The sequence below is a fragment of the Brassica napus genome, chromosome A8 (assembly GCF_020379485.1).
Source record: "Brassica napus cultivar Da-Ae chromosome A8, Da-Ae, whole genome shotgun sequence".
In the NCBI taxonomy this organism is placed as follows: domain Eukaryota; kingdom Viridiplantae; phylum Streptophyta; class Magnoliopsida; order Brassicales; family Brassicaceae; genus Brassica; species Brassica napus.
Window position 1 is genome coordinate 6,035,978 of NC_063441.1, and position 63,651 is coordinate 6,099,628.

General features: G+C 36.9%; 6 protein-coding genes across 8 annotated transcripts; 2 read left to right on the forward strand and 4 right to left on the reverse strand.

The window, feature by feature from the left end:
• The first annotated feature begins 14,707 nt into the window (after window positions 1-14,707).
• LOC106436177 (ras-related protein RABC1) lies at window positions 14,708-16,583 on the forward strand. 2 transcript variants are annotated; one of them, XM_013877135.3, is made up of 7 exons: window positions 14,708-14,883; window positions 14,950-15,106; window positions 15,194-15,262; window positions 15,710-15,775; window positions 15,890-16,011; window positions 16,086-16,214; window positions 16,284-16,583. In XM_013877135.3, the coding sequence occupies exons 2-7, from the start codon at window positions 14,971-14,973 to the stop codon at window positions 16,398-16,400; spliced, it is 639 nt and encodes a 212-aa protein (XP_013732589.1). In that variant the 5' UTR covers window positions 14,708-14,883; window positions 14,950-14,970; the 3' UTR covers window positions 16,401-16,583. The 2 variants fall into 2 exon arrangements, with proteins under 2 accessions (XP_013732589.1, XP_048593649.1); XM_048737692.1 differs by having other exon boundaries at window positions 14,751-14,877; window positions 14,948-15,106.
• A 7,695-nt stretch (window positions 16,584-24,278) lies between these two features.
• LOC106361258 (bZIP transcription factor 60) lies at window positions 24,279-25,547 on the forward strand. The gene is made up of 2 exons (XM_013800981.3): window positions 24,279-24,808; window positions 25,039-25,547. The coding sequence occupies exons 1-2, from the start codon at window positions 24,381-24,383 to the stop codon at window positions 25,484-25,486; spliced, it is 876 nt and encodes a 291-aa protein (XP_013656435.2). The 5' UTR covers window positions 24,279-24,380; the 3' UTR covers window positions 25,487-25,547.
• Window positions 25,548-40,886: 15,339 nt separating this feature from the next.
• LOC106361259 (glyceraldehyde-3-phosphate dehydrogenase GAPB, chloroplastic) lies at window positions 40,887-43,688 on the reverse strand. The gene is made up of 9 exons (XM_048737693.1): window positions 43,440-43,688; window positions 43,259-43,354; window positions 43,016-43,180; window positions 42,779-42,946; window positions 42,537-42,697; window positions 42,409-42,470; window positions 42,294-42,343; window positions 41,700-42,106; window positions 40,887-41,179 (listed from the first exon to the last, which is right to left on the reverse strand). Exons 1-9 carry the CDS (start codon window positions 43,539-43,541, stop codon window positions 41,044-41,046), a joined length of 1,347 nt encoding a protein of 448 aa, XP_048593650.1. The 5' UTR covers window positions 43,542-43,688; the 3' UTR covers window positions 40,887-41,043.
• A 124-nt stretch (window positions 43,689-43,812) lies between these two features.
• LOC106361260 lies at window positions 43,813-45,163 on the reverse strand. Its single transcript, XM_013800983.3, has 5 exons — window positions 44,949-45,163; window positions 44,551-44,671; window positions 44,363-44,459; window positions 44,204-44,290; window positions 43,813-44,123 (listed from the first exon to the last, which is right to left on the reverse strand). The coding sequence occupies exons 1-5, from the start codon at window positions 45,010-45,012 to the stop codon at window positions 43,989-43,991; spliced, it is 504 nt and encodes a 167-aa protein (XP_013656437.2). The 5' UTR covers window positions 45,013-45,163; the 3' UTR covers window positions 43,813-43,988.
• Window positions 45,164-47,377: 2,214 nt separating this feature from the next.
• Window positions 47,378-50,108, reverse strand: LOC106405582 (protein PLASTID MOVEMENT IMPAIRED 1). Its single transcript, XM_013846112.3, has one exon. The coding sequence runs from the start codon at window positions 49,995-49,997 to the stop codon at window positions 47,502-47,504; it is 2,496 nt and encodes an 831-aa protein (XP_013701566.2). The 5' UTR covers window positions 49,998-50,108; the 3' UTR covers window positions 47,378-47,501.
• A 245-nt stretch (window positions 50,109-50,353) lies between these two features.
• LOC106361261 (glutamate receptor 3.3) lies at window positions 50,354-54,078 on the reverse strand. 2 transcript variants are annotated; one of them, XM_048737695.1, is made up of 7 exons: window positions 53,842-54,078; window positions 53,445-53,714; window positions 52,028-53,367; window positions 51,667-51,944; window positions 51,558-51,589; window positions 51,055-51,461; window positions 50,354-50,989 (listed from the first exon to the last, which is right to left on the reverse strand). In XM_048737695.1, the coding sequence occupies exons 2-7, from the start codon at window positions 53,698-53,700 to the stop codon at window positions 50,513-50,515; spliced, it is 2,790 nt and encodes a 929-aa protein (XP_048593652.1). In that variant the 5' UTR covers window positions 53,701-53,714; window positions 53,842-54,078; the 3' UTR covers window positions 50,354-50,512. The 2 variants fall into 2 exon arrangements, with proteins under 2 accessions (XP_048593652.1, XP_048593651.1); XM_048737694.1 differs by having other exon boundaries at window positions 53,445-53,746; window positions 53,842-54,076.
• Between the last annotated feature and the right edge of the window lie 9,573 nt (window positions 54,079-63,651).

The following is a 63,651-nucleotide window of genomic DNA, read 5'->3' on the forward strand; positions in this document are numbered from 1 at the left end:
ATTGTTTTCAGCTTGCTGTCTCTGCGATTTGGAGAGAGCGAAATGTAAGAAGAGTGGGGGAGAGCATGCTCAGACAGCAGCTTGTCTCACAGCCCGCCTGGATAGGATGGTAAGGAACAGAGTTACTTCGTTGAGAAGGAAGAATGGAGGGAAGTATGAGAGAGCAATGGATGTTTGGTTTGGTAGATACCATTAGAGCACTTATGTAAAGTTTAATGTATCTTGCTTTGTTCATAGAGGAGGCAGTGTTTCTACTGTAACAATGTTTTTTTTTATTGAAATAAATTTAAAATTCTTTCAAAATTAAAAAAAGTAATTAGAATGTGGGAATCCTCCTATACATTAAAAGAGAAGTCACTTTAGTGATTTCTGCTGACATGGCATTAATATAGAGCTTCTCAGAAAAATTGTTATAATTCTATTGGTCGATTTTTTTGAATTTTATTTTTTATTTATTTTAATCAATCGCTTATGTATACAAGCCCAAAACTATTGTCGATTTCGTTAAGCCCATATATAGCTAGGGGATAATTATTATCGATTTAGTTTAACCTTGGGCAAGATTTAGAACTAAGACAAATATTAAAAACTTTCCTTATTATTCAAACAGTAAACTTGCGCATGTTGATATCATATTAATTACATTTGCTTAGAAAATATTTTAATGTTTCTAATTAGTAGGGGTGGGCGTTCGGGTTCGGATCGGGTATTTTGGATTTTCGAGTATTTCGGTATAGAGGTGTAGAACCCGTTCGGGTATTTCTGTACTTCGGGTCGGGTTCGGGTATTTTTAGTTCGGATTCGGTTATTTCAGATCGGGTTCGGATATTTAGATTTTGAAAAAAAAAATTAAAATTTTCATTTCTCAAGTTTCTTATATTTAAAAATATAACTTTCACTTAACTAATTTTTTATTTTTAATAGATTGAATGGTTAATAGATTTGGACATAAAAATTAAAAACTAAAAAGACATTAATTTAGTTATTTTTAAAAAAAATTTGGATGTAACTTTTTGTTAATTTTTTAAATAAAAAACTTGACATGCATTTTCGGATCGGGTTCGGGTGCCACTTCGGATATCGGGTAAAGTGTCCACCCCTACTAATTAGGTTGTTTGTTTTTAATAACTTACCTTTCTAATATGGATTACTTGTGTAAGTTGAAATCATTAAATATGCAAATAACTTATTGACAAAATTGTTTTTTAATAACTTACATTTCTAATATAGATTACTTGCGCAAGTTGAAATCATTAAATACGCAAATCACTTATTCACAATATGGATTACTTGCACAAGTTGAAATCATTAAATATTATCGATTTAGTTTACCCTTGGGCAAGATTTAGAATTAAGTTATTTGTTAAAAACTTTCCTTATTGTTCAAACGGTAAACTTGCGCATGTTGATATCATATTTATTACATTGCTTACAAAATATTTTAATGTTTCTAATTAAGTTGTTTGTTTTTAATAACTTACCTTTCTAATATGGATTACTTGCGCAAGTTAAAATCATATCATATGCAAATCATTTTTTGACAATACAAATTTAATATCTTTCTTTAAACGATTTCATTATTTATTGTGCAAAATATTGTGCGTCATTAATATGAGAAATAAATCGACTGTATATATATAGGAGACATCCAAGGTCTTAAAATACAAACATTCTCTTTTCATTCTCTAAAGTATTATTCACAAATCTCTCCTCTCATACTATTAAGGTATTACGACGATGCTGTTTGTGTGCTAAGAAAAATGTGTTTAGACGCAAAGGCTCCTCATCTTTCATTGACTCTGCCACCCACTTTGCCTTGGAAGTTCAATAAACATGTACAGCCTAATAAAGGACTAACCCGCCAAGGCAATGGGAACTCAGAAGAGCTACGTTGTGTCATTGCTGTTATTCGACAGTATGTTTTCTTAGCATATAAATCACATTTATCTCCTTTATACTTCTATCTGTTAAAATTTTGTTATTACATGACAGTGGCGATCGAACTCCAAAACAGATGGTAAACCTAAATGTTACAGAGGAGAAACTGTTAAACCTGATGCTGAAGTACAATGGTGGAAAGCCAAGAGCTGAGGTGCGAGAGGCTCCAGCTTTTCTGTCATCCATCTTTTATCAGAGCCTTGATTCATTTTATATATTTTTTTTCTTTTTGTAGACAAAACTAAAAAGTGCAGTCGAGTTGCAAGACCTATTAGATGCAACAAGAATGTTAGTTCCCCGTACAAGGTAGAACCATGAACTCAACTCTTTGTGTCTTGTCTCCAAAAAGCATGTCTGATCTATCATTTCTATGTGTTGAATACTGATAACGACAATATGGTCTTCCGTTTTTTATATGTAGACCAGGTCGTGAGAGTGATAGTGATCCAGAAGACCTTGAACATGCTGAGAAGCTTCGCCAAGTTAAAGCAGTTATTGAAGAGGTTCTTTAGTACTTTCTCTTTTTTTTTTGTTGAATATAGTCCGGGAAAAGTATTACATAGTATCATTTAGTAATACTATCTTATATCTTTTTTTTTGTTGAATATACTATCTTATAAATAAGCTAGCATTATGCATTTTTTATTTAATTCATGAGGTCATTTTCAAAGCAGTCAAAAAACCTAGAAAATTAATAATCGAACCAGCTACCTTATTTAATTAGACCGGATATTAATTCCACCAATAATCGTGGTCAACTTACCAATACGGTGCATATATGTCAAATTGACAAATCTATGTTTAAGTAACCCAACCTGTAAGGGATTTAGATTATTTTTGTGAATTTCGTGGACTGATCTATCGCAGATTGGGGTTCATAGGTGAAGTTTCAAGAAATTGCTATAATTTGATTGGTCGATTGTTTTTAATTTTTATTTATTTAATTTTGATCTAAAAATTTAAGATAAGTCTAAAATCATTTAACATCACTTGCCATATAATCTAACAAATATTACAAATAACAATTTATGGAAACTAATTCTCGAAATTATATAAAGATTAATAATGTTTTATTTATTACTTTTAATATTTATAAACTATAAAATACAATGAACAAAATTTTATATAAGATAATTATAATAGTTTTATACTCTACTTGATGAATTGTGTTCGAATATAATTATATAATAACTATTTTAGATATTACAAAATCCAAAAATGTTTATTAATATTATTTTTAAATTATTTATCGTTGTTTAAAGAATAAATTTATCATAATTTTAAAATAATTTATAAAATACTTACAAAATGCAAGGCAAAATTACACTTTCAAGAGTTAAGTCGAGATCTGGATTAAAAATCCTAATAACTGGTAAAGAAGGGAAGCCGGAGACAAAAATATTGAATGTTGTCTACAAACAAGTTTTTCAAAATATTTCGTAGTCACAGTACGTAATTTTAATCTACTTTTTTTTTCAAATACAAATTTTATAATAAATAAACTGTTGCAATTATTTATTTTTGTGTATTTGCTAGATGGGTTGTGATGAGTTAGGAGACCGATGACGGTATGTCAATTTAATATTATTTCATGTTCAATAAAATTTAGAAATTTATAAATCTATCAAATAATGTTAACCCGTCAAATTGCCTACAAAACTTGAAGGCCTTATATGTGATGATTTCTCGCGGGAAACAACGGCTCCAAGGTGGATGAATGGCCATTAATGACTGGTGACTTTGGAAAACATGTGTTTTACTTTAATTTATTAATTAAAAACAGGGCAAATATTAATTCTTTAATACAAAAACGTACGAACCCTATATCTTTGCCTGTCTCCTTGTTGAGGAGTAAAAAGGCTACCGAACAAGGGAACTTGAGGCAGCGAATTTTACAGACAGAGGCATGAGCTGCATCCGATATGGTGAGGGAGGAAAGGGTATGGCGGATGGTGGGTGTTCTGTATCTAGCATCGAAGGTAAATCATATATAAGCCGTACACCATTGCATTTATGACATTATAGTTATGGCTGAAATCATTTATTACAGATTTGAGAGTGTTCGGAATTCAGGTGTTTGTTTGTACGAAACTATATTTATTGCTTCTGATTAGCACATTGAATTTTTAAATAAATTTAAATTCTATTTTTCGTAGGTGTTCACGATTCATACATCGTTGTAATCTCTGGACGGTGGATTATGTACGACACTGGTGACTGGGATTTTAAACTTGATAGCGACCGTATGGGGAGGGCTGTCTATGCGAAGTTGATAACTTCTGTTGAAGACTTGAAGGAGGCCATTATTGAGTCATACGGTCTAGTTGGAATGTCTGTTGCCGTTGAGATGTCATATTGGCTTGGTGAAAGAGAAGCTCCTGTTCAAATTTCCAACGACAAGGATTTCGACTTGTTTACTTCGGCACGTAAGGTGGACAAGTACATCAACGTATTTGTCACATTCAAAGAGGAAATAGATGGGAAAATCCATTTTCTGAGGCCAATGGGAAATCTTTTGAAGTCCAAAGAAGTTGCCAGCAGCAACGAAATGCAAGTTGGGAGTACGTCTGCTGATGTGCACACCCGGAATGAAGTTAATGACTGTGAGACTGATTTGACCGAAGATGAAATAATTCTGATGGGAGTTGCGGAAATTGAAGCAGTTTATGCCTCAAATGGTTTTGTGATGCGTGAAGTGGATGGAACTGCATGTAAAGTTCAGAATAAAGTGGACACGACTGAAGATGCTGCGTTAGGGGAAGGCGAAGATGACGACGATGAGGATTATGATTACAATTTATGGCATGATTTTGTTGGACGAAATTGCGAATGGGACGATGATAAGGATGAGGATGGAGGGGTAGGTGGTGGTGGTCGAATGAACGTAACATATGGAGGTGTACGTGGTGAGGTGGTGACTAAAACGAGGAGTGGACGAACTAATTCTTCTTCAAACAAAGGCAGTGGTTCATCTACAAACAAACAGCGTACCGCAAACCCACCATCAACTTTTGAAGATTACGTAGATGAGGGTAGAGATTACATAGGCTCATCTAGGATTTCGATGGAGAATATTGAAGAAGCAAGTAACAATTTAGGTGTCAGGTCAAGTGATCAAGTGGCCGACACTGAGAATCATTCAGATCCAAATCAAGAAGATGACCCAAGTTTGGACAACAGCTCCCAAATGTTGGTTCTCCAGACTCCTCCAAAGCCGTTCAACATGCATACTCGGGAAGTTGACGACAGTGATGATTTCGTTGGGCAGGTCCCTCAATGTGTTTCGTGTAGACCGACACATGATACATCTGATGGAGAAGACGAGGATGACGACTTTGTCGAACCGGTACCTATATGTGTTTCGGTTGGTGAGACACATGAAACTCCGGATGGAGAAGACAAGGATGACGACTTTGTCGAACCGGTACCTCAGTGTGTTTCGGGTGGTCAGACACATGAAACCCTGGTTGGAGAAGACGAGGATGACGACTTTATCGAACCGGTACCTCAGTCTCGAAGCCGTGAGGAAGACACAAGAAGACGTCGTGAAAAGGATAAGGCTGATGACGAATCACTCATGAAATCCGTTAGAGCCGTTGAGCTATATGGATTTGAGGATGTAGAAGCTTCGTCTAACAACGAAGCAGTTAACGATTATACCGTCGATGATATTGACTTCACTCTAGCAGATGCTGATATGTACACTGGGAAGCTATTCAGTAGCAAGCAAGAATTCAAGATCAGTTTGCACATTTATGCCTTAAAGCAGGTGTTCAGGTTCAAGTTCCACAAACATGCGTTTAACTACGTCGCAGCGAAATGCATTGATAAAAACTGCAAATTTTATGTTATGGCTAAGCAATTGGGGGAATCTTCGACATATCAAGTGAGGAAGGCGCAACTGAAGCATGTCTGCACATCTGATGCTAAAGCGCAACATAAGAAACATGCGACGTCGAAAGTAATAGCTGCACTAATGAGATCGAAGTATGAAAGGCTCCAAGCTGGACCGCGCGCATCTGAATTACCCGAGATGCTCCGAACTGAGTTCTTGTTTACGGCCACATATTGGAAATGTTGGAAAGCAAAAGAGTTAGCAACTGTGGCTGCACAAGGAACAGAAGAGAGCTCTTACAAGCTCCTGCCGAAATATTTTTATGTTGTAAAGTATGCAAATCCTGGGTCCATTACTGATATCAAAACTGAAAAAGATGATAAGGGTCAGACAAGGTTTAAGTACGCGTTCATGGCGCTGAAAGCTTGCATTGACGGGTGGAAGCATCTACAGAAGGTTATTGTGGTGGATGATACTCATATGTTTGGGAAGTACAAAGGGTGTTTACTAACTGCAAGTGGGCAAGATGCCAATTTTCAGGTATTCCCTATAGCGTTTGCTGTTGTAGACAATGAAACAAATGAGTCTTGGAGTTGGTTTTTTGAGAAGCTGACAGAGATCGTAGAAGATGGCTCCGATTTATCTATTGTGTCTGATAGAGCAAATCAAATATGTGTTGCTAAAGATAAGTGGTATCCTCTTTCACACCATGGGTGCTGCCTCTGTACACCTACAGAGAAACGTCGACGCAAAATTCAAGAAATGGAATCAGAAGCAAATGGTTGGCAGGGCAGCCGAGGTATTCAAAGTATCCCACTTTAAGAGACTTTACGCGGAGATCAAACTTACAGATAAGCGCTGTTGGGATTATCTTGAGAAGATCGATCCTAGGCATTGGACAAGGTCACACTTTGAGGGCGAGCGGTACAATCTAATGAGCTCGAATATAGCTGAGTCTCTCAACAAAGCACTAGTTCATACGCGCGATTCCCCGATAATGGTGCTATTTGAGTTCATCAGACGCATGATTAGTCGTTGGTTTGTGAGTAGACAGCGAAAGATATCGAAAATGAGTGGTGAGATCCCCCCGGCTATTGACGAGTTGATGGAGAACAATCTAGAAGACGCAAGAGCGTACGCTGTGATGCCTCTGTCTGCTTTTGAATTTGAGGTAACTCTAAAAACAACCGGCTTCGGGAGTTCTGTTAATTTGGAAACCAGGTCTTGCACATGTCTTGAATTCCAGAAAGTTGGAATACCATGTCGACATGCCATTGCTGTGGCTATGTTTCGGGACTTGCAGCACTCAGAGTTCGTTGCAGACGCCTATCTAAAAAAGACATGGAATGAAACAACAAAGGGTGTTACACTCCCGGTTCCAGATCCGCAAGATCTTTTCATACCTTCGGAGGTTAGTGACCTTATCATGTTACCACCAAAGACGAAGAGACCACCAGGACGTCCACCGACCAAGCGTAAACGTTCTGCAGGAGAAATACCGGTACGACCTAATCTCATCTGACTGTAGTCATGGATATTTTCTGAATAAAGGCGGTTATGTTTTTTTCAGGAGGGGCCGAAGAAGAAGAAACTAAACACATGTAGTCGATGTCATATCTCAGGTCACAACAAAAAGTCTTGTAAAGAACCGCTACAATGATGGGTTATGTATGGAGGAGATTTTATGTATTGTTGACAAGGGAGTTCTTGTTTTTTGGAAATTTAAGTGTTTAGGTGTTTCCTAATAACACATCTATAATGCTATTTTGCGAACTGATGAGATATGAATTACGCAGTGCTTCTTCTTGAATTTATTAGATATGTCTGGTTCTATTGTCATTCCTTAATATGGTGTTCATGTTTATGATTTGATGTAACTTGTTTATAACTTGAGGTGTACGATATATGTGTAGCCAATCTAGCCGTTAGAAAGACATTTAAATACAATATAGTCGTTGTATTGTGGTCCAATAATAATATAGCTGTTACAATCTCAATCTATTTAAGTATGAGTGCTTGTGTCGTCTATATTTCAGATTTTTTGTGATTCTCTCTTTACTCTCATTTTTATACTAAAGATGGGACTTGATTATAGCTATAGCCAGCCTTCGGAATCAGAGGACTATGGTGGGAATGACTCCAGCAACACAGAAGACCGTGAGGTTGAAGATCTTATTCGTCGGGACCAAGCTGAGCTAAATTACAATTATGCTGCGACGGTTCAGTACCCTCCGCAGCCCGAGGTCGAATTTGGATTCCCGCAGACATGCTACTGTGGTGGTCGGCCTAAGCTAGCAACATCTCGCACTGTAAATGATCCAGGTAGAAGATACTACACGTGTGATAATGTTAATGATGGAGACTGTCATGTTCATAAATGGTGGGATGAGGCGGTTATGGAGGAGATGAGAGCCAGGGATACGCACACACTTCAATTGTCTGAAAAGGTAGATTATCTAACCTTTTTGAATGACTATGACCCACAACTTAACAAGTTTAAGGATCTCCAGAATGAGACTGAGCAGAAGCTGGTTAAGCTAGAGAAGGTACTGTCTGAGTTAGCTGAAAAGAGAACAAGGTTAACCAATGGCTTCGAATACTTTGTTGGTGGAATGGTTATTATATTAGTTTTACTTGGGTTGGTGATCATATTCAAGTAACTCTTTATTTTGTAATGTAATAAATCGGATGAGTAATGAACTCTTGATGTGGTTTTTTGTAATGTGTCATTTTTTTTATGATTCTACTAAAATTCTATGAACCAATAAACACGTTTGAAATAAAAAAATGGTGAATATATCCCTCTCAATATTATATTCTACTATTTAAGTAGAAATTCTTTTGAATCAACTTACCGTTAGAAATGCTTTTGAAGTAAAATATAGCCGTTACAATCTTGCACTATTTAAGTATAATTCAGAACACCCAACAATCTCTCTTCACAACACTCAACAATCTCTCTTCACCACACTCACCAGTACCACAAAATGACGGATCCTTACTATAAAGAGATGAAGCATCACAAAAGGGAGTATGACTGGGTGAGCAATTGTGTCTATGCCAATTACAAAATTCCAACGAAGTGTATCTGCGGTGGAGCTATCACCGTGGAAGCTGATGACAGAGGAAGAAACTATTACGTATGCAAAGATTTTAAGGTAATATTGGAGTTCACAATACTTAAATTTGCCTCCATTGTTAACGAAAATGGTATTGTTTTTAGCTAACAAATCTAATATATTTTCTTGTAGAACGATGGTTTGCACATCCGTCATGACTGCCTTACCGCCCTCGAGAAAGAGCTGGATTGCTTGAGAAGTCAGTATGCTGAGGAGGTGTCGCTCCGCCGTGAGCTGCAATTTGAACTTGCGCAAATGCGTGAGGAGATCAAAGAGCTTAAGCAATTAATTATGGTGGATCGCTGATCTTAGCATTTCTCGGATCTATTATGTAATTTTCGTACTCTTCTATCAAATTTGTACTCTTTATGTTAAGGTTAAGGGATTCTAAGGTTAATTTGTACTCTGTTATGTAATTTTATGTTAAGGTTAATTTGTACTCTTCTATCAAATTTTAACTTTTTATCTCATAATGAGCCTATCCATATCCAATTAAAAAGCAAACCCATTTGAATTAATTTAGTTTCATAATGTGTACAAAAGTCATCATTATACACCCTCGGTTAAGGTGTACGAAGTCATCATTATACCCCTTCGGTTACGTAAGCTTCATAATGTAGTTTGAAATTAGGGCTACTTTCTGACACGGAGAAGACATCTTCTTTATACATATTTGTACTAATTAATGTATGAACTTAAGGTATTCTCATCTCTCTCTTTGTTGGTGTACGAACACGCGTACACTTATGGTTTTAACACGAAAATAAATTTAAGTGAACTCTGTCTACGACAATAAAGTTTCCTACTTTATTTCGTATGGTCTAATCAGTCGGAGATTTAATTCTACGGAGGAGTCGCAACAATTTAATTCGCATGGTTTAAACCGAGGAGTAGCAATGGAACGCCGCGTCTGTTACCAAAAAATTAATTAATTATTTTCGTAATATATATACTACTCTGTTGTCATTTAATATCTTTTTCATCTTTCTAAACATATTCTCTGCAAACCTCTTTCTCTGCAAACCTCTTTCATTCCAAAAATGGTTTATGATATCAGCCAGGGCAAAATGACTGTCGCAAAATACAAGCGATTCTTTTATAGTTTGTCTATAGTCGGCGAACGCACCGAGCAGCAGTTGATCCAGTTGGCCAAGGCCAGATTGAAGGAAGAGATCCGCGACGGTCTGGAAACTGATGAGTTCGCCACACTCGAGGTCCTTTTCGAGGAGGCAGAGGAAGTCGAGGAGGGGTTAAAGGAAACACCTCCATCCAGCCCTGGCAAACGCCGCCGCACAAGCTCCGATCACCGCAGTAGCAAACGTGCTCGCAAGGCGGAGGAAAAAGGTGACCCGGAGGATGAGGGTTATGGATATGACGGCGAAGGAGCGACGGGGTTAAAGGACGATGAAGAAGGTGACTACTGGGAGTGGATGCAGATGGAGACGGACATGGATGACGACGCTTCCGACAGGACCGACGACACATTGGGTTCTGGGCAGTTCAGGATGGACAACTACCCAGACAGCTCCGGCACCGACTCCAGCACCTCCGACTCCGACTAGGAACCTCCTCCTCTTTTAATATTATTAAATATTTTGAATTTTATTGTTTTTTGTAATTATGTTGAACTCTTTTTTTTTGAACTCTTTATTATATTTTATAATATAGTTTATGATTTCTGTTTATTATTGATGTCTTTTTATGCATATTTAATATTGGTAAAATTAGGATACGAATACTGACGGTATACGAATACTCACGGTATACGAATACTGACAGTATTCGAATACTGACGGTATACGAATACTGACGGTATTCGAATACTGACGGTATTCGAATACTGACGGTATACGAATACTTAAGGTATTCGAATACTTAAGGTTTTCGAATACTTAAGGTCTACGAATACCGAAGGTATTCGAATACTGACGGTATACGAATACTGAAGGTATACGAATACTTAAGGTCTACGAATAATTCCATTAATTACTCACTTTTATTACTCAACATTCATAACTAGGGATGTCAAATGGGCTAAATGACCATGGGTTAACCAAGACCAAACCCAAATGGTCTGACCATATTAGGCCCAAAATTTAAAGTTGTCCAATTGGACTGAAACCTATTAAGGCCAAATTAGATGGGCTAAAACCATTTGGATATGGACGTCCAATTTGGAATGGTTTATGGTTCTATTTGGAATGGTCTATTTTGGAATGGTCTATTTTGGGTTTGGACAATTTGGACTAGGTACAATTTGGACATACTCATTGGACATGGACAGTCCAATTGACATCTCTCTTCATAATTCCATTAATATTTATCTTTACTCACTTTTGCAGCTTTGGAAAAGCTTCTTCAATCTCTTGTATGGGGTGTACACTCCTCCAATCTTTGTTGAACGTCTCGGAATACGCTTCGTCTGGAGGTCATCTTTTTTGGTTGAGCTTATTAGAATACATTTCCCTTCTAGCTCTGCTTTTTTTAATGACCTAGTCAGATATCGACTCAGCTTCGAATTCCCAACGTCTGGTGTGCGAGATTCAGTCATCGGATCATCCTCTGGCGGTGTCTTGTAATCTTCAGAATTTGTCGGTGATGCTTTACCACCTTGTTCCTCCGGCGGAAGGACGTAAGATTCAGGATGAGACCAAACGGTAAGCATCCTACAAGTGTTCTCCTGTGGATCTTTATAGACATTGTCACTCCGTGTCCCCTTTTCAACCTCTTCTGCTAACAAATTTAGCCATGATATTGGAGACTCATCTCCCCCCTCGCCCTGACAACGTTCAGATATAGCTCATTCAAATACTTCGAATCAGATGTAGTTTATATGTTCACCTAACAACTTGGGTGTATACCTGACAAACTAAACTGAACTCCTGATAAAAAAATCCGAACATCTAATCAACATAATCTGTACACCTGGAAAAATTAGCTGAACACTTGACTAACTAAGATGAATACCTCTGAAACTCACCTGAAAACTATCAAACAGATCTGTATACCTGACTACTTAATCAAAAGACCTCTTAAATTAACCTGAATACCAGACCAAACAAATCAGTATTCCTGTAAACCTCATAAATTAACCTGAATACAAGACCAAACAAATCAGTATTCCTATACACCTCATAAATTAACCTGAATACCTTAACTAAATAACCTGAATACCTGACCAAACAAATCAGTATTCATGTACACCTCACTAACTAAAACGAACAACTGATAATCTACGCTGAATACCTGACCAAACCAAGCTGAACAGCAAACATAATATATCTAGAGCCTATAAATTCATTGTTATAATCTATTTATCTCCAATGGTTCCGGGACAATAGGCGTTGAAACATCGACTTCTGGAATGTTTGCCGACTTCGAGAAAGAGGGGCCTTCGCCCTCCATTGAATCTACCTACACGTTGAATTTTCCTCAAAAAAGTTAGACCGGGATTCAGGCATTGTTTATCATTAAAAATTGTAGGAGCAGTTTGATTACCTTTTCCCAGGAGCGAGCATTTGGCGTACGACCATCACAATGATTATCATGCATTCTCATCGTCTCATCGTCGCTAAACCCATCGCCGTTGTTCTTCTTGTGTTTCTTACTATCAGACCCAAATATTCCAGCTTCATCATTACCATCACCACTGAACGGACGTCGTTTCTTTGGAACTTCCATGCCGGTAGGGTCAGCGTGACTGTTGTCTCTGTTTGTTTTACCGGCTGCTGTGTTTTGCGGAACCGTGAATGAGCCTCCCCTATCATGATGCAACCAGTCAAAAATCTCGTTCCGCAATTTACCCAACTGGTTTTCAGTTCAACTCGTATCCACTCTTTCAGCTCTTGCTCCTTATCTGATAAGTTTCCTGGTTCAGCCTGTTTACATATCTCACGACGAGGTCGAATAGGACGCTCAGGCGCCTGAGTCGAACTTCCAGGTTCATCACAGGCTTTCCCAAACCGCCTAGACAGCTTTTGACACTTTTTTTTTACAGCAACACCTTCAGCCTTTTCGGCTGGCTTCAGAGGTGGAAGGGATGAATCACCTCCTTTAAAGTCTGTTGCTTTGAACTCGTGCCCTTCCCGCATTCGACGAACTAAGTTATCTATTCGGGGATCGATTACTTCTTTCTTCCACTTTGGATCCCCACCTTCATATGGGATTGAATACGTAACAATAACCTCAAACAAAGAACACAAACATTCATAAGTACACAAAGTTTGAGCGTCTTAACTTCTGTTTTGCAAATAAGATAGACAACAGCATTGTACCTCTCTTTGGGTTTCCACCAGAAGTATGTCTTCAAAATTCAGAAGTGCATTTGTTGAGTCGCATCCTTCTGGTTCTTGCAAGAAAGAAGTGGTTTTATTAGGTTCGGGAATTTTCTCAAGCAATGAGGGGATAACTTTAAAAGCAAAAAGTTGCAGCGCCAGAGGGAACCCATAACACGCTGTTGACTGCTGTTTCAAACGCAGGCGCATGACCGAAAGGGATTTATCCATTTTAGAAGGATCAGAAGGTTGAGGTGGTGTCAACCTAGACAGAGTGCTGACGAATGCCTCTCTCCCCCATGGATATTGAAGAAATGATCCGGTGTCTTCCAGCATCTGGACGTAAGCAGGCGTCACACGAAGAAGTTTGTGACCACAAACCAGGAGCCCATCTACAAGCGCAATGAGAGCTAGTGGCAACCGCTTCCACTCAGGAAGACTAGGCTGTTAAAGCATACGAAGAACATCTGGTACAGTCACGTCTTCATCTTCAGTTTCAAACAACTCTTTCCACATACGTCCAGGTGTGGCATCGATAGATTCTGACCCGTTTCCAACTTTTTTCCTTTCAGGCTCGCATTTCAGCCCCGTGATGTCTCCGAACTCACGTAGAGAAAAGCGTAGTGGCTTGTCTGCAAACAAGAACTAGAGCTCATATAGGCGCATCGTAACCAGCTGACGGCTTAGGAGAGAATGTACAAGTTTCGCAGAGTTTGAGCAGCGCGATACAGGTAAGTGGAACAGAGCTCCAAACTGACTTCCTAGCAGACAATTCATTTCAGGGGAGCCTCTTAGCAACTTCACTAACGATCCAATGATACTCGCCTTTGAATAGATGTTCAGTCGAGGTTTGCCAGGATAGCAATTACGTGCGAACAGTCTTTCCGGGAAAGTCGGCGTGGTGACAATAAATTCCGGCTCGGTGGATGCAGCTTCGTCTTGTTCAGTGGATGCAGCTTCTTCTTGGTCGGTGGATGCAGGTTCCTCTACTTCGGACTCCGTGCTCATTACTGAAATACAATGACCAAATCCAGACATTTACCCAACGCTTTATTTTTAAAAAAATTTCCCAAAGAATTTCACAGCGAAGCTTAGCGAAAGGAGATACCTGCATAACCAGACGTAGTTTTGCCTTCTCGGGGAATTTTCTTGCGATTTGCTTCTTTATCACTGGTGGATTGACTACGAGTCACCCTCCTCGAGGGCGTTACGCTGGAGGGGGATACCATGACGATCTGGGTTCAGTCGAGGGTGGTTCTTATGTGAGAATCTTCTTATGTTTGGTTCTCAATTGCAGCTGTTTAGAGGTGGTTCTGGTATATTTTGATGGGAGGTTTTTGTTTTTCTAATTCTTTTTTATTCTTTTCTTTTCTTTTTTTGATTTTTTAAATAAAAATTTCAAAGGTGGCAGGATCGTAATATCAAGAACCACGCGTGTCCTCTGTCGACATTTCACAAGTCTGGAAAAAGCGATTTGCCTTATTTGCTAATTTAAACTTGAAGTCACCCAACTCCTTAATATCAAACTTGCGATTTGCCCAATTTGCCAGTTTTTTCTAAAATAAAACGGCATCGCTCTCCCTCTTGACGTTATAAATTTCTGTGATTTGTACGGCTTTCTTGCGACCTCTCCGCTTTTTACTCTACTTCGGTGTCATTACTCATTATTCTACCAGATCTCGAAGAGAACCCTAAAGTTTCTCAATTTATTCCGCAGGTAAAAATTTAAACGATCCTTTGACTCCAACGTTTGTGTTTTGATTGTTTTTGTTCCTTCCGGCAGAGTAAAGGTTCGGTTTTTTCAATGGGTTCTTCATCGGGGCAGCCCGAGTTTGATTACCTGTTCAAAGTTTTGTTGATCGGAGACTCTGGTGTTGGGAAAAGCTCCCTGTTGTTGAGTTTCACGTCCAATACGTTTGATGATCTCTCTCCCACAATCGGTGACTTTTATAAAATCATGATCGAGCTTAATACCGATTTGGATTTTCTGCATTTTTTTTTTTTTGATTTGGATCTGTTTTTATTAGGTGTGGATTTTAAGGTCAAGTATCTTACCATTGGAGAGAAGAAACTGAAACTTGCGATTTGGGATACAGGTTAGAGAACTTAATCATGATGTGTATTGTTAGTATCCTGGGAAGAATTTCATGCCCTTTAAGTTACAAAAAAAAAATAAAGAATTTATGCCTTTATTTGAATTTCTGTAAATTTCACACATTTTTGGTTAATGAGAAACTTATTTGATTCGAGTTTGAGAAATATTAGTAGAAAGGACAACAACAACAAGGTCGGGTTTGGTACATTTTCTTTGTAATCTACTTCCATGTTTTGTCTTATTCATAGTTGCCAAAGCTGTTATGTGACTGTTGAAGAATATTAGTCATGTTTTTTTTGTCAGCAATTAGTCTTGTTTTTTAAATAGTTTAGAGACTAAGTGTCCTGTATTAGAATGGTTATCAGATTAGTCTCTTGTTTTTCTTTGATTGTTTTTGTCCTCTGATCAGTATTTTTTTGGTCTGTTTTTTCGTTGCTCTCTCACCCAGCTGGGCAAGAGAGATTTAGGACACTAACAAGTTCGTATTACAGAGGAGCTCAGGGCATAATAATGGGTATGTCTCTCTAGATGAAATATGTTTATCATCTTTGATCTTCTAGTCTAGGCTACACTTTGTCAAGGCTTTGTGTTTCATTTTAAGTGACTTTTGGAATTTCTCCATATGTAGTATATGATGTGACACGACGAGACACATTCAAAAATCTATCAGATATATGGGCTAAGGAAATCGACCTCTACTCGACTAATCAGGACTGCATCAAGATGCTTGTTGGGAATAAAGTCGATAAGGTAGAGATCTCTCTTCGTTTGTTTTCCATGTCAAGCGACTGATAATGCTGCAAATTGACCTTAATGCTATTCAGGAGAGTGAAAGAGCTGTCTCTAAAAAGGAAGGCATAGACTTTGCTCGGGAGTATGGATGTTTGTTTCTGGAGTGCAGTGCAAAGACTCGAGTCAATGTTGAGCAATGTTTTGAAGAGCTTGTTCTTAAGGTTAGGAAAAATCTACTCTTTCTACAACGTTTTGTTAGTGATGATGCTTAAACCTTTCTTTATCTGTAGATTTTGGAAACACCTAGTCTTACTACTGAAGGTTCGTCTGGAGGGAAAAAGAACATATTCAAACAAAATCCAGCACAGACAAGCAGTACTTCATCGAGCTACTGCTGCTCGTCTTAGACGTGACTTTACGGTTGTGACACTACTTTAAATCTGGGATCACTTAGTTGTCTTCAGAAAAAAGGTTCTTTTAACTTGATCATGCTGAAGAAATAACTGATGTAACTACTAGGTGGGATCAAAATCAGCCGATGTTAAAAGTTAAAATCACATAATACAACAAGACGTGTTTTTAAGGGTCTATTTCAATCTATACAATTTTGATGTGTCAAATGCGATTTCAAAAACTATCTAGTACCAAATACAATTCAATTTGATTAAATCTAAATATCCTATCCAAATTTGTATCCGTAACCCAAAATCCTACTTCAATTAACAAACAGTTAGTCAACGGTTAAAATAGGTTGAATCCACATCTACAGTCGCGATGACTTGTCATTTAATAAAAAAAACTAAGATAAGATATGCGCAAAACGCACAGTAAATTTATAGGAAAATTATTTCAAAAATATCGTATGGAAAATAAAATTTATATTCTTGATCGAATTAATACTTTTGGCTCTTAAACAATTTTTTAAAAACTTGTTTGTTAATTACATAATTTGCTTACTGATGAGTTGATTCTATTTTTAAAAATATTTTAAGTCAAAAAATCACTAATCGCATAAGAACTTAACGTTTAGGCCAAAGAATCTCAGACCTACTATTTGGTTACAATGAAACTATGTCAGCTCGGTTTTATATCATAATTTTGTAATTTAAAAGTTAATTATGGTTATGACTCGGGGTGTCAAAATGGGTCAAATGGGTCAACCCAATCCATAACCCAAATGGGTTTACTGTTAATTAAATGGGTTGGGTTGATCCATGACCCATTAAATTAAATAGGTTAGATGGATTAATGGTTGACCCATCAACCCAACATCTTTATAATGAATTATTTTTAAGTTAAGACCAAGTTGATCGAAATAAGAAAACGTTTTTTGTGGTTTTGGCGGAAAAACGCATTTTTGCGGAAAAATGAATTTTTGCAGTTTCGGCGGGAAAACGCATTTTGTGGTTTTTGTGGAAAACAAGTTTTTGCGATTTAGGCAGAAAACCACATTTTTGTGGGAAAACGAGTTTTTGCAATTTTGGCAGGAAAGCGCGTTTTGTGATTTTAAAGAAAAATGTGTTTTTGCAGTTTTGACGGGAAAACACGTTTTTGCGTTTTTGCGGAAAAACGCGTTTTTGCGGGAAATTGCATTTTTGATGAAGAGACAGTCATGGGTTCAATCTTCTGCGCATGAACAACCTTTGATGAAGAGGCTGTGTGCTCTGATCCATGACCTGGCAATCTGCAAAGAAATCCTCCTATACATTAAAAGAGAAGTCACTTTAGTGATTTCTGCTGACATGTCATTAATATAGAGCTTCTCAGAAAAATTGTTATAATTCTATTGGTCGATTTTTTTGAATTTTATTTTTCATTTATTTTAATCAATCGCTGTAGACAAGCCCAAAACTATTGTCGATTTCGTTAAGCCCATATATAGCTAATTATCGATTTAGTTTAGCTTTGGGTACCCGTTCGGGTTCGGGTCGTGTATTTCGGATTTTCAGGTATTTTGGTATAGAGGTGTAGAACCCGTTCGGGTATTTCTGTACTTCGGGTCGGATTCGGGTATTTTTAGTTCGGATTCGGTTATTTTGGATTGGGTTCGGATATTTAGATTTTGAAAAAAAAAATTAAAATTTTCATTTCTCAAGTTTCTTATATTTAAAAATATAACTTTCAGTTAACTAATTTTTTATTTTTAATATATTGAATGTTTAATAGATTTGAACAAAACATTTTAAAACTAAAAAGGCATTAATTTAGTTATTTTTTAAAAAAATTTGGATGTAACTTTTTGTTAATTTTTTAAATAAAAAACTTGACATGCATTTTAAGTGAGTAGCAAATCATTTTTTCCGTAATTGTATGTATATCATATGAACTTAAAGTAAGTGTAGTATCAATATAAATATTTTATATAAAATGAGTGATGTAAACTAGAAATATAAGGTTAATTATACATATGTTCGGTTATCTTCGGATATCCATTCGAGTTCGGATATTATCCGTTTGGGTTCGGGTATCCAATCTCTCTTTATTCAATACCCGTTTGGGTATTTTGCTACTTCGATTCAGATTTCAGTTCGGGTTTTTCGGATCGGGTTCGGGTGCCACTTTGGATATCGGGTAAAGTGCCACCCCTGCTAATTAGGTTGTTTGTTTTTAATAACTTACCTTTCTAATATGAATTACTTGCGCAAGTTGAAATCATTAAATATGCAAATAACTTATTGACAAAATTTGTTTTTAATAACTTACCTTTCTAATATGGATTACTTGCGCAAGTTGAAATCATTAAATATGCAAATCACTTATTCACAATATGAATTACTTGCGCAAGTTGAAATCATTAAATTTTATCGATTTAGTTTATCCTTGGGCAAGATTTAGAATTTAGACAAATATTAAAAACTTTCCTTATTATTCAAACGGTAAATTTGCGCATGTTGATATCATATTTATTACATTGCTTACAAAATATTTTAATGTTTTTAATTAGGTTGTTTGTTTTTAGTAACTTACCTTTTTAATATAGATTACTTGCGCAAGTTAAAATCATATCATATTCAAATCATTTTTTGACAATACACATTTAATATCTTTCTTTAAACGATTTCATTATTTATTGTGCAAAATATTGTGCGTCATTAATATGAGAAATAAATCGACTGTATATATATAGGAGACACCCAAAGTCTTAAAATACAAACATTCTCTTTTCATTCTTTAAAGTATTATTCAGAAATCTCTCCTCTCATAATATTAATGTATTACGACGATCCGGCTTGTGTGCTAAGAAAAATGTGTTTAGACGCAAAGGCTCCTCATCTTTAGAATCCTGAACTCAACTATTTGTGTCTTGTCTCCAAAAATCATGTCTGGTCTATTTTTTTCATGTGTTGAATACTGGTAACGACAATATGGTCTTCCTTTTTTTATATGTAGACCAGGTCGTGAAAGTGATAGTGATCCAGGAGACCTTGAACATGCTGAGAAGCTTCGCCAAGTTAAAGCAGTTCTTAAAGAGGTTCTTTAGTACTTTCTCTTTTTTTGTTGAATATAGTCCGGGGAAAGTATTACATAGTATCATTTAGTAATACTATCTTATTTCATTTTTTTGTTGAATATACTATTTTATAAGTAAGCTAGCATTATGCATTTTTTATTTAATTCATGAAGTCATTTTCTCACAGCAGAGAACCTTTTGGAATGGCGCAGGGAGGAAATTTCTCAGGGATATACATGAAGGTTCAACTGAAGCCGCTGAAGTGGGAAGGTGAAGGCGAAGAAGAAAGACCTGTAGAGGCCCTTATGATTCTTAAATACGGCGGTGTTCTAACTCATGCTGGTAGAAAACAGGTGTTTACATACTCTACCATTTAATTTGTCATTGTTATATATATATATATATATATATATATATATATATATATATATATGTTTTTCAAATATGAAAGAATTGTTTAATTTATTGATGTTTGCTTCATCTGCATGCAGACAGAAGAACTTGGTAGATATAATTTTTTGTAGGTTTCTAATTGAATTTGCTTTTTTTTAATCGAAAAATGTACTTTATAATTTATATTATTTATGGATAATATTTCGATTTTTATTATATTTTCTTTTAATATATCTACATAAATGTTTGTTTATTATTTATGGAAAAATAATATTATTCACCTAAAATAAAGAATTACGACACATGTACAATACAATTCTAATTAATGATAATATAAAATCTGTTACTTCTAAAACTATATACTCTTTATTCCATTTTTTGAATGAAATTATCTTCGTAAACACACAAAATATTTAGTGATGTTACAATTATACATACACACAATATCTCCCTCTTCATACTGATGTTATTGTGTTTCCTCTCGTGAGGTGCGGACCGAGAGGGAACACAGGGTGCGGGCCGGTCATGTTCTTATGCCTGCACAAGGTGCGAGCCGATCACCTAGTTATCATGAAATACAAATGTACTCTATGCAGACAAATTTTGTTTATCTTGTCGGAAAGATAGGACTTGCTTGTCAAAAAATTATTTTCCTACAGCTGTCTCAGAGTCGAAGTAGAGATGGGTGGCGGATGTAGCATTCAGGAATAACCGACCTGCTCAAAGAAGTTTAATTAATAGACCCCAACTGGAAAGTAACAGTCTATATGTGTAAAGAAGAAAAAATCATAACAAATACTCGGTTACCCCCTACTATCTTAGGATTTACGCCTGTGGCAAGCACAAGTCTCGGCTCTTTCCCGTAGCTATCAAATTTGCTATGAAACGCAAGCACCATAGAGTAAAAAAAAACTGACACAAACGCTATCACCACTGCATAGAAACGGTTGTTCAACATTACACAAACGCTAGAGTATTTATTATAACAAATCAAGATTAAGAATGTAAGAGTACCTTTGTAGACGCAGAGTGAGCATCACACGACGTGCCCCAGGTATACGATCAGTGATTGTACTCCTGATTGCAGTTAACTCCCAAGTATGTCTGAAAAATAAATTTATAGTGTTACGTAGACACATGATGAAGAAAATCCAATAGTAAAGATTCAAGATGCATACCAGGGAGCTGTTTGCATGTGTTTGCCAGTTCAAGCAATTGATTGTATGAACGGAATCGGAACAGCTCGGTAGGTATGGGACTAACAGACTCTGGTAGCTTATCAAAAGAGGTTCCATCATTGAACCTTATGGAGAGCGACTCATCATACAAGCGGAAGTTGGGGTTGTTGCGCGAGACATCAAAACCGCTCAAATGCATAGACAGCTCCTTCACTGAGACGGTTCTTAAATCTGAGTTGACGGATGGAACCAATGGATCCTTGTATAATGGTCGACTGTTGTAAAGGGGGAAAATTAAAATTTTAGAGAAACAAATAGAAGTAATTATGAACAGCACAAATCGATGAGCAAGTTGCTTAAATTCTCATCAAGGAGCAGTATGTCAAAGCTCAGTTCACCTCCTTTCTTGACATTCCTCGCCTCCCAAAACCTCAGCAAACGCACTTCCGCGGTGTTGGAGCATCGCCCGGCTTTCAAGTCAGCAAGGATGGTGTAGGATTTCGCCATCGCAGTAATCAGCAAGGAGAAGAGAGTTTTCGTTTTGATTTCTTTGAAGCTTTGCTGTTCATGGCTGAGATAGTGGTTATTTATAGCAGGAGCTTTAGACGTTACTCCGGGGTTTCGATGAGGGCAATTCAATGTTGCGGAGTGGATGAGTGAGTTAATTACTCATAAGGTCGGCGTCAAGTAAGAATCAATGAGACGTTCGGGAAAAGAATGCGGAAAGGCGATCGACGATATGCAAAGCATAAACATAACCGGCTACCTCAACTGCAAAGGAGAAGAGATGAAAGAACCTAGGTTAACCCTAGGCCTGGTTTCTAGAATCAGGAGCCCATTCGAATTAAAAACATGGCCCAAAATAAACAATTTAAAATCAAAACCCAAACATAAGAATTCAAAAACACAACCCAACCGAAACCCAAACGTAACAATTCTCAAAACACTATGTTTAAATAATGATGCCACGTGGCGAGAAAACCCCAAAGGAGAGACTTAAACTAACTTTATAGTATTAGATTTTAGTTTTATAGATATTTCGAATTTATATGCGGTTTGGAAAAACATTTCACTAAAACGAAAATAAAACTACAATTTATTTTAAATAATTCTACATTAAAAAAGCTAATAGAAGTATTGTGCGTAATAGTTTAATAATTTAGTTCATCATAAATATCATTGTAATTTACTATTTTAAATCTATACTACATCAGTGGATCAAAGACTAGTGTGCTTATTTTGTTAGAATCGGATGAAACAAGAGACCATCTTTTATTTGTTTGTCCTTACACTTTCACTCTTTGAATTGAAGTAGTCGACATATTAATTAATATGCAGCCGAATCAGGATTGGATAATCACATTGGATCAGCTAGCTTCTCGTTCGTACGGCAGGTTATTCCTTATCCTAATACGTTAAAGGGGTGTTATTGGTTCTATGATTTTAATGGATTTGAAAATCCAAACAAAATCTAGTGTTATTGGTTCTATGATTTTAAAATCTGTATTCAAATTCATTGTTATTGGTTCTATGATTTTAAAATAGATTTCAAAATTAGGTGTTATTCAATAGTAAGGATTTGATTAAGCATTTGATTTGAATTTGGATTTGAATAGATTTATAAGTGTTTTAGAGAGTAAAATACAAAGAAACAAATATTGTGTTATAGCTTGTTATTTTGAATGGATTTGTCTTATAAATTTTTCTCTAACAAAAAAATGTTCAATATCTCACGTATACAACAAAAATTTCAAATAAGCCATGGCACTTTCATCATGCAATATTTTATTATAACACCAACTTCTATTGAAACTTGACAAGCACATGTGTCTTGCATACAAATATATTAGTTGCACTAAGCACATGTAACTAATATTACGATGCACTAAGCACGATGCACTAAGCACAAACATATTTTTTTTACTTTTTAATTGAATGTAAAGTCTATGTAAATAATTTTCTTCGAAAGTTTTATAGAACAGATAATTTTCCTAAAGAAAAAGACTCTAAGGATGTAGGAGATGTCGAAGAAATTAATAACAATGATGAAGAAATTCTTGTAACTCAGGATCAGCAAAAAGAACATGCCAATTAAGTGAGAGCCACAATAACAACAGATATGTGGAGAGATTTTATAAACGTATGAAATATGAATGTGTTTTACTTTTTATATACTTGGTTTTATTATAAAGCTGAATTTATTGCAAATCCATTTGATTGATTTTAATAATCCATTTATTTTGATTTTGAATTCTGTATGTTTGATTTTGAAATCTATATGTTTGATTTAATAATCAACGGATTTCTTAAATCCTAGAAAAATTCTCAAATCCATTAAAATCATAGAACCAATAACCCCTACTTAGAATTTCAGGTTACCATCCACAATATTTGAAGAGAAAAGAATGAGAAAAAAGTCAAAGTTGTTGGGATTTCTTCAAAGATTGTATGCAATACATGGGAGCATTAGTTAAAATATTGGACTCGTTATATTTGATATTTAGATTTGTAAGTAAAGATTTATTATTTTATTATCAAAAAAATTTAAGATTTTATTTTAATATTACCTATTGAAAAAATTAACATGAGAACGACGTAATTTAAAAATAAATATATTATAGATGTTTAATAATTTATTTTCTTCCTCGATAACTTACCAATAGTTTTACTTGATTTATTAAAATATTTTATAAATTATTAAATAAAATAACTATAAAAGTTTTAGATTTGAGTATAATTTTTTTGAAATATGCTAATTTGTTCTTGTCATATATGGTTTTGGATGCTTTATTTATTTACTTTGACAAAAAAAAATATTTTTAATATGATCAATTATAGCTCTAACATAATGTCTAAAATAATTGTTGTGATATGTAATTGATCAGAGATTTTCTTTTGGCCATAATAAATTGAAAAATTCTTCTTTTCTTCTATATCTGGTTGTAAGATGTTTTTGTTAAATTTGAAGGCAATAATACTTTAGGAGCTGTTCATAAAAAGTTACTTTTAATATTTGTGAGTTACACACTCCATGAGAAATAAAATCACACCGTACACGTGTTTGGGTGTAATTACATTTGTTCCCTCTAGAAGCATTCTCATTGGTTGGGTGACGGCATATAAGGAGTTAAATTGTGTGATCGCAGGAACATCGTAACACAGTACAACCTCTCACCGTATTGGCTTAAACTCAGAACAGCGCGTTCCACCAGTACACGTGTCTTACTGACTACATGTTTCCTTGGCGACAAAGGAATTACGACTCAAGACGCCATTCCCCTATATATTAATTAGTAGAAACTTCTCTTTCTTCTCCAATTTGTTTTTTTTTTCTTTTTTTCTTTTGTACTTGTTGTGACTGGGCCATGGCGGAGGAATTGGGTTGCGTTGGTTTTCTAGGAGAAGATGATGATCTGTTCTTAGATTTCGATCTTTCACTTTTCACTGAAACTCCTATTGCGGGTGATTTTATTCGGTCTTCACCGGATTCTGCAAACTCGTGGATCGGAGACATTGAGAGCCAACTGATGAACGACGAGGACAATCAGAATTGTCTGGAGTTGGACCAGCAATCGGTGTCGGAGTTTCTAGCGGATATATTCGTAGATGATCCCACCGCTGATTCCGTGACTGGTAAAGTTGATGATGTACCAACCCAAGGATCCGATGATGCCGGGAAGGAGAAAGCAGTTGAGAAGAAGAGGAATGATTCTGGAAGTGAGAATCTGGATGAAGCTAAGGTGGAAAGCGAGATATCAGGAGACGATGATGCTATTGCCAAGAAACGAAGAAGGTATATCTGATTCAACAACTTTTATTCTTATATCATTTTTACTGTTTAATTATATTTTTCAAGTTAAGAAGATGGTGAGATCTATGGTTTGTATTGATTTTGTTTTGCCTTTGAAACAACAGTATCTTGAAGTGTTTTAGATTGTCTTTTGGTTGCCGTTAACCTATTGTATCTCGTTGTTTGCTCTTTTACTTGTGTTTTTGATAATGAGTGGCATGATGATTGTTCAGGAGGGTAAGAAACAGAGATGCGGCTGTGAGGTCGAGAGAGAGGAAGAAGGAATATGTGACCGATCTTGAGAAGAAAAGTAAGTATCTCGAAAGAGAATGCATGAGACTGGGACGGATGCTTGATTGCTTTGTTGCGGAAAACCATTCTCTTCGTCTATGTTTGCAAAAGGGTGGTGGAAATGCTTCCATGATGACAAGGCAGGAGTCTGCTGTGCTCTTGTTGGAATCCCTGCTGTTGGGTTCCCTGCTTTGGTATCTGGGAGACATCATTTGCCCATTCCTCCCTCTCCCCCAACCAAAGACTTGCTTCCTTCCAGCGGAAGCCGACGGACCAGAAAAGCTGGTTCTAAGCGGGCGAGGGAGTAGCAAACTGTCTAATAATTATGCCTGGAAGAGTCGGAGATGTAAGGGTTCAAGGCCTCGGATGAAACACCAAGTAGTGGCGTGACACCTTACGCCTCTTATTCTCTTAAGCTTTTAAATGTTGTTTTTTTTCTTTTCATTTTGAGTCGTAGATGAGTGTCTTAGTAGTCCTCTCTCGTTTTGTATTTTCGCTGTCTGTCAGTTAACAGTCAATGTGGGTTTCTCATGGTTTTTGGATGGTTTCTATTCAAGTCATGATATTTACACCTAATAATATTTCTATGTTTAAAAAAACCCTGAGTTATCGTTACAAGACAGACTGCTCTTATGGAGTTTGCATATTATGCAATGGATCAAATGAGTCCATGAGGTCACTTGTTCTTTGATGCCAGTTTATCTCACAAAATGAGGTCCCAGATCCTGCCAAACTCTATTTGGGAGGATCTCAGTACGCTTTCTATTCCTCACTAAAAAGTTGCCCTGTATTTATTTAATATATTAATTCCACTCCCCTAGTGCGTATAAAAGTTCATATGGAGTTCCAACTCGTAAATATGTAGATGGAAATAAAGCTTAACAGTTTCGTCATTAGCGTTGCACTGAACTCGACCTTCTTATATTACTCTTCTAGGCTGCCAATCTTCTTCTCAATTTTTCGATAATTCTTTGATTTTTTTTTTGTCAACAAAGTTTCATTAATCTAAGCCCAAGGGGCAATTTTACAAGGCTTGAACATTACATTCAGGATCCATTTTACATTAAGCATAAAGAGAAGTCTAATACTTAAAGCTCAAGATGAAGAACATGTCATGGTTGCTGTCCATCCACGTTTCAGCAGATGAAAAAACTCGAGACATGTGTTTCAAACGTGTCAATCATGCATGGCCGTCCGCCAAGACTTTTGATCTCCAACTATCGCTCCAACATTCGCTTGTGTTCCGGAAATTCCTTCATTCAATACTCTTACTCAATCATACTTAACCCTAAAGTTCTAAATGGATGTGTGACGAAAAGTGTAAGTCAATTTTTGGTAACATAGGCAGTCAAATCAATATTCTTAAGCCTTTCTGTATATCAAAAATCGAAATGTTATACTTTCCTTTCCAGGCATGACCTGAAGTATAAGGGATGAATCGGAAGAGATCTTATTATATAAAGAAGAGAATCACATTCTTCTCATAAATACACGTCACTAAATAGGTCTCTTTGAGGACGACACGTGGTAGTGAATTTCGCCGCAGCGTTTCATTTAACTTTGTAACATGTATTACGTGGACTTTGTATGTGGACCTTAAGTTTATTCCATTCAGCCAGCCCAGCAATGAGTTTCTCCAATTCTAAACGCTGCTTTGAACGTCGTTTACATATTAGGTTTTCATTTGGCTTTTACCTCCGCCATTAGATATCGAGACAGAACCAGAGTTCTGAAAGAGTTGTTTCAGCTTCTTACTAACAATTATCAGTTACAGATTCGCAATCTTAAAGTCCTTCTTAAATCACACCCACGATTTACCTTAAATGTGAGCTTCTTCATGCAAAACGTTAGAACTTCGAGTATAAGAAAATAAGCTTTCGTACTATGACAACCATCTTGGAGAGTGGAGATGCAGATGTATTATATACATCTCTGTTACTCATCGTCTTCAACAATTTTCATCTTCTCTTTCTAGGGTTCTTGGTGTTCTTCACCTTCTCCTTTCATAAACCGATCATTGAGTTTCTGGAAGTTAATGGGACGCGACTTTACACGGCAGATCTCTGGAGCGATTTGGTTTTCGTGTCGTTTGGACAAGTTTTTATGCCGGGTAAGGTAAATTGGAACCGTTACAGAATGCCTTAGCTCCTTCGATTTGAAGAACAAACAATTTCCTTTTCCTTTAAGATTTATAAGTAATGATAGGATTAATCATTTGAGTTATACGTTTTCCAGTCGCAGAGAATGGTGGAGCTGATAGGATAAGCAAGCAGAGACAACAGCAAGAAGGGAATCGCAGGAGAAAGTACGTACTCTCGGTGCTATGGTACAGAATGATGTACGGTCCTGAAGATGCTATGCATAAGAGATTGAAGAAGTTACTTACAGGTTTGCGAGCAACAGAAAATTAGGAGAAGGCTCTATAAGTAATTAACTTGATTCGTTGATGTTAGCTTGATTCTTAAAAAAAACTGCAAAAACCCTTTTGCCATTAAATTCTTGAGACTTGATGTTGTTCAGGGAAAAAAAAACCAATTTCAACAAGAGGCTGAGGATCTAGAGTTAACATGTAGAGAAAAAGATATGCTATGCTTTTCTTACTTCCAACAAAGCTGTTTTCCGATCAATTTCTAACCAATTCACAACTGCTCTAATCCACTGAGATTAAGACGTATATTATATACGATAAGCCAATAGCTAAGAGTTGAGTTACTTCCCTTCGTTGAATCTTATTAACATTATTTAGTAGCTATTAGTATGGAACAATCACTGACAGCAACGATTCTGAAACTGACTGAGCAGACCGCACCAGCTAAGGAAACTACACGGTATCCTCATCAGAGCAGCTCCCAGGCAGATGCACTAGATTCCGGAACATGACAAACTGACATCAGTTAAACAGCTTCAACACTGGAAACCAGGTCTGCAGTGTGAGACTTATGGGTACAATACACCCGAAGCTAAATACATGCTGGGAATTGATAAAAAAACATTTTGGGGCCACATACAAAGTTCAACTATAAATAGTATATACAATGTTATCAAGGTTTGTTCGTGCTGGGAATCAGTGTCAAAGTGATCTGCTTTGAGTTCTAAAAATTATTGCGAATATACAATATGGAGGTAAATATGCTAAAAATTACAACTTCTTGTGGTTTGAATATTTAATTTCAATTACTGAGTTGAATCGTTGGTTTGTATCACTTAACTTTTTTTTGGTTTAAACCATACTTCATTCATTGCAATCAAAATAAGACAAGAGTTACTCCACATGGGAGAGTTCATACAAGAGCGGAGGGCAGACTTAGCTAACCCATCAGCCAAAACATTCTCAGAACGAGAAATGAAACAAAAGGAGATAGATGTAAGAGAACTACTCAACACGCGGATGTCGTGGAGGATCCCTTGAAGCTCAACAATAGACGAGTTTGTTGTGAGCATTGACACTAGACTACGAGAGTCGGATAAACACCTTAGGTCGCCGAGACCCAGTTGGGATGCCGCTTCGAGAGCAGCTTTGAGGGCCAGAGCCTCCGCCATTGGAGCCGAGTTGATATACCTCTTTGCGCATTCCCCCTGCAGTTTAATATCACCTGCATTATCCTTAAAACACCATCCCATTCCACCAGATTTTGACAATGCATCCCAAGCTCCATCTGTATAGCAAGTAACAGTTGAAGAGGTAGTGTAGCAGGGGTGGAGGGGACGATGTCTTGGCTGTTTTTTTTTCCCCTTAGGGGTTGTGCGAGACTCCATTCTTTCGCATCTCTAAGGGCCTTATTGATGACTTTGATTTCAGAGAATTTTTTATCTTCAAATAGGAGTTGATTCCTACTAGTCCATAAGTTCCATAGCAGCCAAGGAAACAGAGGTTTCGAGATACCTGTGGGCGGGAGAGTGATTAGTCGTCTACTGCTCTCCATCAGGTTCAGAATCGTAGAGGTCGAGGCACAAGGTTTATGTATAGCAGGGAGGAGATCCCAAACTTTTTTCGCGAAAGGACACTGAAAAAAGGTGTGGATTTCCCTCTCAGGAGCATTACATCGTTTACACGTAACTGTGGCATTGATGCCTCTACGAGCTAGTGCCTCTGCCACCGGAATGGCTTTGTTCGCTAGCTTCACAAAAAAAATCTTCAGTTTTGATGAAGTCTCTACATTCCACACGCAAGCCTTCCAGCCAAACTGGTTCATTACCGGTTGTTGCTTCTCTCTTTCACTCGCAAGCTTTGACAGGGCATAGCCAGATTTGGTTGTGTAGCAACCTGTTTTTCCCGGTAGCCAGACTAGAGCGTCTTCCATATTGTAGGAGCTAGGGTGGATTAATCGGATTGATTCCTCATACTGAGGCAGACAGGACCGTACAGCCTCGAGGTTCCATTCTGATGAGTCTGGATATAGGAGATCTCTCACAGTAAGGTCTTGTTCTTCAAAAGAGGGAGGGCCTATAAGACGCTTCACTTCACTGGTTGATAGCCAATTCTCACTCCACAGGTTTATATCCCTTCCATTCCCAATAGCCCAGCCAACTCCTAATTTTAAAACTTCTCTGCCCGCTAAGATCCCTCGCCAACCATGGGAGATAGCCCCACTTGTAGGACAATCGAAGAGGCTTATGGACCGGCAGTAGTTCCCTAGTATCGTCTGGCCAAGCAAGGAGGAAGGGTTCTTCAGTAGTCTCCACGTTAGCTTAGCTAACAGCGCATCATTAAAATGCTCAATATCTCGAAAACCAAGCCCTCCAACTGACTTGGGCAGTGTGAGTTTGTCCCATACGACCCAACAAAGTCTCTTATGCTCCGGCTTGAGATCCCACCAGAAGCGGGTAAGAACCAACTGAATCTGCTTACATAGGGATAATGGGAGTTTAAAGCATGACATAACATAGGATGGCATTGCCGCTAGTACGGTTTTGAGGAGAACCAGCTTCCCCGCCCCCGAAAGGAATCTAGTTTTCCAACCGTGAGCTTTTTGTTTGATTCGGTCCACAATGGATGCAAAGATATCCCTTTTCCTTCGGCCGAAATGCTCTATCAACCCCAGATACTTCCTGATGCCTCCCTCCTGGCCTATGCCTAGCGCTGTTTTGTTATTATGTTTTGTGGCCGGGAGGGTCTTCGATGAGAAAGTGATGGCCGATTTGTTCCGATTTATAAACTGTCCAGAAGCTAGTTCATAGCAGGACAGGATCTTAACCAAGGCCTCACAACTCGCCCTGTCCGAGCGACAGAAGAACATAGTGTCGTCAGCGAACAGGAGATGGTTCATAGTATCACTAAACTAACCACCAAAATTAGCAAAGAAAATATAAATTATTAATGTATATGATCTTAGAGCAGCTCCATCGGGAGCTCTAGCAAGGGGTTTCAAAAAAATAAAGGCCCAAAAATAAATGAAAAATAGAAAGAAAGAAGAGAACCGGTAATTAACTTGGCATTTTTAGGATTTGTTAGAACCCCTACGTGGTTACTTCTAATTAGACAGATTCTACTACTCTCTCTCTCCTTCTTCGGGGTTTCCGTCGTAACCCATATTTTCTTTTCTTTCTTCCTCTTTCCTCGATCTCTCCGTCTATGAGGATTCTCTGGCGATCTCTGGATGGATGAAACTCCGGCGAATGATCGGTCATCTTCTTCTTCTCATTTTGGAAGGATGAAAGCTCTCTTCGTCCTCTCGTTGCCCGTCTCGACGGATCTTCACCGAACGATCTTCTTCTTCTTCTCACCGTTGAAGACGAAACCGTTGGATTCGATCATGGATTTGGATAGATCGAAAACCAAATCTCTGAAGGAACTCACAGCGATCTGGTACGATGTTTACTTCACCCCTCTGTCCTCTAAAGCGTCTTTGATGTCTTTCAGATTTGATGATGGTTTTATTTTGGCAGTATCACTTGGGACGAGGGCATATTGGGATCACTATGAAAGCTTTTCACTTCATCGCTTGGTCATTCAACGAACAGCCGAGTGGTAATAACAATATCATCAGCTTTGTTTATTGTCCAAATGAATCTTTGACTTGTTTTTCTTCTCTTAAATTTTCTTCTTATGTTTGATGATGTATCAATTGCAGCCATTACTTTGTTATTCCATTGTGGAGAGGAAATGGTTACATGCGTATTGTGTCTGCTCAAGGTTTGTTAATATTCTTTGATCTCATAGTTAAATTACAAACTAGTGATATTATTATTGGTTACTGATATTAGCTTTGGTCGAGATGGTTATTAATATTAGCAATTGAAACTGAATTGAGTTGTATAGTAATTTAGTGATATTCGCTTTGGTCAAATGAGCTTTTAATGTTAATTTTGTTGTTTGTTGTGCAAGGATGGGTGATGTGCATTCATTACCGAAAACACTCTCTCTCAGAAACGGATGCAACATCAACAAAGCATTCATTACAGAACACACTCTTCCATTTCACAGTTGGCAAGAGGTAAGTAGACTTTAGTATTGCTTTAGTTAGTTGAATGAGTGTTAGATATTGATTAGGTATGGAATTAAATTGACATTAGTATTGCTTTTGTTAGTTGCTTTGCGTTGATGTGATATGTATTTAATTGTATATGCTTTGCTTTGGTGTAATATTTACGTGGTTATTTTAGTTGTAGGTAAAAGCATTGATTGCCATTAATATAAATCTGAAACTTCAACAACTTTAAACTTTCATTAACACAAACTTTAAAAACTTTAAAACTTTCCTTTAAATTGTGAACAAAACACGCCATTTCTCAATAGCTTTTTCCTTCTCTTTTGTTCTTTCATTCTCCTTTAAACAAGTTTATGGATCCATATAGTGAAAACTGTAGCTTTCAAAACCTTTTAAACAGTCAACAACCTAACACCCAACACCCTTATGTACACCCTGTTGGTGACACGTTCTCTGCATCGGATGCCTCTGTCTTCGGTTCACACTGGACTGAAGATGGCAACGACAGTGCAGAGGCTGAGGCTGTGTCCGAAGCTAAAGGGAAACATAAATGGTCACCAACAGAAGATGGTGTGCTCATAAATGCTTGGTTAAACACCTCCAAAGACCCAATTGTAGGGAATGAGCAGAAAGCAATCTCGTTTTGGAAACGGATTGCAGCTTATTGTGCTGAGAGTCCTAAGCTGGCTGGTATGCCAAAGAGGGAGCGAACGCAGTGTAAACAGAGGTGGGGGAAGATTAATGAGGGAGTGTGCAAGTTTGTTGGCAGTTATCATGCTGCAACGAAGCAGAGATCGAGTGGACAGAGTGAGGATGACGTTCTGAAGATGGCGCATGAGATTTTCTACAATGATTACAAGGTTAAATTCACACTGGAGCATGCATGGTTGGAGCTTCGCCATGATCAAAAATGGCGTGGAGCTTCTTCTGATAAAGTCCAGTCTAAAAGAAGGAAGTTAGATGGTGAATCTGCTCAGTCATCAATCCCTGTTGGTGAGGAAGAAGCTCGGCCGGTTGGTGTAAAAGCTTCAAAGGCCAAAGGAAAAAGGTCAGTAAGCAAGCGAATGTGGAAGAGGAAGTGAAGGAGAGGGTGGAGTTTCACAGCCTGTGGGAGATAAGGCAAAAAGACTTTGCTTTGCAGGATAAGCTTAAGGATAAAATATTGCTTGACAGCCTCATTGCCAAGACAGAGCCACTAACTGAACTAGAAATAGCTTTGAAAAATAAGCTTATTAAGGAAATGTTTGCTCTTTAGTTTAATTCGGATCTTTGTGTCTTTGTCTCTAAGTTTGTTTCTCTGAACTTGAAATAGCTTTGTGTCTTTGTTTGTTGATCTATTAAGGATATGTTTCTCATTTGTGTTATGTCCGAGGCTGTAACATTGTGGTCTCTTAAATTAATGGTTAATGTTTTCTGTATGAATTTGGTTAATTCAGTCACGTGTTCTTGCAGGTGAAGCGAGAAGACCCTGTTAGTCAAGTTGTGTTTCCATGTGACAGAAGAAGCCAAGAAGAAACAGTTGGCTGGCCATGTGAAGAAGAAGACAAACGCCTGTTTCCATGTGAGAGAAGAAGCCAAGCAGAAACAGTTGTGTCTCCATGTGACAAACGCCAGTTCGCAACTTGTGTTTCATAGTTTTTCTTTATAAAGATTGCCATTACGCTTCCTGATTGTAAACAAACAGAAACGCTTGTCTGTCTTTAAAAACCTCTTGTTGTAAACCCTTTGCCATTTCTCTTCCAATACCAAAATTTACAAACCGTTTGCTTTACCATTTCTCTGCCATTTGCTTTACCATTTCTTTTTCTTTTGGGCTTATCATTTCTTTTCATTGTCCTAATTACGGTTGCTTTTATCATTTTCTCTAATGGCTTCTTCTTCCGATAATTTTGAAGCCTTTATGGATGAAAGATTTAATCAAATTTTTGATCAACAATTTGAAAACCTTCTCACTCATAATGAAGATCGCCAAGAAGCACCAACGTCCAAAAAAAAAACGAGCCTACATAGAAAGACAACGAGAACAAAGACACATACAACTATGGAACGATTATTTTAGTGAAGATGCAACATATCCTTCTCACATGTTTCGACGCCGTTTTCGAATGAAGAAGTCCTTGTTCATGCGTATTGTTGATCGCCCCTCCGCTGAAATCCCATACTTTCAACAAAGAAGAGATGCTACTGGAAGGTTCGGTCACTCTCCTTTACAAAAAGCAACGGCAGCAATTCGTATGATGGCATATGGTTGCCCAGCTGATGCGGTCGACACGAATATCTCCGACTTGGTGAGACCACCGCACTTTTATGCTTGGAACATTTTGTTGAAGGAGTCATTAATTTATTTGGAGATGAGTATCTAAGAAGACCCACACCAGAAGATCTTCAACGACTACTCGATATTGGAGAGTTGCTCGGATTTCCCGGGATGATAGGAAGCATCGATTGTATGCATTGGGAGTGTAAGAATTGTCCGACCGCATGGAAAGGTCAATATACATGTGGATCAGGAAAGCCAACAATTGTTTTAGAGGCTGTAGCTTCACACGATCTCTGGATATGGCATGCGTTTTTTGGACCTCCAGGTACCTTAAACGATATCAATGTTCTTGATCGATCACCTGTTTTTGATGATATATTACAAGGTCGAGCTCCAAAAGTTAATTACACTGTCAATGGACACAACTACCGTTTGGCTTACTATCTCACAGATGGTATTTATCCAAACTGCGCTAATTTTGTCCAATCTATTCGAGAACCGCAAGATCCGAAAGCATCCTTATTTGCTACACATCAAGAAGGTGTTCGTAAAGATGTCGAGCGTGCTTTTGGGGTCCTGCAAGCCCAATTTGCTATTGTCAAAAATCCTGCTCTTTTGTGGGACAAAATAAAAATTGGAAAGATAATGCGAGCATGTATCATTCTACATAATATGATCGTGGAAGACGAACGAGATGGACACACTCTATATGATCTATAAGTTTTCGAACAACCGGAATCAAGCTGAAGTTCACAAGTCGATCTCAACTTTACATCGGGGATGCCTTCAAATGTCGAGAATATTATGAGCATGCTGACCATTCGGAATGAAGTCCGAGATAACAAAATACATCAACGATTGAAAGCTGATTTGGTTGAGAATATATGGCAAAAATTTGGAACACATCAACATTTCAACTAATCGGTTTTTTCTCGTTCACGATTAGTATTTATATTTTTAATATGTTTTCATGTCATTTTTATTAAAATTTTTATGTATGCTTTTATTTTAAATCATTTTACTTAAGGAAATTTTTTTAAAAAAATTAAAATTTAAAGAACCTCAATGGAGGTTCTACCAATGGAGGATGAAAAAATTAAATAGATTAACAAAGGTTCTAAAGCTTTCAAATTACACAATTAAACACTAATTTAATCTAAAGAACTCCTAATGGGTTCTAATTGATGGAGGTGCTCTTAGTGTCAATAAGAGATGTCAACTGATTACAAATAGAAATGTAAACTACAAAACTGTACCAAAACTCGAAAAATGCACTCAGTAGCCACATTTATTCTTTCTGCACCAAAAACAAGAAAACGAAAGAATGCAAAATCAAAAGATAGAAGATAGAAGAAGAGAAACTCTTATACAAAAAGGCTCTCTTGCTTTAGAAACAAGTTATAATAATTGTCCGAGTATCTGATATTGTTTTTTTTCAACTTAACTTTATTAGATTAAATAATAAATGGAAAATGCAAATAAGAAACCAACCATTGAGGTGGTACTTTTTTTATAAAAAAACTCTATAATTTATTATTCCTAAACAATTTGTAGGCTTTCGTTTCAATCAGAATCGGGTCCACTACGAATATATATGCTGCCCATAGTGATTCATCTAAAGCAACAATAGTGTTTCGGGAGGGTTATGTGAAACTAATCTTAATGATGAATCTCAGTATCTAGCAGCCTTCGTGTCCTTTCGTCTATGTTCTTCTCTTTGATACCGTTATAGATACATTGATTTGTTGTTACTAACGACATTCTTAACTCTTTCAACTCCACGACTCTTCATTCAACGCATATTTCCTCTCAACAAGTCGGTGGATCTCCAGCTGTAAAAAGAGTAAGTCTTCATCCTGTAAACCCTCAGAAATCCTAAAAACCTTTGAATTTTTTTCCAACAGAATGACTATCCACATCTAGATCGAGTTCAGACCTTGAAACCAAACTCCAAGAAAAGAAAATTGATTCCAACGGGTAATGGCAAGGAGTTTTCAGCTTCGTCGTCTCATATTTTGTTCTAATTCAAAGGTTTTTTTTTTCAATATCTCTTCTTGCCTGTGACTATAAAAAAAGTGTTCTTCTGATACTTGGTTTGGTGATGGTTTCATGTTTTTGATAAAAAAAAAATAAATTATAAGAAAAAACAATATGTCCACATTTCAACTACCATATGAACAAAATAATCAAATGCATACATGAATGAAAATGAAAATGTGTTAGCATCTCCAACTCATTGCTATTTTTGTCTCTATATGCTATAATAGAATAAAATATACTCAAATCCACATCTACTTCTTCCTATAAAATAGAGATTGTTATTTTTTCTCTATATTTAGGGGAAAAGAGCATTTCTCTATAATAGAAGCATGTTTTCTTTATTTACACAATAGTTTTTTTTTGTCAAAGTCTTTTGAACTTTTGTTATTATAACTAAAAACATATTTATGAAGAAATAAAAAATACTTATAAAATACAACCTTTTTGGTTTACATAATAATTCTTAATTTTTAGAGTTAAAAAATAAATAAATAATATTATTATTTTATTTAAAAGTCTAATTATTATTTAACAAGTGATATTTTTAGTTAGATAATGTCTACTTTGTAATTCTTTTAATATAGTATTGATGGTTATATAATGTCTACTTTTTTTTGTATAATGTATTTCTGTAATAAAATATTTATTTTAAATAATATAGAAATTTTAGGTTTTTTCAAAATTATAATAAATAGGTCAATTTTAATATTTATAAGAAAAATGTGTGAATACTAAAATAAAAAATAATCTTTTAAAAATATTATTTTTTAGAGGAAAAAATAGATGACTATATTATAGAGAAACTCATCTCTATTATATAATTGTTCTATTGTAGAGAAAAAAAAAATAAGAAAGCACATTGGAGATGGTCTAAACAAAAACCTCAATGCAAGAAGTTTAATGCCGCAATATCTTTAAAAACATTTTACTACAATTAAAAATCAAAACACGTTAAAAACATGAAGAAACGCCAATTATGGATTAAGAATTGTAAAAACTACACAACTAGAAAACCACATAAACCTCATCCAACCTATATAAGATGCTATACACCACAAACTTTTAATATAGACACAACCGTCAAGATCGAACATAATAATCTTAACATATACAATCCCTCCACGTCCAAACCTTCTTAAAAATAGTAAACTTTCCCATACATCTCTTGCAATTTCTAACATAAAACACATACAATGAAAATATACAATAATATAGTTATATACATCACACGTAAAACATAAAACTGATCCATCACATTCCGTGCGTAGCGCGGAGCTCCCCTATTAAATTGTAAAGAACAAATTCACATAAAAACAAATGCCTGCATACAAAAATATATGAAAGGTAGTGAGCTTTTGGATTATTTATGAGAATCTATACTATTAAAAGGGAATGATTGTTAAAAAATCTACCTATAAAAGGTTGTTGCACCTATTCATTAACTATTCATTATATTTGGGATTACCTTTATTTTCTCTAACAATCAAAACAACAAAGGGAAAACTGTTTTTTTAGAGCAAAAAAATGGTAACTATGTCCCTTTAGACTAATCTATATTTTGTGTCATATTTTCCTATAACACCCTTTAATATTTTTGAAAATAAATTTAATAAATAGTTTTACAAACAAAATTTTTTTGGAAAAATAGTAACTTTTGATAAAATACCTATATGAACTTAGTGATATTTTTTCCAGTTATAAAAAAGTAAAAATTATAAATTTCATATTATGTTCTAAATAAAGTAGAAATGACATTCTACGAAGTAGAAAACGAAATCCACTTTTTTCATTGAATCTACAATGTTTAGAATACGTGATCTACGTAAATAGGAGTATTCTAAAAATATTTAGAATACACATTCCGCGCTTAACCTATCGTTCTAAAATCTTTAGAAATCAAAATCTACACATTAATATAAATCTAAAACACGTAGAAACCTACTTCTACAGATTTACTATAAATCTAAAACATGTAGAAATCAAAATCTAAACATTACTATAATTCTAAAAAACTGTAGAAACCGATTTCTACATATTAGTTGTATTCTACGGATAAGAAATCAGTTCCTAAAAATATGGAAACAAAATATTTGGGAATATTCACTTTTATATTTTGAAAAAAAAAAATCGATTTTTTAAAAAAAAAATAAAAAAACGAAAAAGGAACAAAAAATAAAAAAAAAACGAAAAAGGAATAAAAAAATTACAATTTTAAGGGCATTACTGCCATTTTGAAAAAAATTAGTCTAATGGGACATAAAGTAGTATAGATTAGTATAAAGGGACATAGTTACCATTTTTTTGCTCTAAAAAAACAATTTTCCCAACAATTAAATACATGATATACTTTTTGGAAATATCGTTGGCTTGTTTTCAATATTATTTGTTCTGCCATTGTCATTTATTTAATCATCTAAAAATTATTAAATATATATTTGGTACAGTAATATCAGTGAAATATATGTATCTCATTAATAACATGTTAATGTGCAATATTCAAAGCATATTATTCAATTTATGTTCCTTATATATGTAACATAATTTATTGACCGATTGAGCATATATTCATATTTTAATTTTAATCACTTTTCGATCATGTTATTAAAATGTAAAATATTAGAATTTACATTTTATACAATTATAAAATTATTGGCCTTCTTATCTGTATTTATACTAAATTTTATACAATTATAATTTTTTAGGTTTTATCAGATTTTTAATAAATCAGTTTTATTAAATCCGAATTTTGTAAAAACCTATCAGTTGATAGAACCTCTGATGGAATGGAACATAAAGAACATAGGGCAATACAGATTATATATGGCTATCGGGTTTATCAGTTCGAACACGGATCAAGATCGGATAAAAACACTGTTTATATCTTAATTCGTCTATAAACCACAAATGTACCCCCACTTAAAGGAGTTAAACAATTTGTAAAAGTATAATACTTTTTTGCACTATTTAAATGTAGATGGACTGTTAGTCTTTAGCATTTGGTTTTGGTTTGAGTATTTTGAGTTTTGGTGTTTTGGTTCTCGAAATTTAAGATAATTATTTACAAAGTTTAGTTTGGTTTGGTTTGGTTTTAGTTGGGTTGTTTTATTTTTATTTATTTGGTCATTAGCAAAGTTGAGAATCACCTAATATGAAAAAAAATTGGGTCCAATTAAGTTATGGTTTGATTCCGGTTTTTTAGATAATTACGAATTTGCAGATAAATTTGGATAATTTGGGATTATCAGTTTAAATATCATGTAATTTCGGTTCTTCGGATGAAAATATCAGATAATTCAAATAGTTTTAATATTTTAAGGATTTTTTTGGGGGAAGGGGGGGGATAATTTGGTTATTTTTAAAGTATTTGGTTATTTAGAAATTAAATGTAATTAATATTAGTAAGTATAGAATTGGTATTTTAAAATTTCACTTACCCTTGTGGTTCTCCGTTACTTATGAAATTCAGTTTATTTGTAGTTTCAGGATTTTCAGTTTGGTACAATTTAGTTTGTGGTTCTGAATAAATGTGATCAAATCTATACAATATATTATATAGAAATACATTTAAAATATTTAAAAAAAAATTCAAAAACAAACCTGCGCTTTCCAAACGCGGATCAAAATCTAGTGGAGAATTATAAATCATAAATGTTAAATTGCACATTAACTAAATACCTTTCAAAATCTATCTGTTTAAAATATTTTAAATAATAGTAGATTTCAAAAGATATATTTTAAACTGAATATTATTATAGATTTTAGAAGATCTTAGAGTTATAATTGGTTTCCAAATTTCTTTATCTGCCAATAAATTTTGTTTATCTAAGTATACTTGATGATAACTTTTACATATTTAATAATAAAATTGCATGTCAAAAAACATGCATAAATATTTGCCAATATGGATTTTGCCTCGAGTTATCCCACCACTGGTTCAAGACCAACCTTTCTTAATAATCCTATGGCGTAAAACATTTTTTTCAAAATTGAACTAGAAACACAATAAAACCAGGGCAATGTTTTACCACTAGCCAACTATTCTACCATATATAAGTGCAAGATGCAAACACAATAAGGTAGTGCAGAAGATAAATCAAGAGACAAATACACAAGCAAACACCAATGTTTTTATTAGAATCTCCTTTAAACAATTTTTACAAGACTTGCTTATTCAGCTTTTATACGTCTAGTGTTAACACCCTAACACACGCTACTGAATAATTCCTAAGCTACCTGCTTATGTCTCTTCTCCGTCAAGTACTTCAGCCACTGCTTCAGCACGACCCAAGAACACTTCCAAGAGCTTTTCTCTCTCTATAAGATCAGCCTCCGTGTCTCTGTCTCTATACAGACGACTTCATAGCTATCTTATAGTTATTCTCCATGTTCCCGAAACCCTAATCTCCAAGGCAACATGTATGGACATCTTCCATAACAATAAGTGCAACTTTCCTTTTCTTGGAATGCACTTACTCCTCTTTCTTTAAGTCATAAATTTGCTCCTCAAGTTTATTCATCTTTCCATATCTCCAAGATATTGTTGACCTAAGCTTGAGATAACTTGGGATATAAGCTATTCTAATGAGATTAGGATTAGAATAGATCGAGAGTTATCTATAAGATATGTTTCCTATTGAGAATAGGAATATATAAGTGTTATATAAGGAGATGCTAATTGTGTGGTATAACTTGTGAGTTTGAGTTTGAGAAAGCTATTAATAAAGTGAGTACTTTATATTTGCTTGTGTTATACATTCTTGGATATTGGTTCTTACGATTCAATAGATACTCCCTTGCTTTCCAAGTCTACACGACTTCAGCTCAGCATCTTGATTCCACATGGACTTCACCACTCACTACGACGTCTGCTTCAGCAACTACGTCAACGACTACTTCAAGGGCATACATCTTACATCTTCACCATATTCAGTAGTTTTTCTTTCAACTCGATCTCCTAATTTTCAAAATCTCATAATAATTAGTCCCTAATTCAAAAGTACATTTTGTTCGCACATATCATTGAAATTATAGTATCCTCGAGATCGCACATGAGGCAATGAAATGGGTATTACATACATTGCCTTTTGATATAATAGTAAAAAGAAAGAAGACGAAATATATGATAAGAGTTTAAGAGGCAGGGTTTATATGATTTCGATAAATTGTTACTGGAAGATAAACCAAATTGCTCGGAAACAGTTTAGAGAAAAAGATTAGAATCAAGCTTCATAGACTTTGCATTCCTCATCGGCTGGGTTTGTCTTACAGAAATCTTCCAAAGGGTCTCCGCTTCCAGCAGCTACTTCTCCCGGCCACTTGGCAGCCACTAGGTGAGCCAAATCCACTACTCTTTGGCTATATCATTAAATTATATATGACAATTTAGTCATTAAATGTTTCAAACTCTAATTACATGTAGAAAGAGAATTTTTATATAAAAATGTTAAGCAGGTAAAAAGAACTTCTTAGGAGACATAATGGCAAACTGATGTAGTGGTGAAGTCGAAATACATTCTGTTGACACATCCTTTCGAGAAACTTAAATGAAATCCGGCAATAATAATATGTAAAATGCTGTATCATCGGAAAAATAAAATTTTCTTTAAAATCTGAAGATCATGCTTTCTGTAAGCTAACGCATTAAATCAACTTCCAGTTATTTAAAAGAAAACCAAAATTCTAAAAAGTGCCAAAATTACGTTATCGTGCATGTATGTTAAAAAAGTCACATTTCTAAAAAAAAAAATTGTTTGAAAAAATAAAACTCGTGGGTTCCTTTCTAAAGAAATCATTGAAATAAAGGCAAAATGAAAAAAAAAAATATAATGTAAACCATATGAATTGATTTAATCTTATGAATGTATTATCTTTGTACCTGTAACCCCACTCGTTGTCGTACCAGGCGACCACCTTGACCATATCATCACCCATGACCATTGTGAGGGAAGAGTCAATGGTGGTTGAGACATCAGAGCACCTGAAGTCACAAGAGACAAGTGGCGTGTCGCAAACCTCTAAAACGCCCTTGAGCGGTCCAGCGGCCGCTTTTCTGAAGGCCTCGTTAACGTCTTCAGCAGTCAAACCTTTCTTCTCAACGTTTATAACAAGGTCAACCACAGAGACGTTTGGGGTCGGCACACGGAGTGCAATGCCGTTGAGTTTACCCTTCAGCTGGGGGAGCACCAACGACACCGCCTTTGCTGCACCTGTGCTAGTCGGTACAATGTTCAGTGCTGCGGCTCTTGCACGCCTTAGGTCCCTGTGTGATGCATCTAGGAGCCTCTGAAACATTGCAAACATATGTCACCATTGTTTGGATGAAAGTATTCTTGTACTACAAGCAGGAACCCAAACTACCAAATATCCGAGACCAAAACTGAATCAACCATGAAACATCTATCATCTACGGTTCTACTTTAATACACAAACAAAGATTTAATCGTGATAAGTATGTTCAAATGGTATTTACTTGGTCTCCGGTGTAAGAGTGTGTCGTTGTCATAGTCCCCTTGACGATTCCTGTAATTGAGTAAGGTAAGAAACCATTGTCAACAATGTAATGACAGTAGAGAAAAGTAGTGTACCAAACTCTTCATCCAAAACTTTCGCAAAGGGAGCCAAACAGTTGGTGGTGCAAGATGCATTGCTGCCAAGACAACCGAGAAGGAAACATGAGTACTCAACAACTAATTTGATTTTGTTTAAACTTTACCTAATGATGTTAGCAACGTCATGAGAATAGTCTTGCTCATTGACTCCCACAACATAGGTTGGGATATCAGCGCCTTTAGCTGGTGCTGTGATGATCACTTTCGAGGCTCCAGCTTGGATGTGCTTCCCTGCTCCTGGCCCATCAACAAACACTCCTGTTCCCTGATATATATATATACATATCTCTTTCAATTAATTTGCATGCGAATCATATCATTTGAAGCTTTAAGATAGAACATTCACCTCGATGACAATGTCAATGCCGAGCTCAGCCCATGGAAGCTTAAGAGGATCTCTGTTTGAGACGACTTTGATGAGCTTGCCATCAACGCTGATAGTTTCATTGTCGACTATCTTCACATCGGCCTTGAAGGTTCCAAGCATGGAGTCATACTTGAGCAAGTGGGATGCCTATACAAGAGATTTCACCAAGGTCAAAAAAGAGAGATCAAAAATGCTAAATTATTGTAAGCAACTTACGTTCTTGACACCACCACTGTCGTTAAGCACAACAACTTCGAGAGGAGAGTCCTTGCGACCGTGCCAACACCTGAGGAAGTTCCTACCAATCCTTCCAAACCCATTGATGGCCACCTTCAGTTTTGCCACTGTCTCTCCTCTAACAGGAGAGGATGTCCCCACAGCCTAATAATATCGCACAAACTCATCATCATCATATATATGCACATACATAACAATAAAGTTACTGAACCAATCAGTCACCTTGGGGGTGATTTGAGCAGCTATGGCATCAAAGAAAGATGCTTCCCCACCGTTACTGCTGACTCGCAGGCCGGAGAATGCAGCCACTTCCAGCCTCTGTGTGGTTTAGCAACAAGAGAAAAGAGATAAACAAACCGTAAAACACCACACAGAGGGTTGTGCTAGGTAGAAGGAAGATTACCTTGGAGGAACATTGAGCTGGGAAAGAGTGAATGGCACTCTTAGACTGCAGCCTCGGTTTGACGGGGATTCTGGAGACGGCAAGAGCTGAATGTGTGGCCATAGTTGCAAGAAGAGAAAAAGGCTAAGGATGCTGATCAAAATTTTGAGCAGTGGCATATATACATGCATCCTCACATCTTTGATTTTGATAAAAGGCATCCTGTGGTTGATAATGAAACAGATGAATATGTGGTCACTACGTAGGTAAGATACAATTGGGGATAAGATTGTGTGAGCCATTGATTAATAGTCATCACAGGTATCTCTCATTTATTAAAAAAAAAAAAAATTAGACTACTTTCCAAGTCACATTTCGCGTAAGGAATCTGAAATGATGAGGATGATATAACGTTCAACATAGCATAATGAAAAAAAAAAAAAGACAAGACGATGGTAGTGGTTTGAAGATGGAGTAAAAGTTTGGACAAAATTACACAGAAACAGCAAACAACAACAAGTAATAATGACCCACAATTTTGTTTCAGTATCCTAAAACAGATGAGATTATTCAGGCTGTAGCCTCGACTTCATCGGTGCTTAGAGCTGCACCATTAGGGGTGTCTTCTGATTTTAGCTGAGAGGACACATCGTCGATAGCAGAGTTGAGCTGAGCAATTTTGTCAGCCAATACCTTGCGAGTTTTCTGCATTAAGGAGTGTCGTTAATTAAGTTATAAAAAAAAAAAAAAAATCAACAGAGAAAAATGATATGTTTTCAAGTCACCTCCAAAGCTTTTTCCTCATCATATATGAACTTAGGCAATTTCCTCATGAAATCCTTTCGGTCTGCTCCAGCTATAGCCTTGCTGATCTGAAGAAATAAGATAGCTGTAAGAGGGATCTCAACAAAACAAACCATTGTGAAAGAGAATAATATATTAACCTGTGGTGCATACACACATCCAAGAGCACCGACTATGAGCCCGCCCAAAATGAACCCTCCCACAAACAGGCCAGTGCTGCCTGAACTGTCATCATCTCTGCAAGATAGACATTGCACATACGGTGACTATCAATTACAAAAGAGATTGGTTTTGATTCATCAGATCCCAAAAAAGGGTAAATGCTAACCTGTATGCTGATTGGATGGTTAGGATCCTTTTGCCACTAGGAGCAGAAAGCTGGATCTTTTTAGAGGGATTCAGCCCGAAAGAAACGTTGGCACGACGACCAATTGGCTTCAGAGAAAAGCCTAGCATGAAATTGAAGGAGAAGGAACAAGGATTACTGAATCGAGAGATATGCTCTCACTTTTACAATACGAAATGGGAAATATAATCAATCACGTTACAAAAATAATTTTATACGCTCGTCACTGCCAACTCTAAAATGAGAGTTAATTTGATTTGGGGAAAAGATAGAAATCACAGTAGAAAAAGCAAGCGGGTTCCTGAGATTCGCGTGGCCTCGACACAGCACTAAATCATAACGCTTCAAATAACGATAGAATCTCATATTCGGATGCGTACCAGATGAAGGATGGAGTTGCTGAGTATTCCTGGAAAGAGAGAGAGATGTCGAAAGAGCCGCCATCGATGGAACAAGTGAGAAAAAAAAACTTTGGATCCTCTCGGAGCTATTTGTGAGCTTGGAGGACCTTCGATGATATCTATGTTCTCATTCGGGGGTAATAATCAATTAATAATAATATTATTTACCCAAATACAAAATAAATGACAAATAATACAAACATTTTTCTTTTATCAAACCTTAACTAGTTGATTTGGTGGAGCTGTAGAATCACCTTTTCTTTCTTTTTTCTTGTTGTCCAATTTTTTTTTTTTCAAATTTTTTTTTGCTTTTTAACTTCAAACACAACTATTTCATTATTCAAATTTAAGACAGTTTGATTAATTAAATCAAAACAGAACAGTCAATAAAAAAATATTCTCTATGAAAAAATCTTGCCATTTTTACTAAAAAAATCTGATGTTCAATTACTTGCTTAAGAATAGAAAAGATAGAAAAGTGTAAAAATCTTCATTTGTTTGATCTTTCTTTTAGTTCCATTGAGAAGTTTAATCATCCTTATAGATTCTAAGCCATTGATATCCGCTCTCGGCAATCTATCACAAACTTCTAACATATGGAGTATTGTAACATATTCTTCATTGTCCATTTAAGGATTTCGACTTCTGCATATAGAGGTGGTATTCGTCTCCACTATTTCTTAGTTTCTAAAAATTGTGTTTATCCGGTAGCATATTTCCTATCAATCCATATACGGTAGCATTATAACGCTAAGAACCGTCTACCATACCAATATTATACATGCCTAAAACTTGTATACGATGTCATCCCAGCTACGCATCAGATGAACAAGAAGGTTTGTTTGCTTCATGCCAAGCACACCATTCTCAGTCAGCATATTAAACCAGTCCATGGGAATCTCTATCATTTCCTCTAAAAATCTTATCATTTTGCACCTTCCAAAATCTGATGAAAGTCTGTATGTACAGTTTGGAGTGGGATCTTTCATATCTTTCGAGATCTACCCTACAATATGGGATAAAAAAACAAAATAAAAGATTAGAGCCAAAACAATTGTTAAGTAGTGAGTTCGAGGTGGCAATTTATAAATGATTAAGAGACAAAGAAAGACAGAAATTTTGTCTATATTAGAAGTAAATCGAAAGAGCTTACAAATACTAAACAAGTAGAGATATTTGAATTGAGCTCGCTATTCAAGTAAGATGGAGGTTGCTAAGTTCTTTCTCTATAATCTCTCTCTAAAATTCAGGAAAAAGAATTATGTCCTTTTCTCGGTTGACAAGGCTCTTTTTATAGCCAAATGTCAGATCAAATAAAATAAAAAGACCTCATTGTCCTTGTTGATGAGCTCTATTCGGTTTTTGAAAATAACTAGGGAAATTTAAATTTTAACACAAATTTAATATAATTTTCAATTTTACCATTAAAAATAACTATTTTCATAAATAACTTAAGTTTTTTTTTTGAAAAAAAAAAACTTAAGTTTGTGAAAGAAAAAAACTAAACTAACCCTCCTAAGTTCCTAACATTTGAAGATCTAGTGATAGTGTTTATGGTTTGTTATGTAGGGGGTGTGACTGGATTTATAAACTTCTGTAAATACTTTATAAATTATTATTAAACATTTATAAATGATTTAAGAGATTTAATTTATTATTTTTATCACAAATTTAAAGTATTTTTGAAAATAACTATCTTTTAAGAGTAAGTTTGAAAAATGATAGCTAACTCAGGGTAAAATTGAAACTCCCTATGATTTTCAAAAATATCATGGTTAAATTATTTAGTAATTTCTGAAAAAATAACTGAAATAGTGAATGTTATGGTTGTTTTCAACTAAAATCAGACTAAAAATTTTAAATGCTTATTAAAATTTACAATATAGTTTGAAAATAACAAAGAAAATAATTATCTGAGAAAATAATATCTGTCTTAATTTGAGTCAAATATTTTTTCTAATGTTTAGTGAAAACTAAAATATAATTTATAAAAAAAATATTGTTTACTCACTCACCCGTAGGGCGAGTTAAAACCTACTAGCTTTTAAATATGTGAAACTGATTGTTGTGGTAGCCTTATATGCTCTCACACAATTTAGAGACTAGAAAAAGAAAATGAAAACATAGCGAGAGAAAGAGCAAGAAGGAAATAATAAGAGGGAGAAAGAGGCTGTGGTTTATATATGCTCGCACACATTCAGGTGATGATGCATTTTTACTTTTAGAACATTAACTCTCACAGCAATTTGCTGATTGTAATACTTTCCAATATGTTCGTTTTTGATCGTTTGGCAGTCAGAGACATGTCCAAGTTCAAACACAGGAGCAATCTCGGTTGGAACAATTTGAATTTGACGAATTTTCAAGGAAAAGTAGTGAGGACAGTGTTTGTCTTTAGTCTTTACCAATTGACAAAGAACGATCAAATTTAGAGACTAGACAAGTTCTGCTCAAATAGCTATAAATAACAAAGCGAAAATAACCTTTTGTATACACATATGCATCTTATTCTGTAATGTGAAATTCTCAACCTCAACAGTGCAACTTCACATCAGGGTTCCTTATAGATTTTAGCCACATATCCGCCATAACTCTAGACGACAAGCTCCACAACAATTCTTCATCTTCTTCTTCTTTCTCCTTCCTCTTAACATTACTCTTCTTCTTACCTTTCTTACCCATACCATACTCCACAAGCCACTGCGCCTGCGCAGCAGTCAACCTACGCTTCTCCGCCCCATTGCTCTTCACTCCCCCAACGTGCAAGCTTCCCACTTTTAGTCCATCCTCCTGATCTTCAGCCTGCACCGCCACGACAACTGTCCCTCCCACTGCCTCATATCTCCTTGTTGGGTCCCGGAGCTGCACTGTCGCAAAAACGGTCAACGTTTTCTGCTTGCGATTCTCCTTGAGCCACTCGTCGAGCGGGATGGTCGACTCAAGTGGATTTGGCTGGCCTTTGGCAGCGGAAACCTCAAAAGGAGCATCATCCTCCACCATATCAGCTTGAATCTTTAGTCCTTCGATCACCATCTCTTCAAGTTTCTGCAAAGAAACAGCTAAAACCTCCTCAGCTGATGCCAATGGATTCTCCTCCACGTTCCAGATTCCTGTCATTATCCTCTCTCTTCTTCCGCTGTTCATAGCGTTAGCCATCGTTTTAACAGCCGCAACAGTTCGCGCTGCGCTCGTGTTCGCTCGCTCTTTGTTCCTCCCTTGTATGATCGCTGACGCTATACCTTCGAAAGCCACTTGTTCCCCTGTTTTCCCCATAAGCTCGTCCATCGCCATAAGCGAACATATCTTTGAGTCAAGTTCCTTACCCGAACCCGCCATTCTATGAAACAATTCGAATCCAGTCGCTGATCCGGCTTCAGGTAGTACCACGATCTGTTTCGAGATTTGCATTACGAGCTTAGGAGTGTCCTTCCTCATGACCACCGTATCAAAAGGGTTCATAGAAACTAAGTATCCGCCGTCCCTTGTCTGAACAACACAACCGATGCCTTTCCCAAGATCTGAGAGGTAATTCTCAGATTCTTCGTCTACTGATTCACCAGACCGCAGCTCGGAGATCTCCATTTTGTGCTGGTAGAATTTGAGATTTTCGGATTCTTCATCCTCAAGTAACTGAAGGAACTCCTTTGTCACAGTCTGCTCCTCTTCATCGAGCCTTGGTGACTCTCTCTCACCTTCCTCACCGTTACGATCATCTTTCATCATAGATTCAAGCGCTTTGATCTGCTTTGCAATAGAATCTAGCTCCGTCAGTCTTATCATGTGCCGTGGATCATCAACATTAACATGTTGCTCCTTCATCTCAGAGGATCGCTCACCTATGGTTCCATCTGATTTCTCAGTTTCCATGTCGTCATCAAACTCGACTCCTTTGTCCACAACCTCAAAATCAGGAGGCTCTTGATCATCTTCTTCAACTCTCTGTTCAGGTTCCTCTGTTTTCGGAGCAGGTTTCTCCTCCGGGTCATCCAGATTCAGATGCTCAATTCTTTGAAGATCAGACGCAGCCTCCACGCCACTTGCTGGCGTCCACGTCTGGCTCTGGCTAGTCATCTTTGGGCTGGGGACACTGAAGGAAGTTTTCGATTGCTTTCGCCCAAAGGAACCGGAGAAATTCTTCGGTTTGCTGCTCGGTTTAATCCCTAATTCACCTTGTTTACCGTAAATGCCAGCTCCACCATCTTTTTCCATGATCTGAAACCCTAATTTGAGAACCAGTTCACCGCCTTTGGCTTTACCTGAAAGCCCCCAGCTCATATCCCATTGCCTAACCCTAGCTCCTTCGTAACTCATCTTCTCCACAGATTCCTGGATCAAATCGCTCAAATCCACCATGTTCCTTCCAAACTCAAGCTCCTTAGCATCCACCGCGAATAGATAAACCAAAAACGGCCGAGCCTCAAACTTGGCGGGAGCACCTTTCCCATTAGCCGGCGAGTAGTACACGTGGCACTTGATGAACAGCGTCTCCTCGAAATCGGCGGATCCTTGAGAAACCCGACACGGCATCGTCTGGACAGCGCCATCTTTGGTTTCCTTCTTCCTCACGCAAACCCCGAGTCGTAGACCGTTCATCGACGCCGGTAGATTCTGGGCCGCCACGACCTCGACCGACAACAAACAGCTCAGCTTCTGCATTCCGATTCGGGCCAGCCCGCGAATGGGTTTCCAGTTCCATATCCCTTTTCTCTCTTCCTTGGCTTTGGATCCCCCCAATGAAGACTCTTCTGGTGTCTTGATGCTTATCTTCTGATTCTCTTCCTCCTCTGCCTCGAGCTTGGGTCGAGACCGCCATGGAGACAGAGACAAACGCCGAGACCGTGGTTTCGGCACCGTCACATCCTCGGCAGAGGTCACGAGGGACGGAACGGAGCTGCGAGGGAGAGCGAGAGAGTTTGTTCTGCGACCAACTGGAGCCTGAGGTTTCTGGTAAAGATTTTCACTTAGGGCTTCGAGTTCAGCGAGAAGCTGTGTGTTGGAACTTCGGCTACCCGAATATTCAGCCGCCATTAATTTGTGTTTTTTTTCTTTTCGTCTCTGGACGAAGAAGGATAAGCAGCAGGACGAGGGTTTAATTGGGGAAATGAAATCAATAATCTTTTTTTTTTCTTTTTTTTGTGTGTGTGGTGGGGATTAGTGAGAGGTTTTCATTATTGGTATTGTCTGAAGGGATTGGATGAGGTTTGAGAATGTCGTGGCCTTGTCCCTGAGCTCTCCTTCTCTGAAAGAGACAACAACTGGTCCCTCATCATTTAATTTTCACGGTACGTTTCAGATCGTTAGCCATAAGCTTGTGTGTGGTTGTTGAGAGTTTGTCAGACGATGTAGCTACTCATTTATTTTTACCGTATTGAACTTGGTACAGCTACTCTAAAAAAATTTATTATTGCCTTTAATGCACTTGTTTTGAAGAACTCCTAATAAGATTAAAAGATTAACAGAATCAGGGAATGCACAAGTTGGATACACTTTTGATACACTATAAACGGTTTTGATGCCTTAAAGAATCTTCTGTAACTAAACTTTCAATCTAATGGATTAACCGAATTGAAGCTGTCAAGTCGCCGTGAATGTCTCGATACTGAATTATCATTCACTGATCCATCGATCTTTCTCTTCTTGCTTCCCGCCTTGGACACGTCTTCTTTCTCATCCATGAGCGACAAGAATCTCTGCAGACGAGTAGACCGCAAGGACGAGGAGTCATGATTCTCTCTCCCAATGGCATCTTCTTCTTCCTCGCTTGGCTTTCCATTGTAGAGCTGACGGATGATCTGAACAAAGTAGAGGAAGAGAGCCAGGACACATGCAACTCCACATATGAGAAACAGCCCCCAGAAGCTTTTCAGATGAAGCCTGTCTGATTCAAGTTCTGCGTTCTCTAGGGTGCATGCGTTCTTCATCAGCCACTTATCATGGATCCTCTGCAGATCCCCGTTCTCTGCCAACTCCAAGATCGCTGTTGACAGATCTATTGCTAGAGGAGAGTCTCTAGGAAATGCCTAAGTAAAAGAAACATTTGTTAATTTGTAATTTTGACTGAATGGTAAAAATAATACTGACTTACAAATCCCCAGCCACTTTTGGTGAACTCCTGACCAACGATCCTATAAGCGCAATTGCTGGAGAGGAAGAGTTCAACATAAGGACGCTCGTCCACAATTGCCGCAACACCTCCTTTTCTTGGTCCATCTTTTAAAGCTTTGGCATAAGCTTCAGGTGAACCAAGCGGGACGAGCCTTGACTCTGATATGTTAAGCTCATCCCTCAGATAACGCTCTGCAAACGAACCCACCTGGTACCCAATCCGATCATCCATTTCTCTAAGGCTGTCAATTCCCTTGATTGGTGACGAGAGCTGCTGAACCGTCAGGATTGATGTGAGACTAGCGGTGTAGCTTGAGTTGATTATTAGTACAACAAACAGCCATATGATCAGAACCAACCGCCCGAGTGTACTCACTGTATTCTCTCCTGCATTTAAACCAAAGGGAAAGGCTTTTGTGTCAGTCAAAGCCAGCTAATCATATCAGTGAGATAGTAATAAATCCTTTTCTTTGCTTCACGTACTATGCGCGAAAAACATGGTCGAGAAGCTAAACCTGCAGATATCAAACAAACAGTTAGTGGATTGGATTCACAAGCAGACATGCTCTCTTTCACTGTTACTCAAACTGACCAGAGAATTGTGACGCATTGCCTCTTAGGCGGGCCTCTGAATTCATCGTTAATCCGATGCTCCAAGATCCAAACAACAATGCCGACAAAGAGAAAGCAACAAGCCGTGACTGCCCACATAAGTCGATTGAAAGGTCGGAGGAAAGCCCAAGCTCCTGAGTTCAGTTTCTTAAAAGGAGCAACAACTACTAGTCCAGATGCTGCATACGGTTGTGTAAAGTCTACAATCTTTGTCCGGTTTGTTACGATGGCAATATCACCCACTACCCCATCAAAATTCTAATTCCACAGTAAGAAAAAAAAAAACAACTTTTTTTAGATATGAAAAAAAAAGAGGATTTATTTGAAATAAGGCCACTCACACCACTTGTTATCATCTCAACCATATGAGTGTAGCTCGGATTCTCCTTTCCGTTTCCATAAGGGATAAACTTGACAGGGACTGCGTATGGTAAGAGATTCACTGCAGCTGTGAAGACATCAATGCAGAACCCTTTGAACATATTCTCCGTTCCACGAATCTGCGAGACAAACTCCTTGTAACTTACGCGGCGAGGCACACCGATCTTAAGCTCTTTACCATTGTTCGAAAAAGCCCATCCCCGTGGCTTTTGAAACGCTTCTCCCGGCCAGATCACATGTCTTAGCTTCTGACTTGCTGACATATTTGGTTTCGTGAGTGACTCAGGTGGCAAAACTGATAAACCAGAATGATTCGACCAGTAGCCTATTTGGCGAACACCGGTTCCGGCCACATTGATGATATCATAAGCCGGTCGGATCCGAGACCTATCTGTAGTAAACTGAAGCTGTCCTGTCAAACCAACCATATGTGTTCCAAGGATATCCTTAAGCAGAGCCTCTCCACCATCAAAGACGGTCATCGCTTCTAAGTTGAGACTCCCGCTTTTCCCCAGAGCATCAAGCATTGAGTCATTAGAGAAGGATACTTTCCCACCGTGTTTGAAGTACTTATCCAAAGCACGAGCTAAGAGCATAACCGAATCATAAGCGTAGAGACCGTACGTGTGAAGAGCCAGAGGAGCATCAGGATTCTTACGCCACCTCGCGAAAAACTCCCGTTTTAGTTTTGAATCAGGTGTGTGCGGACGCAGAACAAGAGCACCTTGAATACTCTCAAGTCTCTCAGAGGGAAGCGGAGAGGAAGAGTCAAGGGTAGTAGACAGCCAATCCGTAGCGATCCAAACGTACCCATTACCCATCATTCCAAGATACTTAGCTTCCTTGAAAACCGCAAAACCCAGCTCCGAGTAGACATGAATCACAATGATTCTTGGCTGAAGCAACATGATCTTGATCAGCATGTTCATGATCTCATTCTTATTCACCGCATTGTCCGGATGTAAACCCGCCTTGTAAGTGATTCTCAACCTCCGACTCGCAAGCTTATCGTTAAGTGCAGCAACACCATTCCTTCCGTAGTCATCATCCACAAACACAGCAATCACTTCTTTCCAGCCGTACAAGTCTACAATCGAAGCAATAGCCTCCATTTGGTATAAGTCGCTCTGGCTCGTCCTAATGAAATAAGGGAACTGGAGAGGCGACATTACAGGATCTGTAACAGCAAATGAGAGAAGAGGCACCCGTAGCTCGTTCGCCATGTGAGATATCATATGAGCAACTACAGAACATTGCGGTCCTATGATTCCAACTATGTCTTTCTCCATAAACCTCAATGCTATGCACAAACAAAATTCATATTATTACAAAACAAAAAATAAAACAATCTTTCCCTCTGGAAAAATATACACTTACCTTCAACCATGCCCATAAAACCGCTGCAGTTTGAGTTCTGCATTGAAACTTGAAGACGTGTCCCTACGAGGATGTCCGGGTTTGAATTCACATCTTTCACTGCCTCCTCTATCGCAATCTTGGCAACTCTGCCAATCACTGAGTTGAAACTGAATATTGAACCGATTTTGACAACTTCTGGTTTCTCAGAATGTCCGTGTCCCAAAAATCCAAGACAGAGACAAGACAAGAACAAAAAAGACCAGAGTAGCTTCATCTCTGCTACAAAGACTGAAGAGGAAACAAAGAAAGTTGTTGACTTTCTGGAAATTAAAAAATACGCATCAATAAGACGATGTGTGTGATCAAACAAAACCCACAATTTAGTGAATCAAACGGACGAACTAGTGAGTTATACCTTTGATTTTTTTTTTTTGTTGCTTATGAAAGCCAACTAATAAACCAAATATGAATATCGAGCAGAGAGAGAGAGAAGAAGAAGAATTGAAGAAGGAGAAGAAAGAGGCAACAACAAAGCGACGGAATCAGATCCGCTGATGAATTCAGATTACTCCCAACCTCATATTCTTTAAAGAAGTGAGAAAATATACAGACATTCACGTGTCTCTTTGCTTCCCTTTTTCATTTCTTTAGCCAATAAATAAACCTACCTTTCAATGGCTTTATGTTATTGGGAATTTTCGAACTTGTGTCTTTTTCTCTCTACTGATTTCTTATAAGTTTGACAAAAAAATAAACTAACAAACTAACGGTGATAACATAAGAAAAAAATTACCAAAACAGAACAAAAAAAAAGCATCAACCCTATAGTATAAAATTCTTTTTGTTCATTTTTTTAATCTTTTTTATTCTTTCCATTTTTAAAACTTAATGAAATAAATAGTTTTATGAATCAAAAAATTATACTCCATCCTTTTCTAAAAGATCAATGTTTTAAAATAAAACATATTAAAACTTAACTATAAATGAATAATTTTTTGTAATTTTATATTTTCTAGATTTTTAAACCAATAATATTTTAAGAAATGTAATTAATGTTCTTGAACTTCACAACTTCTAATTATTAGTTGACAAAATTACATTAAAAATATCAAATATGTATCTTTTTGAAACAAAAGTTTTCTCTAGGATATGGATCTTTTAGGAACGAATGGAGTATAAAATAGAAACAAACCATTGATAAAACACTCATATATACACTGTTTTTTTTGTTGTTGAAAAACTTGATAAATTAAATATTAAATTATGTTCTACTATAAGTAGATTTCGTCTTCTACGGAAAATGTGTTAGAAATTGAATTTCAGATTAAACAAGTTCATCTACTATTTTTAGAACGAACAATCAGCTTTTAATTAAATTTCTAAATATGGAGAATGCAAATTCTACTAATTGTAAAGTTATTTATTTTTTCTCAGAATGCACTTTTTACTTTTATAAGAGCATGTTTAACACGAGCTCCTAACCGCGTTTCTTAGTGTAATTAACCCCCAAAATGAAAGAAAAAATGAATTAATGCGAAGGCACATCTCCTAATTTAAAGCTCGCAGGCACGGTTCTTAGCTGCGACGAGTCACCATGGTATTGGCTAGAGGAACGGTGGAGTCAATTTTGTTTCTTTCTTTCTTTTCTTTCTCTCTTCGGTTCATCTCCGAAGGCGACGAAAACGGCGATTTCTCGCCCTGTCGGTGGCTCTCGTCGACGCCTCTATGGGTGTATCTTGTCGACGATGGAAAACGGCAAACTCTCAACCGGTGGCTATCCTCAACGAAGGAAACAGCGATTTCTCTCCCTGTCGGTGTTCTCCTTGATGAAACGGCTCTCTGAGACGAAGAAAACCGGCGATTGTTTCTCAAGGGAATCGAAAGGTAAAGCGTGTCTTTGATTCTTTCAACTATGCATGTCTTTGATTGTGCTCTTTCTTGTTCGTGAACCGTAGTAAATTGAAAAACCCTAATCTTTTTTTAATTTGGTTCTGTCTTTGTGTCGTTATATGGATGGATCAAGAAGCATGATCCTGGCATGATCCAGGATCGTATGAAGCTGCAACAAAAGGCCAACGATTCTTCATACAGGTAAAACTTTCATTTTTACTCTGTCCAATTGAATAAAGCATTGTTTGTATTCGTTGGTGGTGTGTACTCTTTCTTGAGTTTGATAAAAGCATATGGTTCTTTACTGTCTTGAATTGGATAAAGCATTGTCTGTGATTTATGTTGCGATTGTTGAGATCATTTTTAAAGTAGGCATTGTTTGTATTCGTTGAGATAGAGCATTGTTTGTATTCCTTGAGATAGATTTTTATAGTAGGCATTGTTTGTATTCGTTGAGATAGAGCATTGCTTGAATTGGATAAAGCTTTGTTTGTATTCGTTGAGATAGATTTTTATTATTGAGATAAAGCATTACAATTTTACTTTGCCTGTGGGATATGGCCGATGACGATACAATATATTGTTTGTAATGTAGAAGCTATCTCTTTTCTCTGTCAAATTTGATAAAACCTTTCTTTTTGCTCTCTTGAATTGGATAAAACATTGGGTTAAGTTAGGTAATAAATAGATATTTAAGTGGTTAGTGTTAGATTATGGTTGTAATATATTGCTTTTTATGGTTAGATAGAAATCAATGGCTAGATAGAAATGAATGATGTAGATATATCTCCACTTTGGTTGGTTGTGATCAATGCTTCTATTCCTTCTGTTAAACTATGTCCTTCTCTTCTTTCTTGAACAAACGCATGGGTTGTCCTTCTCTTCCCACTTCCACTACAAGAAAACAGCAGCATACTGAGGGAAAAAATCGTCGGTATGTCGTCGGAATAACGCTATTCCGAGGACATACCGACGAAAAAAGTCCTCGAAAATAACTCCTCGGAAATTCATTTTTCCTCGGAAATCCCTCGGAAATTTCCGAGGGATTTCCAAGGAAACTCCGAGGACAATAAGTTCGTCGTAAAGTTCCTCGGAATATACCGAGGGAGGCCTTCCTCAGAATATTCCGATGGATTTTCCGATGGTCCAATCCTCGGAAGTTCCGATGAAACCTTCCTCGGAATTTTCACTGGAAATTCCGAGGAACGTGGCCCTCGGAAAATTCCGAGGAAAGTGCGGCCCTCGGAATTTTCCGAGGAAATGTCCCTCGGTATATTCCGACGACTTATTCCGAGGAAAGGTTCGTCGGAAATTTCCGAGGGTGCTTTTCCTCGGAATTTCGAAAAAAAATAATTTTTTTAAAAAAATTATTTTAAAAAAAAAAATTAAAATTTTTGAAATTTAAATTCGAAAATATAAAATTAAAATTGAAAACATATTAGATAATATTCAAAGTTGTACAAATAAAAATAAAACATTCCGAGTTTTCGAAAAAAAAAAAACTACGGGTCTTGAATGTTCGGGAACACCTCGTTCGGGTACATCCTCTTCATCATCTCCATCATTTGCTCGTTCAGCCTCTTCTATGTCTCATAGCCCGCCTGTTGAGCTGCCATCTGGGTCTCCAACGCAGATATGCGATCATCCTTGTCCTTCAGCTGAGCCGTAAGTACTTCTGGATCAACATAGGGCGGTGGTGCAGAAGAAGGAGCAGCCGACCGGGAGCGACGACCCAAACCGACCAAACGTCCCTTCTTCTTTGGAACCGACTGAAATATTAAATAGCCAAATTTAAATAATATAAAAAGATGATAAAATAAAAATCACAAAATAAATGAATTGAACTTTAAAAAAAAAGAACTTACCGATTCAACGATTTCGTTGATTCGAACCCGAAACAAGTTGGTCGAAGCCGCTGAATCGTCATCATCGGTTTAAAGCTGAGACATTTCGTCATACACCTGAGTTTGGACCAGGCTGACCACGTCCCTCACAAGACCATCATCAATCTGGCCGGTCTTCTTGTTGGTATACGCCCTTTTCATTAGGGCGAGATCATCAACCGGCTCACCCTCATTTTCTTCCGCCATGAAAAAACATAAATTAAACAAACATTAGAAATTTGAAGAAATGCACAAAAAAATAAAATTCTGAAACTTAAATAATTGAAGAAAAAGCGGTTGAACTTACTATGCGATCCCCCAGAGTGACAATAGATTGAGCACCCAAGTTATGCTTGTAGATGCCCTTCCCTTTACGGTTGCTCATGCGGTTGTTGGAGTTGGTGGAAGAAGTTTCTTTCGTCTCTTCCTTATCCCAATGCGCACACAACTCCTTCCAGACCTGTCGTTCATCGACTTTGGGACCTTTTAATTAAAAAAAAAAAGAAAATAGTTAAATAAATAAAAAATAATTTAATAAATTTAAAAATTGTTTAATAAATTAAAAACTACCTTGTTTATTTCCCACTTCTTCTTCCACTCGTACATTTGCTTCCCATAGTTATCCATAACTTTATGGACGAAGTGGTGATAGATATAGAGCGTATCATCGGAATTCCAGTTGAATTCTTGCTAAAATAGTTTAAAAATAGTTTTTAATCACAAAAATATAAATAGTTTAATAATTACAAAAAAGTTTTAATAAATAAAAAATAGTTTAATAATTAAAAAAATAGTTTTAATAAATCCCAAAAATAGTTTAATAATTACAAAAAATAGTTTTAATAGTATTTAAAATGTTTAATAAATATAGAAAATAGTTTAATAATTACAAAAAATAGTTTTAATAAATAAAAAATATAAGTAAAAAATTAGAATACTTACCGCAAACTGACGAAACCATAGATGCTGCTTCTCGGTAGGGAAGTCAGTGAAAGTCGGATGTCCCTTGTCGAGGGCCGAGTACATCATACGGTTGATCCATGCGCTGATCCCGTTCCCGGATAGGTTGAACCTAATAAAAAAAACAAATTATTAATATGAATCAAATTTTAATGAAAAAAAATAAAAGTTTAATTACCATGTTTGACCCTGTCCATGTGGATACGGAGTGAGATAGGGAAGATGGTCAAGACCGGGCTGTCGAACCAAATCTGCAACACTCATCACTCCCGGAGGACCCGGAGGAGCAGAGCGGGTGCGGCAGCGGGAGCGGGAGCAGCAGGAGCGGGTAATGGAGAGGGAGATGTATGGTAGGAGCTGTGGGGCGAAACAGAATCCTGAATATGGCTGGATGAACCCCGAGACTGGCTCCCCATACCACCCCGGCTACGACGCTGTCGAGGCCGGGTCTGATCATCATTAGACCTGTAAATTAAAGAAAACATATTTAAAAATTAGTTCTAATAATTTTAATTAAAAAAAACAGTTTAAATAAAAAATAGTTTAAAAAATAGTTTAAAAATAGTTTTTAATCACAAAATATAAATAGTTTAATAATTACAAAAAAAATTATAATAAATAAAAAATAGTTTAATAATTAAAAAAATAGTTTTAATAAATCCCAAAAATAGTTTAATAATTACAAAAAATAGTTTTAATATATAAAAAATAGTTTAATAATTACAAAAAATAGTTTTAATAATATTAAAAATGTTTAATAAATATAGAAATTTATATTTTATATATAAAAATACATAAAACGTTTTATAACGACAAAAAAAATGATTTTAAATATTATATATATATGATTTTTAATGACAAAAAAAGTTTTATAGATTTTAAAAATGTTTAATAAATATATAAATGATTTTAAAATGCAAAAAATAGATTTTATATACAAAAAACGTTTTCATATTATATATATATAATTACAAATTAGATTTTTATAACCACAAAATTAATAAAAACTAAAAAAAAAATTCAAATCAAGTGAAATACATAATCAAACTCCATTTTACACAATTCTACCATTCACCCTAACAAAAATCTATAAATCTCATTACAAAATCATCAAATCTACTTAAAAACCATACAAATCTAACCTAAGAGAGTGGGATAGGGTTCATACATGATGCAAGGACTGAAATTGAGGAGGATTAGGCGGATTCGCCGGAAATCGTCGAGAGTAACGGGAGGAAACGGCGGAAATCGCAAGAGAGAAGAGAGAGTTCGGCGGAGAGGAAGAGAGAAATGGGAAAGAAGATCTGGTTCGACCTAATAAAATGAGGCCTCCGACGGAAAATGTCCGTGTGAATTTCCTCGGAATTATTTAATATATCCGTCGGAATTTCCTCGGAAATCATTAATTCAATTTTCGCGAAATATTTGGCGGCTTTATTTACCCGGTTAAATAAAAAAATTCAGAGGAACCAGGTTTCCTCGGAATACCCTCGGTAATTACCGAGGAAATTCTGAGGAACCAGGGTTTGAGGTTTCAAAACATCGATTTTTTCGCCGTTTTTCATTTCTTATGCAATTATAATGCATACCATTGAGGATTCTTTGTATAGATGATCATAAACCATGAAATAACAAAATTTCAAAAATAATTGTAAGTATTCCCTTTACCGTTTATTAAAGTGTATAAGTGTTTCTCTTATGCTGTGTGGTTTTCGTTCATGCAATCGTAAAAGTGTTTGTTATTGGGTAAAACACCAAAGTTTGACTTCATAATCTGGTTAAGATACTTAATGAAGGTTATATACGTGTTATTCAATCCGCAAAACGTTGTTTTCGGTTTAAAACCCCTAGTTCCTCGGAATAGACCGAGGGAATTCCGAGGAAAATAATGGAATTTCCGAGGAAACCCCTACCTTTCCTCGGAATTTCCTCTATTGTTGGCGTCCAGTGTGACGAACACCGGATTTCTAGGCACGAATCCAACGGCAAGGGAATCAGCGGCTGATCGCGATTCATCAGTCGCAATTCTCCCAGCAGCGGAGGCGTTCTTCAAGTTCCCGGCTGTGAAACCAATGGGTGAGTGGAGGAACCCCTGGGAAAGCATCTTATTCAGAGGAAATTCCGAGGAAAAGGAATCTATAATCAAATCCCTATATCGACAAGGTCTATTCCAAGGAAATTCCGAGGAAAACCTATATTCCCTCGGAATTTCCTCGGTATTTATATTAAAAAAAAAAAAGTCGACGCTAGTCTGTTTCCGAATCATCATCACCAGATGAATCTGAATCTGGATCTTGGTGAAACTCTCCAATCACTGGTTCATCCTCTATGTGAACGGCGGCTTCCTCTCCGAAGTCGGTTAAATCGACTACAAGGCCAACTCCACCTAAATCTTCTGCTGCACTTAAGTTGCCGGATGTGCTTGGTTGTAGTGGGTCTTCCAGCTCAGAACTTCCCTGAACTCGGCCTCTCGGGTTGAGTCTTGTAACAGTAACCCATGGATCATCTCTGTTCCGTACCCGGGGGTACTTAATATGACAAACCTGTAACATTTAAGAAATTATTAGTAAAATTATAAATTTATACACATGATGATGAATCCTTCTGAATAATTATAAATTTAATTACCTGATCGGCCAGAGAAGCAAGAATGAAAGGATCATAATATTGCAGCTTTCGCCTCGAATTTACTGATGTAACACCAAATGCATCTGTTCTCACACCTCGATCTGGAGTGTTGTCGTGCCAATCACAATAGAAAACAGTACAGCGCAATCCAACCATGCCCAAATACTTGATTTCCAAAATCTCATGTATGTGTCCGTAGTATACATCATCTCCTGATGCAGAACAAACGCCAGCATCATAAGTCGTACTCGAACGTCTCCTCTTCTGAGTTGTGAATGCATATCCTCGAGTACAAAATCTCGGATATTACTTCACAACAAAGTTTGGTCCAACGACCATCTCGCGTATCCAATCGTCAAATGTTTCACCTCTGGCCAAACCAGCAGACACCTATCAATAAATGTGAATTAGTATAAATATGTGATAAATGATATTTTAATTTGTTTAAAGCACTCACATAAGTAAACATCCATCCAGCAAATTCTCTCTGCTTCATTTCTTCTAGTTCGTCCTCTGTGGCGTATCTATATTCGAACCGCTTTTCTGCCATGAAAATCCTGTACATATGATGACAATAATGTAATTAATTAAGATTTAAATTTCAACTTGTTAAAATAAAAATTTGTAAGATAATTTATTTACCTCTCATATTGAAGAACATCTTCGCAGTTGGTGAGCAAATATGTTTGCAAATGACTGCGCTCCTGCTCAGTAAGTCGACGGTCCTTTGGTTTTCCGCTAAGTCGTCCAACGTCTGTGAAAATGTCTGGAACCGTAACATGATATGTTGCCCATTCACCTCTATCATCATGCCGAGTAGGTCTTCTGTTTTTGGTCTGAACTTCTGCTGGAAAGTAGTACTCGGCAAAGTTTGAAGTTTCTTCATTGATCATCTGTGCGACTATAGAACCTTCCACCCTACTTAAATTTTTCCCCATCTTCTTCAAATGGAACATATACCGCTCATACAGATATATCCATCTATACTGCACAAGACCACCAAGTTCCAATTCTCTTATCAGGTAAATAACAAGATGCTCCATAACATCAAAAAATGAGGGAGGAAATATCTTCTCAAGGTTGCACTGAATCACGGCTATGTTAGTCTTCAAATATTCAATACCTTCAAGAGTCACTGATCTCGTGCATAAATCGCGGAAGAAACCACTTATCCCTGCAATTGCTTCATGAACATTTCGTGGTAATAGTTCCTTGAAGGCAAACGGAAGGAGGCGCTGCATCATTAAATGGCAATCGTGGCTTTTCAAGCCAGTAAACTTTCCTTCCTTTCTGTCGATACAGTTACGCAAATTAGATGCGTAACCGTCTGGAAATTCCACATCGTTTGAAATCCAATCAAAGAACGCATCCTTTCCCGCTGCATCAAGTCGGTATATGGGAAAAGGAGCCCTACCATTCTCATCAACATGAAGTTCTGAACGAGCACATATATCGACTAAATCCAGTCTTGACTTCAAATTATCCTTTGTTTTACCTTGAACATTAAGGATCGTGTTCATGAGATTGTCAAAAAAGTTCTTCTCAATATGCATGACATCTAAATTATGCCTTAGTAGATGATCCTCCCAGTATGGCAGATCCCAGAAAATACTTTTTTTGTGCCAGTTATGTAGGTCTCCAACACCATATACCGGAAAACGCTCATGTCCACCGACGTCTGGTGTCCTTTCTGCACCAAAATCTCTAAGTTGTGTCTTCAAATCTTTCCCACGAATTTTCGGAGGTGGACTGTCAAACACCCTCTTGTTCTTCGTAAACAAATTTCTACTTCTACGATATGGATGATCTGGTGGTAGGAATCTCCTGTGACAGTCAAACCAACACGTTTTCCTTCCGTGTTTTAGTTGGAAAGCATCAGTGTTATCTTGACAATATGGACATGATAGCCTTCCACGCGTTGTCCATCCAGATAACATACCATATGCTGGAAAATCACTTATTGTCCACATTAGTACTGCCCGCATTTGAAAGTTTTCTTTATACGAAACATCGTATGTTTCAGCACCTTGAGCCCATAGTTGTTGCAACTCATATATTAGTGGCTGAAGAAACACATCAAGTGATCTCTTTGGATGCTCTGGTCCGGGAACGAGAATCGAGAGAAACAAAAACTCTCGTCGCAAGCACAAGTTTGGGGGTAGGTTGTATGGTGTAAGAATGACTGGCCATAGAGAATATTGTCTTCCACTCTTGCCAAACGGGCTGAAACCATTAGTACATAATCCAAGGTAGACATTTCTTCTCTCATACGCAAAGTCGGGATACTTTGATTGGAAATGCTTCCACGCTTTTGCATCTGAAGGATGTCTGATCTCACCATCTGTTGAGTGCTCCGCATGCCATCTCATTGGTTACGCTGTGCGTTCAGACAAATACAACCTCTGCAACCTTTCCGTCAAAGGCAAATACCACATCCTTTTATATGGCACTGGAACTCTTCCACTCGTATCTTTATAACGAGGCTTCCCACAAAATTTGCATGAAACCCGCTGTTCATCCGCCCTCCAATAAATCATGCAGTTGTCTCTGCATACATCTATTACCTGATACGATAAACCAAGACCAGCTACGAGTTTCTGAACCTCGTAGTATGAACCATGAGCTACATTATCTTCGGGTAGAATACCTTTTACATAATCAGCAATCGCATCCACACAGTCTTCAGCCAAATTATAATCCGTTTTAATGCCCATCAATCTTGTAGCAGATGATAAAGCTGAATGACCATCTCTGCAACCTTCGTACAATGGTTGCTTTCCAGCATCCAACATATCATAAAATCTCCTAGCTTCTGCATTGGGTAAATCTTCCCCTCTAAAATGATCATTTACCATCTGCTCAGT

What these genes read in the sequence shown, in the direction of transcription:
- LOC106405582 (XM_013846112.3), bottom strand. Translation starts at nt 49,997, where the DNA reads ATGGCGGCTGAATATTCGGGTAGCCGAAGTTCCAACACACAGCTTCTC.
- LOC106361258 (XM_013800981.3), top strand. Translation starts at nt 24,381, where the DNA reads ATGGCGGAGGAATTGGGTTGCGTTGGTTTTCTAGGAGAAGATGATGAT. An exon ending in ATTGCCAAGAAACGAAGAAG is followed by an intron (nt 24,809 to 25,038) that starts GTATATCTGATT and finishes ATGATTGTTCAG; the next exon opens with GAGGGTAAGAAACAGAGATG.
- LOC106436177 (XM_013877135.3), top strand. Translation starts at nt 14,971, where the DNA reads ATGGGTTCTTCATCGGGGCAGCCCGAGTTTGATTACCTGTTCAAAGTT. An exon ending in TGATCTCTCTCCCACAATCG is followed by an intron (nt 15,107 to 15,193) that starts GTGACTTTTATA and finishes TGTTTTTATTAG; the next exon opens with GTGTGGATTTTAAGGTCAAG. An exon ending in ACTTGCGATTTGGGATACAG is followed by an intron (nt 15,263 to 15,709) that starts GTTAGAGAACTT and finishes TCTCTCACCCAG; the next exon opens with CTGGGCAAGAGAGATTTAGG.
- LOC106361261 (XM_048737695.1), bottom strand. Translation starts at nt 53,700, where the DNA reads ATGAAGCTACTCTGGTCTTTTTTGTTCTTGTCTTGTCTCTGTCTTGGA. An exon ending in CAATGCGTCACAATTCTCTG is followed by an intron (nt 51,590 to 51,666) that starts GTCAGTTTGAGT and finishes TGATATCTGCAG; the next exon opens with GTTTAGCTTCTCGACCATGT. An exon ending in CCAAAAGTGGCTGGGGATTT is followed by an intron (nt 50,990 to 51,054) that starts GTAAGTCAGTAT and finishes TCTTTTACTTAG; the next exon opens with GCATTTCCTAGAGACTCTCC.
- LOC106361260 (XM_013800983.3), bottom strand. Translation starts at nt 45,012, where the DNA reads ATGGCGGCTCTTTCGACATCTCTCTCTCTTTCCAGGAATACTCAGCAA. An exon ending in GCAACTCCATCCTTCATCTG is followed by an intron (nt 44,672 to 44,948) that starts GTACGCATCCGA and finishes ATTTCATGCTAG; the next exon opens with GCTTTTCTCTGAAGCCAATT. An exon ending in GATGTGTGTATGCACCACAG is followed by an intron (nt 44,291 to 44,362) that starts GTTAATATATTA and finishes TTATTTCTTCAG; the next exon opens with ATCAGCAAGGCTATAGCTGG.
- LOC106361259 (XM_048737693.1), bottom strand. Translation starts at nt 43,541, where the DNA reads ATGGCCACACATTCAGCTCTTGCCGTCTCCAGAATCCCCGTCAAACCG. An exon ending in GCATTGACATTGTCATCGAG is followed by an intron (nt 42,698 to 42,778) that starts GTGAATGTTCTA and finishes TATATATATCAG; the next exon opens with GGAACAGGAGTGTTTGTTGA. An exon ending in GACGTTGCTAACATCATTAG is followed by an intron (nt 42,471 to 42,536) that starts GTAAAGTTTAAA and finishes TTGTCTTGGCAG; the next exon opens with CAATGCATCTTGCACCACCA.